Consider the following 72,089-nt stretch of genomic DNA (forward strand, 5'->3'; position numbering starts at 1 on the left):
GGTTGGGAGTTTGGTACAGCACTTGATGTAGGCGCTTGAAGGAGACTTATAACACCGTCCGACTGTCAAAACACCTGGCATGTTGCAACACGCTGCATTTGCACTTGAATGTGATCACATAGGGTGTCTATAGCATAGTATAAGTTGCACAACATGCTGACATGATAGCAGGAGCAGAAATGACAGATGTGTGCAAATAAAGCGCTCGACTTCTTTCATTATAACGAGCTTGAATCAAGTCAGGGATGTTTGATTTGACTTTAAATAAAGGCGGCAGACTGAGGAGCTTTCTCTATCACAGGTGTAGCTTCCAGTAATGGCCATGAGGCTTTTCTTTTTTTCAGTTGTTGCGCTGCCAATTAAAGCAGCTCATCAGAGACTGACGGCGGGACTGTTGTTAGTCTAATTAGCAGCTACAGGCCATGCTAGAGTTTCAGTTCTCTGGCTATGGCATAAGCTTTCATATGAGCAAGTAATCACAAGTCCAGTCTGCAAATCCTCCCAAGAATGTTTCATTACTTAACAAACAGCAGTGCAGCTCGACCATATTATAAGATACCCATTGTCCTGTTTGTTCTTTGTTTTAGTATCTCTATGTATATAAATATGTGAGTATATCAGAGCTTATGTTGAAGCCGTTCCTCTCTTTCATCAAGGTGTTCTACTGATGTTTGATCTTGACTATGCAGAATGACGTGCAGCGTCTGATACTGGAATGCTTTTTTTCCACATTCATCTCCTGAAGGAGAAACTCAGCAGACCTTAAATCTCAGTTTTAAGCCAGGCAGACACTGTTTGTTTTGCATGATGTGTCAGCTCACATTACACAATTTAATCATCCATTAATCCTTTGACCTCAGACTGTACGTTCAGTCAGCCAGCCGGGTGTGCTCACTCTGAACGTACGCAGGACCCATAAATTAGATCGTCTTCGTATGTATTTGCAGCAGAGCAGATCACAGGGGGCAGGGCTGGCTTGTTCCATGTGTGTCTAAGGCTGGCCCATTGATGTTCCAATAAAGTTGTGTTCAGACAAGAACAGATGAAGAAAACAGCTTTACTTGCAGTCATTGTGCTTTGATCGTTGTTACTGGAGATTGATTAACTAGATCTCCAGAGATTCTATCCACACATCACTTTCTCTAGTTTGCACCATGTTTTATTGTTTGTCCTTGCACAACTGCATTGACATGAGTTCATGCTGGACTACAGAAAGTCAGACTGCACACTTCTGGATTGCTGACCAACAACACGGATTGTTAGTCATTCAGCAAATGAAGTCCATCTCTGGTTGTTCATTTAACCCCAAACACTCATCTCTGTAAGTAATGCTATGGACAAAACATCTTTCTGCCACAAAATGTCTCAGATTTAGCTCTACACCATTACATCCCCTGGAATGAGAAAGTCTATGAGGTACTCTCCACTCACCCCTCTTCAACTGCTGCACTCAAGCACTCCAGCTCACCAACAGCTCTTCTTAAATACTGTAAAATACTCTACATTGCACAATAGCAACTTGTAGTATTGGAGTAATTCAGCCATACATGTTCGATCCAGACCCCAATTCTGAAGAATATTCATGATAAAAACAGTCCCAACCTGCAAGTTAACAAGATTGGTTCTTTCCGTTTGTCATGAATGAAGCCACAGAAGTCTGAATGTGTGTGGGTTTTTTTAGGCTGTCATTGCTACACTGTAGTTTAACTGCAAATTTAACTAAACATTAGAAGAAACGGAAGATACGTTTCCATGGACAGGTAAAGAGAAACACTGATTGGTTGTTTCAGCATGGCTGCTGATTGACTGAATGGACTGCTGCTCTCCTCTTCAGTCCAGACGACCACAGTCACACGAGCACACTTTTTCTGAGAAACATTAACAAATTTTCATGAGGAAAGGAGTTAACAAGTCACAAAGTCCCTAGAATAGCTGTGATCCGTACAGATCATCCACCGGTATTGTCTGGACTCCTTCAACTCTGTGATGTCCCCAGCTGCTGTCAAACCACTGATTTAAAGGTTGATAACCCTCCTGTTCTCACACACTTCAGTTTCTTTTAGTCGTCATTTAGTTTTGTTCACTTTTGACACCACATTCACAGTGCACATGGTTTAGCACACAGATAAACACATATACTACTGCTCAAAAGTTTGGGGTCACTTACAAATGTCCTTATTTTTGAAAGAAAAGATTTTTTTTTCACTGAAGATGGCAGTAAATTAATCAAAAATACAGTCTAGACATTGTTAAAGTGGTAAATGACTATTCTAAGTGGAAACGGCTGATTTTTAATGGAATATCTGCATAGAGGTACAGAGGAACATTTCCAGCAACCATCACTCCTGTGTTCTAATGCTACATTGTGTTAGCTCAACAGTGTTTAATACGGTGGCCGACAAGGGCATACGCGCCGCAAACAAAAAAATGCAATACAAACGGCCAAAACGCAATACAAACGATCAAAACGCTGCAAACACAGGAATGATGCAAACCCAAAAACACATAAAACAAATGCAACAGAGAAATGCTGCAACAAAAAAAACGATGCATTCACAGAAACGCTGCAAAAGCAAAAACACACTAACCGACAAAACAAATGCAAAAGGGAAATGCTGCATACAAACCCCGAAACAACTGCAAGAGAGAGACGCTGCAAATTCACGGAAGGTCGCCAGGCCACTAGGGGGAGCTGACCATACGGAAGGGACTGATCTTTTATACCGACAGGAAATACCCAGGAGGAAGTTGCAAAGAAGACAGCGGGATAAGAAAGTTTGCAAACACTTGGAGAGGAGAATAAAAAGATATGTTTTCCCTTACGTCTTTTTTAAACACTCGGCCCTAGTCTCTCACAGTATTATCCAACAGCAGCAAATTTACGTAGCAAATGTTAGCGTGCGTCTGTCTAGCAGACCGTTGCTAGGGACGCCGTTCTGATCGGCGTCCCTTCCGTATGGTCAGCTCCCCCTAGTGGCCTGGCGACCTTCCGTGAATTTGCAGCGTCTCTCTCTTGCAGTTGTTTCGGGGTTTGTATGCAGCATTTCCCTTTTGCATTTGTTTTGTCGGTTAGTGTGTTTTTACTTTTGGAGCGTTTCTGTGAATGCATCGTTTTTTTTGTTGCAGCATTTCTCTGTTGCATTTGTTTTATGTGTTTTTGGGTTTGCATCATTCCTGTGTTTGCAGCGTTTTGATCGTTTGTATTGCGTTTTTTGTTTGCGGCGCGTATGCCCTTGTCGGCCACCGTAGTTTAACGGTAACTGATGATTAGAAAACCCTTGGTGCATTTATGTTATCACATGAATAAAAGTGTGAGTTTTCATGGAAAATATGAAATTGCCTGAGTGACCCCAAACTTTTGAACAGTAGTGTACATCATATTCATAGTTTCATCTAATTTTGGTGGCAGCTTGTTGAGTTGACTTTTAATTTCTTTGATTTGATTTTGATTTCCTTAGAGTGACTAACACTAATGAATGGATAAGTCAGTCCTCTGGAAAGATGCACCCCTGAAAGCTGAGCTAAGGATTAGGAACATAAGTAATTTAGTTTATTTCAATTGATAGGCAATTCTCTTTCTGCTGTATTTTTATTAAAGTGTTTGTGTTTTTGTTACCCCTTTGTTCCCGCAATGGTGCCATCAGTCAGTATATAAGTTCTCATTTCATCTGTGTTCAGATCCTTTCACGTCATGTTGAGTTGTACTAAGTTATTTTTATGTGAATTACTTTATTAATCCCTGGGTAAATAAAACCCTCTTTGAAAATCCTCCTGTGAATCCCCCTGCATACGTTAGCAGTGGTGGAATCAGCTGATTCTTATTCATTCATTACAGCAATTCAAACATCAGTCATGCAACGGTGGAAGCATAAAAACACGATGCTCATGGTTCTGATTTAGTGGAACTGCAGACAAGAATGTGAAAAAAAGAGACTTTTAGTCATGAGTTTGGCTCCTTTTTTATATTCATAGATTCTGTGTTTTTTAATGAGGGAGGAGAGGTGGATGTGCTTTTAAGAATTTGTAAGTAACTTAAGGATCTTAAAACCCTAATCCTAGTTTTGCTGAGTCAGTATCTACCACTTCTACATGTTCTCATCAAAATCCGGTGCCTCAAACTTGATATTTCCTTGAATATGGTAAATATTTGATCAGACTCGTGCACAAAATCACCGCTCCAGTGACACAGTTATAAATAGGACCAAAGTGTGCATCCCTGTGCCCTTCGCCCTTTCGCCCGTCCTCCCCTGGACAGCAGGTCCCATCAAACGGCGTCACTCGCTTCACAGCAATGACAGGGCGCCATTTGGCCGGTAGATGTTTAACCAATCCCAGGGCACCAGCTGGCACTCAAACACACTTCACATTTCCCTCCAAAGTGAGCCTCCTGATTTCCATCCGTACTCCCAGGAGCAGAGGGGAGGGAGGTGGCAGGAATCGAGGGCAGGAGCGCCGAGAGGAGGGGGGAGGTGGGCTAACAGGCAAACACTAAAGGTTACCATCCCCATTTCACATCAAATATCAAGGACACCAGTAATTACCGCATACAGCTGAGAGGTTCCGACACTGGTGTAGGGTATCTCTTCTATCTGACCTTGTGATAGCCTGAGCTGAGACGCTAGGAGCTCAAACTGAAGGGTGCCTACACAAAGGAGGAAAATAAAACTTGAAAATGACACTCACTAATTGCAAAGCTCCCAAAGTGCGGTTGTGGCCTAATTGCATGTCAGGATGTGTCCGGTTTTCTCGCCTCTTTTCTCCCTGGATTTGCTCCGGCTGCCTCTGTGCAAACACGGCCCCGCTCTGCACACCTTTTTTGTCAATGTCAGGAAACATAACGCAAGTTAAAGAGCTCGCATCTCAATTGGTTTAAATGTATTTTCACAGGCTAGCTGTGTCAGGACATGGAAACACACAGGAGGAAATAAAGACAAGAAAGGAAGCCGTAGGAAACAGAAGAGGAGTGCAGCTCTTATTAACATCCCTCTGTTACTCAGTGTTGCATGTGGCTGGGGCTTCAGAATGAAGCGAGGGTGAGAGTGTGTGAATTTTCTGCTCGTCGACTTTGTGGGTGGGCACAGGGCCGGGGCTGCATGTGCTGGCTGGGCTAATACGGAGTCAACCGGGAGAATTTGATCCCTGGTTTGGAAGGCCAGGCGCATTGTTAAATTCCCGGATTAGGCGGCTGTAAAGGGAGGGAATGTTAACTGTGCTGGTCAGCAGGCTCGGCTGGGATCAGCGCTCTTATTGAGGCTGCTCTGAGCGGCTGTCACCGGCTGATAGCGTGACATGACATGACGCCCAGCCGTGTCGCTCCCCGCTGACCCACATATCACACCTACGTACAGAAAGTCCCAAATAACTGTGCTAAAATCTGCCACGGCTGTTAATTAATTCTCACAATAGGTCAGCCGGCTGTGGGCTTATGTTGGACACGCTTTGACTGCATGTCTGCGTTAGCTGACAGTGTAGAGCTGTGCTCCAGAAATAAGTCCTGTGTGACAACTTCATAACATCAGCCCAGATAAGGAGCCCTCTCTCTATGAATAAATGTTTCAGGAATATGTTTACAGCTAAAGCAGCTGAGCTTAGAATGAGGATTCCAGCAGTGTTGCACACATCTGCACTAAGAATAGCCATGATGGAAAAGTGTGGCTGTGGCATGTACGAAAGGCGTGCATGTCTTACAATGGAAGCGAAGAGTGGGAAGTCTCCAGCCGAGGATGATCAATTAGAACCTCGCTCAGGTACCCCACACACTGTCATGGCTTATTTGGGTTGTTGTTGCCACTGCTGTTGTTTATTGAGCCCCAGCCATTAGGGTTTGTTGGGGAAGAGCTGGTAGAGCGTCTGTGCTGTGCCCCCTCCCTCCTCTTGTTTTTCTCCCTCGGGAAAGCAGCCATGTCTCCAGTCATTACAGGCTGTGTGTTTGAGGTGAGCGGGGTGCTGTGCGTCTACGCTCGCATCTTCAGTCATTTGAAAGCCACCCGCTCCCCTCCTGCCTGCCTGCTCAGTCTGGGTCTGTGTGTGGCAGCGAGGAGGCGCTGGCTCGTGTCATTGCTCTCTGGGGTATTGCCCTGGCCCTGTTTGTCTGTCTGTTTACCTGTCTGCTTTAGTCTGCCAGCTAGTCTGTCTGTCTTCTGGTGTCACCTTGCTGCTGCTGCTGCTGCTGCTGCTGCTGCTGCTGCTGCTGCTGCTGCTGCTGCTGCTGCGTGGCGGGCCTCACGGTGTCTGTCCTGTCGCAGGGCTTCAGACTGACACTGGTCTGGGGATCATGGCAGAAACAGGTTCACACATTCTTTATTATTAGCATCAACATGTTGTGCTGCGGAACACTTGAGTCTTTCTCAGTGCTTGTTAGGGGCAGCAGAGAAGCTGTCAGGGTGGTGACTATTAAAACAGGTTTAATTTGGTTTAGGAGAAGTGCTTGTTCTGCACAGGAGGCCTGAATGTTATCAGTGCTGATAGTCAGTGGTGAAAATAAACCACATTTATTGTGTAGTGTACTGAGATTCTAGCTTTCGAAAACCTTAAGAGCACATAAAATACAAGTCATTGTTCTAAGAGAAGGATTACCCATCTAAGTGTAAATGTGTATAATACGTTTGACAGCAGCCAGCAACAAAATCTAAAATTTGCATGGTAATGCTTTCAAAAAAAATCTAATAGTATTACATGAAATACCTGTAGTAGAGCTCATTTTGTGTATGAGTACTCTTTGCTGATAATATTACCAGTATAGTGCTGCAGAAGTGCACCAGAAGAACACTAAAACTTAATTTTCCTCCAAGTGAGGAAAACTAAGCTCTTTGCTAATCACATTATATGCTTGAAATTCATAAACATCTTTTAAACACTCGAAGATTCAATCATCACTAAATGTCACGGAAGAGTCTCGGTGATAAAAACTAATGGTTAGGGTTGAAGGTGTATTGATACTTAAGGTGCACTGATGGATTCACAAGGTCAGCTGCAGCACTGAGCACCACACAAGAAAACATTTGACCTTAAACGTTGCTGCGAATGAAATGATATTTTCTACTTAGCTCACATTGAATAGTAGAAATAAAAAGACTGCACATCATCATCATTCACTCCTCTGTTTCAGATTTCTTTATTTGTGATGCATTTGCAAAGGAATGTGAAAAAGCCAGCCTTTTAAAATTGGACATCTTGTGTTGCATTCACAGAGTCTACAGAACCAAAGCCTGCTTTGGCACGTTTTCATAGCTAATTAGATGAGCTTGGCCTCTGCACCTTTTCAACATCTTACTTGATAAAAGTAAGAAAACTGAATCGTTAAAAGCACAAGCTGCGTATGTTCTTTCATCTAAATACATGATCAAAGAACAATCCACCACATCCATGCTATTCTTTTAAAACATCTCTCTAATAGTGTATATATCAATATTCTCAACATGATGAAGCTATACTATTGTATGTAAACTTGACACCTTCGGATAAGCGGTCACATAACCTTAAAAACAAGCCACAACTTCATGATGCCACTCTCAGGTTTGTATGCTAAATGTGAAGCTACCACCTGCTAGCTTCTGCAAGCTCAGCTTAAAGACTGGAAATAGAGCAACTAGGTGAAGCTAGCATGCTACAACATGTTATCTTGGTTTGCGAACAAAAAATGATAGATCAGAGGTATTTTAATTAAATGTTTTACCGTTCTAAAATTATCCAGGCGTGTTAAAACTGGAAATCCTGAACTCAAGGTAAAGAAAAGTTAAGCTATCAAGCTGTTTTCATTAAGTTGCATCTACTTAAATTTAGTTTCAGATCAACTAAAGCAGAAATTTGAGTTGTAATTGCAAACAATATGAAGTTGATGCAGTAATCAATATATTTATGTCAGCCCAGCCTATCAAAGTAAAGGTTTCTACTTAAAAGGTTCATCTAAATCAGTTATTTTGATTTCCTTTTTTGCAACTAATTAAGTAGTGGAAATAGATCCCTTGAAACATTTTTAGTGCAGGTGCTAGGTGACTTTTAACTATATATTTAGCATACAGATTTGACAAATTTAGCAGTTTTGTGTGTTATATGGCAAGAAACCAAATGCTGAACTGTTACTATAAATTCTGGAAATAAAGCATTTCTATCAATAGCAGCACATAAGACGTGCAATTTTTTATTTATTTATTTTTTTAAAAGGTGTATCGTAGCAGTTTTGGCAGCAGATGTATTATCAGTCCGAACAATTCCTCTGTCAGTGTTAGCAGCAGCAGCAGGATTACAGCTCACTCATTACCTACCTTCTCTCTCTAAAGGTACTTGCAGCTTTAGTGAGAAACTAGTCAGGCATCACTCTGCATCAACGTCTGTTTGACGAGTAATTAAGGCTATTAGTATGAACAGTTTGTACTTGGTGTATTTGTTTATGTCAGCCCTTCTCCCTGGAGCCTGCGGTGGTGTGATGGTATAATTCAGCACTCTGCCTGCTTCCCGGAAACTGCTGCTTGGAACAACAAGTTTCATTGGAAAGCAGTCATGAGATATGAATGAGTCATTCTCAGCTGGGCAAAGGTATCCGCTGAGGGGAGGGAGAGAGAGAATCTCTAGCACTGATGATTATCATCTGATTGCTGCAGCAACCAGATGATGATGATGTACAAACAGGAACACATGTTGCTTTATGGCAACCTTAATGACTATTTATTGAATCTGCTTTGTACACAGAGAAATTCATCACTGCATTTTTTTATTTTTAGCTTTTCAAGCAATTAGCTGTGTTATTGTTAGGTTAAATGGGAACAGAAACCTACTCAGTATGGGTCACCTCAGATCAAAGTGTTCACTCAAGTGTTCGCTCTCAGAGAATATGTAAGCTTGGGAAAATGGCCTTAGAATGAGGCTAACATGGCAACGATTATGCTAAAGAAAACTCACAATGGAACACAACAAAAGCAACGACATAAAAGGTTATGAAGGGAAACAAGGGGTTTCGGGATAGGATTTCCTTTTGATAGGGAAAGAAAACATGTGAAGTTGAGGGACAGAGGGAGGGAGGCTGAGGGGAGGAACTTGTGAAAGGAAATGCCGATGACACACAGATCAAATAAATGACATAACTGTTCAAAGTTCACCAGCGTTCAGCGGTAGGTGAGGTCATAGTGGGCAGGATTTGTTACTTTGGCAACAACAGGCTGTTAGCCTGCCCACTATCTGTGTCCTAATGTACAGACAGGCGCTGAGTCAACAAAGTCCGTGTTTGGAGTCAACCTTTAAAAGTCATGACCTTAGCAAAAGGTGCAGGAGAGCTGATGTGTTTCCTATACAGCACAGACACCTAAAGTTCACACTCTGCTTTAGCTCCTGTTGATGAGCTTTCCTGACAAAAACACAATTATGGTAAGCAGCACCTCACAATGAAGATTTTCCAAAGTTCATTCTTTACAGTGCTGTAAACTTTGCCTTGATAAGTCTTATCCTGCACATGGCTTCATACGAGGAATCTTAATGTGATGACCAAAGGATTACTCATACTGCAGTGCTGCTGCTCCGAGTTTCACTTTGAACACCTTAGAGTCATTCATTACAAACTTACAAACAAGTAGGTGGAAAGTCCCACTATGTGTGGCTGAATGTGGAACCAGTGAAAGCAAAAGCATTTTTAGCAGCTCCTCTATGTTTATTTTCAATTCTGTCATCACCAAGAGTAACAGGACAACTTCAACCGAAACTCATCTGTGACCCTCATATGTTGCCAAAAGTGATAGATCAGAGATCAGCTCAGAAAGATAAGCAAGCAGTGGTGGAGTTACACTGTTCACAGTTGTGTGGGGACAAAGTCCCCTCGGGCGAAGGCCTGCTTCCCAGGTCAGTGGCTCACATAGAGATGTGAACTCAGATAGCACAGTGATGGAGGTGACTGGAGTCACGCTGTAAAACACAGATTTGGTATCAGATAGGAACAAAAACAAGGCTTTCTTGTTCTTGCTGGATTTTTTTTTTTTTTTTGTCTAATAAATCAATTCAAACTTGACGAGACACATTTAATCCGTGATATAATGTAATGGGACTACAGACTGTGTATTTAGTCTGTGTGGCCTCATGAACAAAATAAAGGAGTTACTCCCAAAGTAAATAAATGACAAGCTAGTTTCAGGATTACAGATTGATATCAGGATTAGTTTCAAGTAGCAGTAAAAGTACACAGGAGCATTGAATGGTAAGAGTTAAGGGATGTGTTTGACTGTATATAGCAAGATGAAAACAATGGAGTTAATCCTTCTGAGATCCAAGTTAGTTTTATATTCCAGTTTGATTAATCTCTAAAACAATATAATCAGTGTTTTATAGCAGATGTGGGCTGCCTCACCATCGTAAATATAATCCATTTATTAAAAATAACCTTTAGGACAAAAATAGCAGAGTGTGGCTATCCTTTAACTGCATGCTACCTGCAACCCGAAGTGATCAGGAGACAAACCACTCTCAGTTGTGGGTGGCTAACCACCACCTCCGCTAAATCTTCTACAACTGTGGATGTTGCTTCTGTTGGAAAATTTGGCTTTTTTCACACAACAAGAGAAGAGACCTCAGGAAAGAAACATTTAACCAGGTTTTTCCTGTATATTTGCAAAACACCAAATTGAACTCATGCCAAGTACAAATGGCAAACAGATTAGAGCCAACGCTTCTTCTAACACCAGCTATGAAACTATGAGTCAGTGTTGCTTGTATTAATGCAGCAGGAATTTGTCTGCGTGCTCACCAGAACTAGGTGATAGGTGATCCTAAGAGTCTGAGAATACCACATTCAGCTCAGCATGTTCACGGTCATGGTAACCTGATCGTAAATCCCGTCATCGGACTCCCTGTTCCTGCTGTTTTTTCTCCCACACCCGAAAGTGTACAATGAATACATCCCTGCTCCCTAATCAGTGGGTTGGGCCAGTGTTTATACCGTGGCCTCGATAAATACCTCCCCCGAAACAACCAGAGAGTGCTGGTTCCCACAGAGGTTGGCAGAAAATAATAAAATGCTTAACATTCCTCCGCCCCATATAATGGTAGTACCCTTTAGTGCAGAGCTGGCATCACTGGAGGGAAAAACAACTTGCAGCTCCTGAATGCACCACCCTGTGTGAAACAATGACCATTGAACTGTCCTGCAGATTTTCCAGCACTTTTAAGATCTACCACTGAAATCTCTCCCTGTGTGACTGCAATGTCCAAACAAAGCGCCACTTGAAATCTTTGGCTGGCACAATATGTACTGGTGGACGTGAATGAAGCCCAGCTCGCAGGGGGTGTGTGAGCGCTGGAAAGATTCCCGAGGGCGGCGAGAGCGTCTCTGTGGATCACAGACTCTGCTGCTATTCACTTCAGTGATAACCTCAAGGCTATATGACACAGCCTGCATGGTCACTGGGAAACAGCTGTTGTCAAAACACCACCACCATACACAAGGCTGCACGCTGACATACACTCACAGTATATTGTTGGATCTTAGCTGTTGGGTTGACGTGGCCGTTTTTTGGTTATTTTTTTTTACTTTTTGCGAAAAGGTTTTTACCAGTTTCAGTGCCAGAACAAAAAGGATTTCCCACAATCATTTATTCCAAATCCCTAATCCCTATTTAGATTCTCATCATCTCTTAATTGTATCTGACATTTAAAGCCACTTTGTGTGAATAAAATCATATAAAACTGGGATTTGAATGGCTTGGTGAACTCCCATGGATTATAATGATTGACTAGCCTGCTGATGTGTGAGCCTGATTATGCAAACACTTACTACAATATGTGATACTGTATCTTTTTCTGCATAAATAAAACGAAAAATATATTATGAAAAACCCTGAGTCTCCAGTTAAATAGTCACATTTGTCCAAATTTCTATTAGGACCCTTAACAACGTGGAAAAGTTAGGTGTGTATATTAAACAAAGTGCTACATAGACATGAATATTTTACAAGCACAGAGCCGCAACAGCAATTTCTTTGTTTCTTATAGTGTAATTTTTCTATGAGGTTGACATTAGCTTGTATGAAAATACAGCTGAATTTGAGAAAGGAAAGAGGATGAATGCAGAAATGCATGCTGGCTTGAAAACTGCAATATGAGATCAGATGTAAAAGGACATCTGGGTGTTTTTGGCATAATGCAGTTGACATTTTATGTATTGGGATCTACTGAATCTGTTTCTGGCATACTATATAGTATGGAAATATTAGTATTGGAACACATCCAAGCACAGCAGAAAGTAATAAAATTATCCATAGGTTTTCAGGTATTTGGCCAATTCTTTCTCTTTTTTTCATTTTTATGTAATTTTGAAGGAAGGTCAGAAATGACACAAGGACCAAATGATCAGATTTTGGCAGCGATGCAGCTTATAGTCTAGATGTACAGATTTGTTAAAGATTTCTGTATCATTGCAAGACAGTGGCACATCATCACTGTAACTATGACAACATGTGAACACTACATCAGCTGCCTGCTGACAATCACATGATTGCGATCCTACTACAAATCCACCACTGCGGACGTATCAGGACTTACCTGTTGGAAATGATATAAGGAACAATTGATTAAATTGTGGGGGTGTTTCCGAGTCCCATCAATTTTTGCCGCCTGCTACATATTTACATCACTTGGCGAAGTACTGTGCTCTCTGAGTGCTTTTCTTATTCATATTTTGATCATGGAGAAAAACATATATATTACACTGACAGTCATTAAAAACTTTGAGACCATATTTTTCAACATAATTTTTATTTTGAAGCCCGAAACTGGATTTTCTTCATATGAATCATTTGTTTAGCATATTGGCATACAGAAACAAAAATCTAAAGTTTCAAGAATGATTTCAAAATAAAGAATTTCACAAAAGAAAACGGCACCTGCCAAACACAAAGTCACAACAGTCAATACCGAGTATGGCCTCCATTTGCTTCGATGCAGGCAGCAATCCATCGGCGCATGCTTTGGACCAGGCTTCTGATTGTGGGTTGGGAACAGCCCATACGCCTGGCTACATCACTGTAGCTCAAACCGGCCTCCACCATACCCAGTGCCCGGAGACGTTGTTCATGTGATAGACGCGGCATGATGCTGTTCACTGGACTAACAATGGTGGCCTTTTTTGGGCCTTTATATAGGCCTTCAAAACCCATTCTCAAATTGTGCAGATACTCACTGAGTATTGCTTGGTGTGTATTTGGTTCACTTTTGCAAAGTGACCAACCCATGTGCAATGAATCATGACAAAATGACAACTCATCATTATCTCAACTACCAGGGCACTAGATCATCAGTAAATCCACAATGAATAATTACAACCCCCCTACAAGTAGAATTCTGCGTACATTTCTACCTCAAAGTTTCTATTGACTGTCAGTATACAAAAAAATGCTACAGCATTGCTGCCTATTACCTTCTCCTTCTTACCCCCAGAAATCTGACCTGGTGGCCCTAAGATGACTGTCCTGGAATCAACACAAAAGAAAAAATAAATAAAATTTGACCAACAAAACTTGTGCCATAACACTGAAAAACACACACACATAAAATTATAACATTATTAAGACCAAAACATTGTGATTGTTTTTAATTATGTTGGAACTACTGATGCAAATTAGTCACTGAGCTAACCTCAGCATATTTAAACGGATGTATTTTAAAGGTCAGCGTTGATTAATATGGCATTAAAATGCACTGTCCCCAATTAATAAACAAAAACACCAACTAATCCTGAAATCCTCCGAAGCTCCGGATGTCCTCACAGGCTGGTCCACCAAAGACAAAGAAAAATCCATCCTACACTGTGTTTGAGTGGAACTGTGATCAGGAAAGGGCCTTCATCATACTGGAGGTGGACTATATTGATTTCCAACTCAGTATATCAGCGAACTGATATATCGTCCTGTTCTGAATGCAAGCACACAAACCAATTCACAACCCTCCATCACCAAACATCACAAGAGCATCCTGACTGATTGCTGCATCTCGTGCATGTCTGCTCGGCTAAAACACACACATGCAGGCACTCACGGGTCACACTCTTCATCGTCAAGGTCAAGAGCCGCCGGGAGGCAGAGGCTCTTCACCGACGGCCTGATGAGGCTGACACCACACAGCCCATTGTGCACACATGTTGATCTGTCCCCAGACGTGGCCTGACAGCCACACGTAAGGCCAACGTCCCACTAAACCATCAATGCATTTCAATGAGAGGATCTCACCGTCATGTCTGTTGTGTGGAGGGAGGGCAGGCAAGAGATGTAGCGCGTGGGGGATAAGCGAAACACATTTGCAGGCTGGACAAGTCTCAGCCATGTGGAGTGTGTAATCCAAAACCAGGCCAATGATTATCTCCCCTCCCCACAAGCGCTGACTCAATTCTGATTTATGATTCGAATGAATATCGATTTTCCAGGAGCTCCCCCCTCCTCCTTTCCCTCGCTCTTTCCTTCCATTTCTCCTTTTAACAAAAGAGTGAATGATGTATGTGCATTGATTTCCAATCAATTATTTTTATTCTCATTTTATTTAAGCTTGGACAAATTTTCAGTGGCCCCAGCGGAGGGCAATGCATCTCTATCAGCAGCGCTGTTCCTCACGACTAACTGGCCCTCTGATAGTAAGCAGGCAAATAATGGCTGTATTTCTGAATGAGCCACGTTTGCTTCAATATTGTGGGAGCATAAATTAGTTTCTGAATCATTTCTGTCAATGTGAAATAAAATAAATTAACATTCTGATTATTTATGCTCCACACGCCTCAGCACTGTCCACAATTTTCTTTGTGGAAATCTTTCCATTTTTTTTAAATTAAAGTGGCTTAAACAGCATTATTTTTTCTAAAATTCACTCTTTTTACAGGGACTTTAAATGCAGAATTTTAAATGTAATATTTAAGCTTTCTTGATGAGTGTTGTTGAGCTTGTGAAAACCGATGTGGTTTTTAATGAGGGTTTTTTTCTAAATCAATAAATCATAAAGTTTCATTTGCATTATGAGAAATGTAGGATTGACTTTTTTCTGAAGTGTGATCCATGCAGACTCAAAGTCAGAACATTTCAGCATCCCGTGCTTTTTCACCATTCCTTTTTCTCTGCTGTTAACCTCCGATGCTATGTGAACTGAATACTGCATTGCTTTGAGTGTCCCACAGAACTTTTGCATCCAACTTACACTTCCTCACCCTAGAAGAGCTTCTGTCCAGTCCTACGTGAGCGAGTGTAACTGAGCACTGGAGGCCTGTCAAGCTCTCAGGACAAGAGAAAATGCTGTGCACATGAAACTAACAAGTCCAAACGCAGATGTCCTGAAACTTTAGAAGGGAGTGTCAAATTTTTTTGCTTTTCTGAAGCCAAAAACTCAAGATGAGAGATGTCGGGTATAGTTTAAATAGTGTGGAAGATATTTATGGACATCATTCACTCCCAGAATAAGATTCATCAAGAGAGTCATAATGAAAAGTTAGCTTGAACTAATAATAAATAAATATATATTAGCACAAGTAGAATAACTGACACACAAACGCCAAACTGAAGTTAGCAAGTATAAGCTAGCAGCCATATCAAACCAAATAAGCAATAATATTGCCGTGTGAATTAGGCAATTGTGTTTACTCATTTATTTAACTTCTCATTCATAAGAGGAAGAACACGTTATTTCTCTTTTGAAAAACTACATAGCATCACTGTAATTCAAACTATCCGCACTTCAACCCAGGTTAATCGCTCGATCATTTTAGCTCTGTTCCATGCAAAGCTTCCATACAGGATGATGGATATCACATTGGAGAGCAGCCATACTTTTTTCCTTTGTTCATGTCTAAAACACAAGAGCAGGTCTCCGCTGCACCCAGGTTACCCAGAAAAACCCCTTAGAACAACTCACTGATCGGGTTGACAGTGATGCATTAAAATGGGTCATCCAGTAATTGCTCTTTCCTGTGGCTACTGGCTGGGCTGGGATTACATAACGATGATAAAGCTGGGGACCTGGCCTTCTAAGATAAAAGCTGCCATGCAGGACCCCGCGCATTCTCTAAATGCTTCATCTAAGAGGTCTTCTGAAGGAAGTGATTACTGCAGAGCTGAACGCTAACGCTCCAGCGGGACCAGACAGTGTGCTCTGTTATTCATCAAATGCATACAGTGGAAGGCCTGGCAACTTCAGAAATGCCTGAATAATGAGTGTGGATATTATTGTGCGATGATAAGCCTCGCATTTTGTTACATTTCACGTGGTGACACGGCTCTTCTAAATGGACATGGACTTTTTCCCCTTCAAAGTCCACTGAGTCCTGGAGGGACATGATGAATGGTCTCATTAGGAACATAAAAGCGGGGAGGAATCCCCTCGCAGGGCTACTGAGGTCAGCTCCGGGCTTCACAAGACATCCCATCACCATATGACCAAATCAGATGCTATGGATGTCCTTGATGACCTCACGGCTAACAGCGGCACAAAGGCCACTCAGTTGTCTACTTGTGCCGGCAGCAGAAAAATACTGCCGCTTAGAAGACAGTGCAGCTCCTGTGCTGAAATGTTGTTTATCTCATGAGGCGATGGCCAGGACAGGTTACAGAGCGACTTAACGCTGTGAGCTTATGCAATAGCTGCAGGAAGAGATGCCTCGGTGGCACGCGAGTACATCTCCACAGAGGAAATGATAAGAAGACGTTTAGTGACGTCGTGCCATTGCCAAATATGTGATGGAATGCTGCTGGAATGAAGAGTCATTCATGAGGGAACACAGCTGGGTGTCGCCAGACAATGGAGGAATGATGGGTGTTGTAATTCAACATTGGTGGAAATTTTCCTGCTTCTGCTTTGACAAAGTTAAATGAAAGACTTGGGGATTAACTGTCAAGTTAAACAGTTCAAAACACAAGAGTCACTAACTGTATTCATGGATTGCTTTTTTCCCCTCATGTAGTGGATCCAAACTTTGGACTCTTTAAACAACAAGAGCAAAAAAAAAATGTGAAAAGAGAGTCTATTTTTATCTGTCTGTGTATTTCTTGTGAAACTTCTTCAAACCTCTATAAACTAAATTTAGCAAACATGTCAGACTGTTGCAAAAGCTGTGGTAAAACTGCAAACCCAAACATGCTTCCTTTTTGTACCCAGTAAAAGAAACTACTGAGATGTCACTTATAACATTAATAATGAAACTATTACTCGTATAACTAGCAGCTGAAGCATAATGTATTATCTGAGGTGCCTGATATCGCTCCAGAAATGGACCAATACTGTATCTATAATAAATGCAGCTATAGGAACGACGTGACATAATGATGGACTGAGCCTTGTGCCGATCTGCATTATTAATCAGAATTACAAAAGCCTCTCATATCATTGACGGTACATTTTCCCAGCCATCGAAGATATCTGATTTGACACCAGCGTTAGATCCATGAAGATTTTTTCCTTTTTTAAACCTCTTTTATCAAATGTTTCACTTTTAAAATAGCACAATTCTTTCTACATAGACATAGAATCTAACAAATGGAATCTGACAGAGTCTTTTCTGCATGTTCTCACAGATTATGTGTATGTAAAATGATTTTGGTGGCAAATTTTTCTTTATGGTTGTACGCAACATACATATGGCATTGTACACTATTAATCAAAAGCCTGGGATCACTCAGAAATGTCCTTATTTTTGAAAGAGAAGCATTTTTTCCATTGACGATAACATTAAATTAATCAAAAATCCAGTGTAGACATTGTTAATGTGGTAAATGACTATTCTAGCTGGAAACAGCTGATTTTAATGCAATATCTCCATAGGGGTACAGAGGAACATTTCCAGCAACCATCACTCCTGTGTTCTAATGCTACATTGTGTTAGCTAATGGTGTTGAAAGGCTCATTGATGATTAGAAAATCCTTGTGCAGTTATGTTAGCACATGGATGAAAGTGTGAGTTTTCATGGAAAACATGAAATTGCCTGAGTGACCCCAAACTTTTGAACAGTAGTGTATATATGATGATGATCATTTAAAGCAGAAGATGCATAAAAAGAGTGAAGACGGCAGAAGCAATGTAATATAAACCATCATCAAACTGTGTTCCCTTGCAATATACTGGACATATTAATACAAATATTTTGCAGAATGCACTTTGTCTTCTTGGTTCAAGCTGTTTTAGATCACTCAAACTGAGATTTTAGAGCTTCTTCTATAGTGCAGATTTTTCTAAAACTGCGGTTTGTGTATCTGTGCAGACAAGTTTGGGAAATAATGATTTCCCAGCTCAATTTGCGCATATCCATTGTGTCAGGAGCATGTGCCCAATGCATTCATACCAGTTTCTTTCTATTTGGCTAGCACCTGCAGTTACAAGTTTACAACTTAACTTGGCAATGCTTCCCCACTTCACCAGCACACAAAAACCTCTGCGCCTGCCGTGTCAAATATTCTTTGGTTCACAGTATTTGTGGTGGAAAATGTAAAAATAACATATTTCACATTTTGTTTCATGAGTTGTTCTTTTTGACGGATAATGTTTCAAATAATAGCCCTTCGTTCCTGACTCTAGTAATTTAATGACAACAGAACTCGTCTATAAAAATGAAGAAATAATGTGTCCTTTATTAACATTTAATTACAGTTTGTTCATGTGAAATATGTGGTGGTTGGCATGTTTCGTTGGACTGCTTTTTTCAGGCAACTTGTCTGCTTAGGTGATTGTATTCACCAACTGTAGCTACAATTTTTTAAATTGGATATGAAGAAAAAACAGTCTGAAAAATGTTACTCTGTTAAAATTACAGTGATATTGGAAAGAGATATATTTGAAAGTACTCCTGGTGAAAGACGAGAAGAGAAGATTACATAGCATTTTTGTTTTCCTTTTTACATTGCATGGAAGCAATGAGCCCCTTATTCATGTGAAATATGATAGAGGGGTGTCATCCAGCGTGAGATGGCACACATTGTCATGGATGAACTTAGAATGCTACTGGCTTCTTATCAGGAAAACTAAACCGTGAGTTTTCAAGTGTGCAGATATGATGAATTAACAACCTCATAGATGACAGATACAGAGCTCTTATTCTCACATTATGTTGCGTGCAAATTTATTTGTAAAGCAACGGTTGTGAAGACAGTTTTTGAAAAATTTTAAATAGAAGGGGAAAATATCTCTGTGTACAAGGCTTAAAACGATTTGTGGAATAATTCAGAGCTAATTTATACAGGATTTTTCATGTATCATAATAACTAAATTGGGGTAAAATCAACTCTTTAACTATGGGGAGCTACTGTTGAATATTAATTCTGCTTTATGCTCTTTAAAGTGCAAATTAGGTTTAAAAAATAGTTTTTCAACTCATAACAGGCTGTACTTGTCAAACCTCTGCTACGGGGCAGAGTGCAACTTTGATCTTCTCCGTTTTTCAGTGATAAAGTAGATGTGTATGTGTGAATTCAGTCATAAGAGAAGTGAGAATGCTTCCTCTAATGCGTCCTCGTGTGTTCTGATAGCATGATAATAATAATATCCACTGATCCCTTAGTCACTGAGGGGAACTTTCAGTGGCTGATGTCAACACATGCACTTCAGCACACTTCCAGCACTGGGTGAACTCATCGCCTTTAAACAGCAGTGTTGCAAGTGCTGCTTGTGACACACTGAGGTAGACTGAGATGTTTTTCCACATAAGAGGAGTAAAAACGGTTTCGGCTCACAGGCGCTGTCTGTGGCGAAACAGGCAGCCGACAGAAAAAGACTACAGCCGGAGCCAGTGCATCAGTGCCTTATATACACGCTATAAATAACCAGCCAATCAGCGGAGACCTACTGCGAGTCAAACGCACCAGTCAGAAGCGAGATGAAACCAAATTAGGCGAGAGGTCCCGCGCGATTGGCCAGCTGTGATATCATTTTCAATCCCTGACGCTGCTCGACGCTGATTGGCCGACGGGGCTTTAAGGGCGGGATCCAGCCCGGGAGGAGGAGGCGTCGGGGTTTGAATAGGGAAGTTTGCAGAGCGCAGTTGTTCCATCCAGTCCGATGCAGTGTTTGCAAATACCTTGAACACATCGAGAGAGAAGCAGAAGGAAGGGGGGGACTGACGGACGGACTCTCTGCTGTCGCTGCCGCTCGACACTTGGTTTGCATCGCAGAGGATCGATCCTGCTCCTTCCGCTGGCTCGTTTTTCTACCTGAGAAAAATCTAAAGTGCAGCTACGTAGGTTTTTTTTCTCCACAAAAACAAGAAACAGAAAACAACCTCGGGAAAAATGGATGTTTTACCCATGTGCAGCATCTTTCAAGAACTTCAAATAGTTCACGACACGGGCTATTTCTCAGCCTTACCGTCACTGGAGGAGTACTGGCAGCAGGTGAATATAACTTCTTGTTTGTATGAGCTGACAGTCTGAGGGGAGCATTTCTAACGCTGCGAAGTTGCTTTTTTATTTTATTTTATTTTGAAAGAACCCCCCGCTTGTAAACACAGGTGCCCGGTGTTTAGACGGAGCCCGGTGCGGTTTGATAATCAGTTGGGTTGTGAAGTTTCTGGCAGGCTGAAGTGGAGCAGTGTGTCAGTCTGACAGCTGGAGTCGAGGCTCTGCTGCGTCCAAGATGAATGGAGAGTAACTCCAGCAGCAGCAGAGACAGCGTGCTGGTGCGTTCACTGCCCTGCTATATTTTGACTTCTTCTTTTGACAGATGGTTTCAGGGCATGAGAGCTGCTCTCACTGCTGACAGAAGCTGGTCAGGATGTGGAAATGAGTGCAGTTTCAAATCTGCAATTGATACAGAATCTGATATCTGCTGCCTTCTCTCAGTCTGTTGTGTCATTGTTAAGTGTTCTGCTTTGTAACGTTTATTTCCCCCTGCAAATCATCCATTTGCATCATCCTCGGATTTGAATGGGCTCCACAACATGACACTTATCAAATGTCAGCCTCGGCCAAATCCTCCTTGCATGAGTAGACACTAGCACAGCTGGAAAATATTGTGTAAGACTGCAGAAGCCTGGAGGAAAATATTTATTCTACATGTGCCGAGCTGGAGCTGCTGCTTCTAATGAACAGCCTCTCACTTTTCAACTTTAACGGCCTTTATAAATTGGAGCCTGTGCATCTTTTTTTCCTCTTCTCTCTCTCTTACAGCCGGAGCTGACACTGAGGAAGGATGTGATTGCATGTCAGTGGTACGCATGAGGAAAAGCAGCTGAATGGCCCCCTCATGTCGGAGGGGGAAGTTGAGCGGCTTCCTTAAAAGGACTCTAAATTTGTTCAGTGACTCATTTGTTGAGCGCTGAAATGACAATGCACGTTTTGGTGCTGCAGGAAGAGTTGGAGTCCAGGCAGCCGAGGGAATCGCATGAGGCTGGTGTGGTCACTTGGTGTTGTGATGCCGGCGATGAGGCTTTGATTAAGTAAAGGGAGGCAGAGTTCAGACGAGGAAAGCCAGAATGCGTGAACGTAGGATTATGGGATGCAGCTGAAGATGGGCTTTGTGTAACCATTGATTAATCTTTCAAGTCTGAAAGTAGTGAGGAACTCGTGTCACTGATACCCTGTGTTCTTCAAACAGCATCCTCTCTTTAAACAGTGCATCATTTAGCAGCACACATGATGCAAACCGGCAGCAAATATTTGTCATTTGTGCTTAGATTTCTTCCTCATAATTTACCCTCAGAGCTCTAAGCTTGATCATTAAAACTGCAGGAATAGTTGAAATTTCCTTGTTAGTACTTCATGCTGTAAGAATTTAACAAATATTGCACCACCATAAGCATACAGGAATGTGCACATGCATGATTTAAAAGGATTTCCCACACCGAAGCATTTTGCTGGTGAGCCTGGGCTTCCTCTCCACAGGGCTGCTGCTGCTGTAATTCATTTCTTCTGACTGTATTCTCTCGTTTCTCTGCATCCGACCAGACATGCTTGGAGTTGGAGCGCTACCTACAGAGCGAGCCTTACGTCTCCACATCCGACCTCAAGTTCGACAGCCAGGAGGACCTCTGGAGCAAGCTGATCTTGGCCTGCGGGGATAAAGCCAAGGCCGAGTGCGACCCAAAGCTCTCCGCAGCCCACGAGGAGGACAATCAGGACAGCCAAATCTTGGACACCAACAGTGTGAATTCAGATGCCAGCAGCGAGGCCTCAGACAGTTCTGAGGAGCTCTCGCCCACGCACAGCTTTACCTCCAACCCTCTGGGCTCTGTCTTGGTTGGCTCTGGACCTTTTAGCCCCTCCGTCATTAGCACTCCGCCGTCCTCTCCGGAGGCCAACTCGGAGGCCGGTGGCGTGATGAACGGCTGGGCGGCTACGCACACCGAGCTGCACTTGCCGGTCAAAATCAGGAGCGGCGGTGTGGCAAAGAGTTCGGAAAAGACGGGACTCATCTGCGGGGAATCGTCTCCGGACGGCAGGAGGCGAGTACACAGGTGTCAATTCAACGGGTGTCGCAAGGTTTACACAAAGAGCTCCCACCTAAAAGCACACCAGCGCACTCACACAGGTGAGTTTCAGCTTCATGTGGTCTGTAAATAACAACAGGAAAGAACGAAGGGCTGATGTGCTCTTTCCAGGCTAAAGCAGTTCAGTTGTAGTGTTGAAAAGATCTCTGTTCTTATTGAGCGAATGCCGGAAGTGCTGTTAATTCAGTCTTCCACCTTAATGGCATTGTCCACCCATTGTGTAATGTAATTAAAGGTCCACATTGCATGATGTCCTCAGCTGGAGCGCTGCGAGTATTAGCTCTGCATGGCTGGATACCTAAACTGTGACCTAATCTATCTGGAATGTGACTGACTGAGCCAGTGAGGGAGTGAGTGAGTGAGATAGAAAGAGTGGGGGGAGAGGGAGGGCGTGGGGCAGGGGGAGGGGTTGCACATGGGAGATAAAAGGACTTCAAAACAGATTGAGTTTCACCATGGGAAAGGGGTGAATGGGTGGAGAGCCAGGGGCCGCTGAGCTGGGAGGCCTTTGAATGGTCATTTGAGCGTTCCTTATTTTGATTAGCAGCGTGAAATTACACGTGTGGCTTTGTTTTTCCTTCAGTTTCTGCATCCCACACATTCAGCTGCACTTCTAGCATTCTTAGCGTGGTTCAGGTTGCATAAAAAAAAAAAAACAAAGGTGGTGGACCAACAGGTTCAGCGGAATTTGGAGCAGCTTGTCAGCACCCATGCCGTCATCCCACCTGACCCCCGGGCTGATTGATTTGAATGTATTTAAATAAAAACAGTGCACATCAGCCATCGGCGTAGCAGGAAAAACATTCCGTTAGCGTCCTCGCTTGAGCTCCGCTTAATCGCCTCCTCGTTTTGCTCTGCAGGTGAGAAACCGTACAGGTGTTCGTGGGAGGGCTGCGAGTGGCGTTTTGCACGAAGCGACGAGTTGACCAGACACTTCAGGAAGCACACCGGGGCAAAGCCATTTAAATGCAGTCACTGTGACAGGTAAGACGGGCCTTTTATCTGCAAGTAACGTCACCGGGCCTCTGATAAGGCTCCGTTGATGGTGATCTGCATCTTCTAAACACTGATGCAGGACTGAAAGCACTGTTGCATTTCAGTGACGTTGCTAAAAATCTGAGCTCAACTGATAAATGGAGAAACACCACGTTATCATAAGCACAGATATTTGTATCTGGTGGCAGGAAGTAGCAAGAATGCATGATAAAGAGGCCAAACATCAGTTTAAAGTCTTTAAAATCTGTGTCTTTTCTCCACAAAAGAGCATTGACTACACAGGGATGCTCAGTATGTCTTGATCACAATTTTTTTTTAAATAAATACAGAGTGATTGTGTAAATGTGTGTTTTGATATAAAAAATACTCTTCAGCTTCCAAATATCAACATGACTCGGTTCAAAAATCCAGCATCAGTGAGGCTGCATTAGAAATTATATAATTTGCATTTAATTGACCTCTTCTAAATGGGAATTTGTCGGTTTAGTTTGTGTGATCTGCAGACCTCCTGAAAAAAAACATTTTTTTCTTCATGTGCTGAAGCACGTCTCATCCAGCAGCATCTTCTCCGTAGTAACTGACTTCCTCTCCCCCCTCCTCTGTCCCCAGATGTTTCTCCAGGTCTGACCATCTGGCTCTTCACATGAAGAGGCACATCTAAAGCAGGGCAAGCACCAACCAAGCAACGCAGCGAAGGGGAAACGTGTTTTTTTTTTTTTTTTTTTTTTTGAAAGAGGAGAGACAAAAAAAGAAAAGAAAAGAAAAACAAACGCCGTCTCCCGACCAGTCTCTTGGTTGAACTGTCCCACAGCAGAGTGGCGGGAGTGTGTTCCAGCCAAAGCATGCCGTTTTGCACCATACTGAAACCCAGTGCCTCCGGGACCTCTCTTTGGAGAAAGGCGCTCTGAAGGTTGTCTGTTGCAACAAGAGGACAAAATCATGGATGGGGGAAGAACTGTTTTTGATTGAGAAGGACTTACAACACACTTAAAAATACAAAAAAAAAAAAAAACAACGTAAAGGGTGAATGATTTGTATGTATGGTGCATGATGTTTTGGGGACATCTCCCGGACAGCAGATACACTGGTACTTTACAAAAACTGTCTGAGGTAAGCATGTGTGCACTGTGAATGTCTGAGATTGGCTGACTGGCCCCCTGGAAAGAAGAAGAAGAGAGGATTTTTTTTGAGGAGCGATGGATTGGATGGATGGTGCGGGGCTGTGCCAATGTTGCTGTGGACTGAGTGGGTTTGTGGGGGAAACATTCCACTTGTGTTTCCCTGGTGGCAGTGTGAGGCCTGGGCAGGGAGGAGGGTCTGCCTGCCTACCTGCCTGTCTGTCTGTCTGGCACCCAGACTCAGGGGGGCTGCTTCTCTGAAGCTTTTCAGGCCTTGGGTTTGACCAGAGAAGGAGGCGTTGACCTTCTGGTCTGTGACCCAGAGACCAAACTCCCCCCTGGTCACTGTATGACAGGAGCTTTTTTTTTTGGTGTTTTTGGTGCAGCTACTAAATGTGCAATGTGTTATGTAGCCTGGTTTATTATTTTTTTACAAGCTACAAAGCTCATTTGTAGTCCAATTGTATAAGCTGTGTGCTTAGAGGTATAACACAACTATACTATAACTTCAGTATCATAGACAGGTGTTGCATGGTTCTAGGGTTTGTTCATTTCCTGTTTCCACTGTAATCAGGACTGCAAATAGTTTCAATAAAAGTGCAGCTAAAATGCGAACGGTTAAATGTTACAATATTGTACATAAAGCCTTGATGATTTCCTCTTTTTACTTTTACAACTTCATCCATCTCCTTCATTCTGCTTTGTCATCTGGCTGGAGAATTCACCACTGCTTACTAATTTTCTCATTCATTCTATGCCTTGAGGACTAATTCTTGATTTGTTTTTGTACTTTCTTTCTATCTAATAATGCACTGTTGACCTTAATGGTGCCTTATGCAAGTGACTCAGCCCTGCGGGAGCGATGCTGTTTTGCTCCCTCAGGATGTCACATTTGTTGTCTGGGTGATTTGACAAGCTTGATCAAGGCTCAATTACAAATTAACTCGCACCTCCTTTGTGGGTAATTTTTGGCTGTTAATTGTGTAGTTTAAATGTAAATGTTCACAGAAGTCTCAGTCGATTCCCTTATTTTTTTTTTTTACTTTGTTTTTGAGTCACAGCACCCTTTTAGTTGATGTAAATCACCTTAAATTAACATGTATATAAGACAAATGCTGTATGTTTTGAGCACTTAAATTCATTTATTAAAGACGTTAACTACTGTGTAGTATGTACTCCATCACACAGCGCTAAGGTACAAAATGACCAGACTAGTTTCACAAAAATGTTTCCACAGTGCTGCTCCTTTACCCCACCATCCTATGCCCCCCTCCTCCACCTCCCTCACTGTCCCTCCATCCTTGCAAGTGGGACTGAAGAAAAAGCTAAAGATTTATTGTAATTAACAGGCTGCAGTCGGACAGGCCTCGCCTTGTACTGCCTCTCAGTAATGAATTGCTAAAGGCTTTGTTGGCATGGAATCTGTCACAGACTGCTGACTGTGTAGGTTGGTTATTGACCTGTCTGGGGAGCGTTGTTTTAGCCAAGCTGCAACAGTATTATGAAAACCACAGGAGCGAGTGAGGGGGCTCTCAGGAAGAGATACAGATCAAGCATTGACGGTGCACACATGGCATAATGGCTTCAACAAGAAAAAAAAAAAAGGAAGTATCTCCTGTTATTGGAGGTGGGAGATGGATGCACAACAGAAGGCGGAGCCTGAAATAATGCTAGGGATTCTGCTGATTACAGCTTCACTGATCTGTGCCACCCACTCCAGATCAGCGACCTCGCAGTAGGAATTCGATGTTGCAGCAAGTTGCGCCGTGGCATGCTACGACATATGGATTTCAGATTAGCGGGCGCAGGAGACAGGATGAGTACAAACTTGAAACTGCTTGCTGCAATAGATTTGGGAGTGCTGGCAAGGCCTTTTGTGGGCAAAGAGCAGGAACATCCATTCTGTGGAAACAGCAGCCGATACAGTTGGAGTGATAATTGAGCCTTGATTTAGCCTCATGTTTTTGCTCGCATCTTTTACACTCTTCCTTCATCTCTTTCATCCCACTACCACAACTGTTCTGTCACACACACAAACACACACACAGCTCTTTGTTCTCAACTGAATCTTTGTATAAAAAGAAAAAAAAAGACAACTTTTGTAAAATTGTTATGTTTATGCTTTATGAAATTTTTATTTGAAATTGTTTTGCAAAATTGTTATATTTCTGTATGAATGTATTTTTTATTGGAATAATAAGAATTCTTATCTGACTTTGGCTTGCTTCCTTTGTCTCATTTGTTAATTGTCCTCAGTTATGCTTCATTATTGTGAAAGCCCTTTTTAAATGCCTGTGGGAGGTTTGCAGCCAGTTGACGATGAATGGCTACTTTCTACACCCCTGCAGTAATACGGACCAAATTAGATCAGGTCCAGAGTGTGAGCAGCAGCCACTTTGAATTTGTCACTTTAAATATGTTTACTTACTCATGTTGTACCTGCCGGAAGCTCTGAGCGGCCTCACCTCTTCCTGACTTGTAAATACCAGCATGAAAATATCTTTCTCGAATGAGCAAATTGCATCTTTGGAGAAGCTGGTTTGCTATAAACACAGAAACCTGACGTCCCTGGTCCCCAGTGGCAAACACTCTGATTTAGCTCCTTTCTTATCCCCCTCAAAAAGAACACCCCCCTAGAAAAGTTTCAGTAAAATCCCGCTGCAGTGGTTTCTATTCTGAAAACGACTGACTGCTCACTCCTTAGAGCTAGCTAGCTCTCATCAAAGCAGTATAAATAATTTATCTCCATCTCTTGCAGCCCATGGCATTTAATTAGAGAGCCGCTTTTATACATTTGTTAGATAATTACTCTACTTGACACAGATAATGATACAAAACAGCAGTGGATAAACCAAAGACCCTAGTTTAAGTTACAAACTAACATGAAAATAACATTAGAGAGGAAAAGCGACGTGCCTCTTCTTCTTCTCTGCTCCCCTGCTTATGGTGATGACCTCGGATGGGCAGGCAACTTATTAGCACCTCAGATTTCCAGTAAAAGCCCTGTGGTTTCTAAATGAAGCTTCGCCTGCAGTTGGTAATTAAGCTCGCTTTGGAGAACCTCCCAGCTTTGGAGTGGAGAAGAGTGTTGTTTTTGCCTCAAATGCTGCAGCTCCTTGATCTCTCAAAACTGCTGCCCTGCTTGATTTGTCAACTTCACATCTACCTACCATGCATAATGCACCGCTACACAGCGCCAGCCAAAAAAAGGCATTCCAGAGCAAGCCAGAGCTCCTCATTTAAAAATCCTGGAGTGTCATATTCTTGCTTTTAACCTCCACTATTGGGCTCGCACACGTGTTGCACTCACTTTCCATGCAGCTGACTCACATCCTCACGACACAAGTGGAACATCCTCCTGTGAAGTGGACCATTATGGATAAAGTTTCTTTAAATGTGGCACTAAAATCACATTTTTCCTTTGATGTATCCAGAGGGCACATCCTCCAGATGCGTTCCCACATTGATATTGTAACTGAGTCTCTAATGCAAAGGATTACTGGAAACAATCCATCACTTTTAGATGACACACATCTTATCTTGGTGTCTCAGGGGAGAGCAGAGCTGAGTCGGCGTTCCACGACAACGTGATAGTTTTTCATGAGAACATGCAATGATTGAACCAACAGTGGAAAGTGACCATTTGCATTGACTTAAGACTGAGTTTACTTGAGTATGTTCAGTAAATTGCACTGTTTACAGAGGCAGAACATTTTTATAGGGATGAGATCATTACTCACAGTGGGGTGGCACAGTGTCTTGTGGTTTTTTGTTTTCTGCAAATCGCTGTAGGCCAGATAGTCATTTTGTGGGTCATTCACTCATATCATTTGCTTATGAAGGCAAGACTGCCATCTAGAAGTGGATAAATTCACATACAGCATAACACTTTTTTTCTGTTCAACTCGATAAAGATTGTTTTCCTGATCGAGCTTGAACAATTACAATTAGGACTTAGGGCTTAGGTCAATGTCAGAAGCGTCATTCTGTTCAGGACATTCACCTAGATTCACCTTACACTTTATTAGTGTCTTTTTTTGGCTGCAACTTCTGGGTCAGTCTTCATTGCTCAGCAGTCGTTTCCAGAATCTTCAAAGTCATCTTTAAGAGTCTGTAAAAGAGCACCAACTGAGTCTACAGCTAATCCTGAATCATACACACTTTAAAGGCATTATGGAGGATGTTTTTTTTTTTGTTTGTTTAATTTGTCTGATTCACATAAAATGAATATACTGACCTTTAGTGGACTTGTATGTATGGTTTCTAAAAGAATAATAATAATAAAAAAAAAACTGTGGACATGGCAGGACCTGAAAAACATCAGCCAATCAACATGCTCGGACCGAGGCATTTGGTTTGCTCCCTTTCCTGTCAATCAAAAATCTTCCGGCTCAGGCCTAGTTACATAGATTATGTACGTCTTGGACTTACGTGTTTTCTGTATGTGTTGCTTTGGTATAGCTTCGTAGTTAGCTGGCGACTTGTTTTGCTCATCTTTTTTGACATAATGGCAGATAAAGATCCAGGGGGACCCAGCCGTAAAAGACAACTTCACGAGTGTTACGCAAGTTTCTGGCGGGGGGCGTTTCTTTGTAAATGTTAAGAGGGGGGAGGTTAGAGGGGGGTGAGGGAGAGGTTGTATGTGCGCATGCGCATGCTACGTTCAAAGTCGTAGGAAATTAAATCTCCTCTAATGCCTTTAACTAATAAAATATGCGCATTCTTTATTCATATATGATAAGGTCTGTTGCATTTTTACACTGTCTGTATGCTTTTTGAGGACAACAATACAAAATCTTTGAATCGCAACTAAATCAGTTAAAGCATTTTATGGTTGGGCAGAACTGCATGGTCTTATGTGGTTGAATACGGGATGGTTGCTCTGTTGAAATACAATACAAAAAGTTAAGCTAGAATAAATTACAGGATGCAACTCAGGGCTGATGAGAACAAATGTAGCCGTGTAACAGGCTGCACTATTGGTTGTGTTGCGTGTCGAGACTTCAGTCCGTGGGTCACCTCTGGCTGTACCTCCGTCTGTTTACTCCCTTGTATTTGTTTAACAACCACTTTCATCTTCCACATTAGGATTGCACATTAAAGACAAAAAGCACAAGTCACAGGGGACAGATTCCTGCAGAGAGACGACTTTCGCTTCTGATACTTGTGTGGTTGGGGTGGGCTGAGCCTCATGTTTCAGCAGCTCTGCCCTCCTCAGGGTTATTCAAGTTTTCTTTGATCCCTCTTCTTGACTTAGTAATAAACGGCCTCCACTCAATGCAGTAACAGTGTTAAATTTGCACAGGTTGTTTAATCAGGCCCATTTTACAATCTAAATGGAGCTTCTAAGGTGCACCACCACTGTACACACAAATGAAGCCTCTGCAGGTGCACCTTAATGAACCACGGTGCATTAGAAAAGATCTAACCATTAAATGTAAAGCTGAAAATCAAAACATACATTTGCTTTGAGGACAAAGTCTGACCCTGCATGCCCTCTCTAAAAGGGTAACCCACACTTTTGCCAAAAGAAACACTGCTGTATCCATTGAAAAAAAAAACTTTGACGACCTTTGTGTTCATGAATACTAAAACTATATAAAATGTCACCACTGAAAATGAGAAAAAGCTGGACGTTTTCATTAACCTCTTAACCTCCACCTCTTTTCATGGAATGTCTGCCTATTTGGTTTACCCGGAATTAAAAGGATATGAAAGAAGAACTGCCAGAAGGTCAAAATGTACATGTTAGAGTTCATTTTAGAGGTAACATCTTTCACTTTCTGAAAATGTGTGTTTTTTAGCGTGTGGCTAAAAAAGAGTCAGTCAGTTCAAACACAGCTCAAAAATGTAAAAATATATTAAGTTATAGTTCTATAACAAAAACTAAAACATGGTTTATGTCAGATATTTGCACCACTACATAAACCTGAGACAACACCAACTCCAAAATCTCTCCAAATGGCTGAATGGTGCCAATAGCTTTTACCCACTTCTGTAACACTAGAAAACATAATAAAGCATTTTCATCAGTATATTTCTTTTACCATCATTCAGATGTTGTTGACGATTCTTCTCAAGATTACACTGCCTGCCTTCACACATTATGCACACTGTGGCTCAAATAAAATGGAAAATGATTGGCTTCAACATGGCCTGTCCTGGAGAGTAAACTAAAGAGAAAAAGATGAGCACACTTCGATTAACTAGCAAATACTCAACGACAGTGAACACGTCATGATGGAAATATTTTTCATGTTGAACAATGTTTCATTTTTATTTGTTGAGCAAAGTCTGCAGGCAGTGAGCTATGACTCACCTGGCAATATATTCACAACTTTATGGACTAAAGGAACATAAATGAGGGAGCGATGAGCACATAATTGGACTTTGCAACTCTAAAGTGACAGTTACGAAACTAGTTTGAAATGTCTTTAGTTTTGTTGACTAAAACTGGCAAATTGTTGTGTGTTCTTGTTTTGCACTGTTGCTGGGAATGACAGACGCAAGCATTTCACTGCCAGCAATTGCTTCATGTAATTTCTAGTATGTGACAATAAAACGCTTGAATCAGAAATCTTGAAATCAAACACATACATTTGGTGATTGATGGAAATCAGTGGGTCATTTAAGTTTCTAGTTTCAAATACAAATATTTTCTTGCAAAATACAGCTCCATCTCACAAATAATATGCATTGTAATTGACAAAATAACCAGCACTGTTGTTCTGTAACAGCTAATGCAACATATTACAAAATTTAGTGTTTTTCGCTGAGGACACCTTAAGAGTGACAGGAAGTTGTCAGTGACAGGAAGTTGTTAGTATCAAGAAATAAGTCAGTATGTAGCGGAAAACGACTGGTGTCGTTGCATCTGGTCTAATCTAGCGACATCTACATACATCTTATGCCTTTTACAGCATCGTGGGTATGTAGTGATTTATATTGCCTTTATGTACGGTTGCAAACGTTTATCTTTGGGACAGTGTTACATTTAAGACGTTTGTTGATGGAAATGTTCTCCAGCTAATTGACATAGCACGATAAGTTCATGAGAGTAACTACAAATAAATAGATACAAAGCCAAGAGACTTACGTTAAAATATGTTGTCGTATATTTCATTTTTAGGTTGAGAAAACCAGAATTAATACATACAACTTGTAGTGAAAAAAGTAACATCTACGAATGTATTTCATGTTTCAGATAATGAGTTGAGATGTTTGCAAAGTATATTTGTAAAAGCAAGCATGGCATTTATCATGCTTTTGTCTGTTTCAGTTTCAGCCTTTTTTCAATGTCAGTAAACCAGTGGACAAGAGGTCCAATGTCTTCAGAGTCTTGATGTTTGGAAGGCGTTTATCTGACTGACAAGTTATATTCAGCACGTATACCGAGAATACGACTGTATTTAAAAATCTGCAACTGAACACGCATCAGTAATCACGTCTGCATAATGCACACTTTTACGTTTGATACTTTAAGAATGTTTTACTGCCAGTGTATTTGTGCTTTTTCCTCAAGTCAGATTTTAAATTTGAATACTTGTAATAGTATTTAAATGCTTTATTCTGCTTTTACTTCAGCAAAACTTCTGAATCCTTCTTCCAACACTGAGGGAATATGCACCATTTAATATTAATACCAACTGAAACGACGGGGGCCAGAAGGGATTCCTGGTAGGACAACTGATCTGAGCTCCAGCTGGGAAATAATTAAAGTATTTACAGTGTGTACACTGTATTTTAAAGGCTTGTCTAGCTTCATGTGCTTCACTGAGCTGCCAACACTGACGAAGAACGAGCATGTTAGTCACAATCATTTCAAAGCTTTCTTAGGTCCATGTCAGCTGTATCAGTGAATCTCAATGAATGTGACTATCTCTCACTACATAATTGCAACGGGATTACTATTTTATCATTCCCTTTCAAGCGGAAGGCCTTCCAATTGTGGATAGTAAAATAAATCATTATCCAAAATTGCTGTGAAATAACAGACGTGCTGCAGGAGTGAGAGATTGCCTCGTCTGAGTCTCACACACACGCAAGAAAATGGACTGTGATGGAGGCACACAGTGAGTTAAATGAGGGGAAATAATAAGGAAAGAGGAGGTTATCAGGCTCTGAGCCTGGTTCATTCAGCCTGCCAGACTGCAAGTCATCACATATGCAGACTTTACTCCAGCGTCAGGGCTTTCTCTCCTCTCTCTCCCTCCCTCGCTTTCTGTTAATGGAGTCTATTAGGACCTGGCTTGTAGGGGAAATAGGGCTGAAATCAGAGGTCACTGACCCGCCTTTATGTTCCTGGCAGAGAACCAAAACGCCAATCGCCACCACTGTGCCATAATCACCATCATCACCGGCTCCATCATCATCCCCATCATCGTCATTGATGTTATCTGCCTCACTTACCTAGTCGTTCCCGTTTCAATCCTCACTGTAACTGTCAAAAACATGAGTCTCTCTGTGCTTTTGTTACATCGCCATCCTAATATTAATCCCCCTCCTCGCATCCCCCTTAAATAATGCATATTTCCTTAAACGAACCCCCATAGTAAATTAGATTCTACGCCTAATTACCATGTTGCAATTAGCACAAGAAATGAAAGAGGATCTAAGAACATTGCCCACAACAAAGTGTGCCAGATTAGATGTTCTTTTTCCTCTTGTTTTGTTTGTATTTAATATCCAGAAATATGAAGAGCTGCAGCTCCTTCTGCCTTTCAACACAGATTCATTTCTGTCTCAAACTAACAGTTCTTTTGAAAGCTGAGACGCAATCCACAGAGAAAGCCATGTTCACCCTGAAAGAAGCAACAGCGTCACAGATATTTGAGGATGACACCTTGTAGCAGCTAGCGGAGGGTTACTAGAAAACCTCGACGAGCTGATGTAACTGACCTTGTGGTAGAACTGATAGTGCACCAGCTGACATCACTGATTCCTATGCAAAGCTGCAGTGGCGAATTCATGAGTTCAAGTCCTCAGGGTTTGGTTAATGGAAATATTTTTAATAGCAGGCCTGTTCTGGATATTTATTGGTTGGATTAACCCTCACTGATGTTAATTAAACAGCCATATGTTTCCTCCTTAATAAAGTTCAAACCAAATTTATGAAAGCAAAACAACAATTTATTGCCACTTGAACTCATATATTAGCCAGATTGACTTTATTCGACTAACTTTCCTTAGAAAAACTGGTGCATGGCTTCATTTACCTGCTAGTCAGCATAAACTAGTGACAAGTTTGTAGCAATTTGGTTGAATGCAGGTTTCTAAAGAGATGTTTAATTCATGTGGAATAGGTTATAGGGTGTATAGTATGTGGGGAGTGACGACAATAACTTCCCACCTATAGGAAGGTAGATTCAGAGCCGGCATATGGATGCTACGCTGGAGTTTTAAAATGCTATTAGAAGAGCTCCTAATGCTCACAATAGACTGTTTTCCACTGCAGGAGCTTGCAGGCCATTTTGGGGCAGCTCAATCCTGAGTGCATGATCTGACTTCAGGAACTTCCCTGTAGAGCCTCTTCCATTTTTGCACCACGACACACCTGCCCCGACTGACTGCAGTGGAAAGCTGTATAACTACATGGGGTCTTTAGGATTTTAGCTTTTTATGACATATTTGGACAGGCAAACATTTGTTACTCTCTCTGACAGTACCTACAGGTAAATATATTGTACTTGAACAAAATCACCAGAAAATGTTGAAAGTTCTTCAATCTGATTGAATCAATTTGATTGAACAAAAGTATTAAGTAATAAGCACAAAATTGTTCTGTGAAACGTTTCATTGGGGTTCATATCTGGGCTGAGGCTCGACCATGCTTAGGATCATTATCTAGTTCTGGTTTTAACTTTAGCTTTCAGGCTGGTGGCCTCACATTGTTCTCAAGCTTTGATATGCTGCAGAATTCACTGAATCACTGACAACAAGCTGCTCAGTCCCTGAAGCATTGACTCAACCCCAAACCGTAACGCCTCAGCCACCTTGCAATCTCTTTCTGATTGTCGACACGTGCACTTTGACACCAGCAGCTGCAGAGTTACCTGCAAATCCTGTGATGAAATTTTGGGGTCCTTGGAGACTTCTTTTTTACATCAGTCTACCGTCGGGCTGAATTTGCTGGAGCAGTCAGTCCTGGACAAATTGGCAGTCGTTTAAAATCTGCACCACTTGTAGATGATTTTTCTCACAGGGGGATGATTTATTTCACATCATTTGCGAGGCTCATAGGCCTCTACACCCTTTTTTTTCTAAACTTTTGAGAGCTCTTAAGATCTTGGCATGGTGACACCACACACTTCAGTAGTGAGCCAGCAGAGCCTGGATGTTGGAGGTTAAAATAAGACACTGTCCACATGTTGTAACCATTGGCACCTAATTTCAAATCCCTGATTCTAATTTGATGGATTTGAATGTGTGATAAACATGCTAATCTGTTTTTTCATCTACAAAAATTTAGTTTTATGTGTCGTATAGGTATATCACCTTCAAGTACCAAGTTTGCCTGGTGAAATATGTTGAAAAAGTCAACAGCTTCCTAAGAATACACCTATTTTCTTCACATGACCATAGAAAATTCTGTCTCCAAATTTTGATTCTCCGCAGCCATGGAATTCTTTCTTCGTCTCACCAAAAGAAGGAACAGCAATGGAAGAAGAAGTCAAACAATTGGTGAAAACGAACACATAATCAATGTTACATTATGCATTGAGAACAGTTTGTGTCAATGTCTGTGGCTTAAAATCTCATCAGTCAGCCTGGAGAGCTGAGAGTATCGATGGAGGCTGTGCTGCCCAAAAATGAACAAACAAATCTTTTCTGCTGGTGCTTCTCCAACTTTACAGAATCTTTACATGTACATTGTGTTACCAGGAAATATCTATATGCTCACACTCCAAGCCTGACATGACAAAAGCTTCCGCCCTCTTGGCTTTAACTTGTTAACACTTCATCTATATAAATAGAAGCACTCACTTGAGAACAGAGTGACAAAGTTTAGCTTGCTGTCAGCAGTGTAGGTGGTGACTGACAGACACATGTTTTCCCTCTTGGTTCACCGGAGCTGTGTGCTGAGTCTCTGTACTAAAAACCCATCCAGTCTTGTACAAGTGACTTGACCTGACTTGACTGGACTGCTGCTGATACCAGCTCTTGTACATACTTGTTGCCCTCAGCACTTCCTGTACATGACGAACCGCAGCCAAAATGCAGAAGAATACTGGAGAGACCATTTGGATGCTTTAGGGTTCGTCACATTCGTTCATGTATCAGCATTACAATCTGTCAGCCTGTTAGCCTGTGGACACTGTTCTTGCTGCCCGCCGACTTTGGCAAGAGTCACTGCTGCAGTTTGCTTGACAGACAACTGTTAGTGTCAATAACTTATTTTGCATTTAGATTTTTCTCTTCCCTGGGTCACTTCTTCCTCCTGCCACTAACAGACATATGATATGAATTGTAGATTTTTGCTTATTTACTGTGAAAAATAACTCTTTTTAAATAACCTATTGCTTAATTATTGTGCATTGACTATCTTGAAAAGATGCACAGGACACAATCATCACAATACTTAAATTGCCATATACATTTAGCAGTCCACGGACAGAAAGCACATTTGCTTTCAATGAGATGATATCATCACATTGTAATTCTCCTGACAGTTGATTAACTGTAATATTGAATTATCACCCAAGTCTAATGGAGACCTTATAGCTAGATGGTATAGATTACTTGAAATGAATTGATGAAAATAAGAAAACTGTGAAGCATTCAGCTGATAAATAAGCATCTCCATCAATGAAACTCGTGCTCAGTGTGTGTCTGGTTTCCTGCACACGTGTGAGCACTATAATGGAGAGACGGTGAGACTGAGTGACAGAGGAGTCTCTGGGTTCAACACTCAGTCCTCAGAAGCAGCATCTCCAGCGCACAAGGTAAATGAGTCCATTTGAATACAAATCCGGGTCGAAGTGGGTCAAAATCATAATTGTCTCTGTAATTAGATTCAGTCTCAGAGTCTCTGGCTTGTGTCAGTCCAGCAGACAGAAGCAGTGTACTCAAGGGATGGACCGAAATACACTGTTAGCCTCTGGAGCCAGGGGTCGAGTGGTCAAGAAGAGGTGAAGACAGGCGAATGCGCATTCCCACATAATGGTCCCTGGTGTAATGGTGTTTTTGTCCCTGCCCTTTCCCACTCTCATTAAGGCATTCTTGGTAGGTCACATTGCTTTCAGAACTATAGATGCGCTGCTTTGCCGGTTTATGTACACTAATGATCCCAGTTGTTATGGTTCTGGCTGTCATTCTAAACATCTCGTTGCTATGTGGCTCCATGTCAACGTCATTACGTTGACCAAAATAACTGCATTGTCACTTCTTGCTGCTGAAAGGCTTCTGTTTTCAGCCCACGGCTTGACACCGCTTACAAAGTGTTTTCCTTTAACCACGCAGCCAATCTACAATCTGAAGTGCAGGGATTTCATTTTTAACAGCTGAACGAGATGTCAAGCTTTTACAGAAGCTGGTGTGATTTTCAATTTCTGCAGCCATTATATAGGTAGCGAGCAGAGACACTTATTAGTCGGAGTCAAGGTCTGAGATGCTTTGAAAAGTCCTCGTCTCTCTACTACAGGTTAACAGTGCGCATTTGCATTAATCACCATGACAACTGCCTCCTGACTGTGTGTTATGCCTGGCAGAGAAAAGAAGAAAGAAAGCAGCAGAGAGATGGCGATAGCCTCGTGACAAGATGTATTTTAATTTCACACTTTGTGAATATTTTCACTTCAAACTTGTGCTGTGATGCATTCCGCTCTGCTCAAATTGCAATTATCGTGTGAAAAGATGAGGTCACACCACATGGGCTGTATTCCTTTTTGAATCCAAAACGTCCACTTCATCTCTGTCTTACAAATCCAGATTATCTTTCAGCTTTTCGGTCCATTTATCCATTTACACCCATCATGTGCAGGTTTAGAGTGTATCAGGGAAAAGGCAGAATATCTACACTCTGGACACTTGCAGGAAATTGGACTTCTACATTTGTCTGAACTGCCTGTGCTTGTCTTGGGGAAGGTAGTTGAATGATGTAAATGATTATTTATTGCACATTCCGTGCAAAAGAGAGTAACTACATTCATTTAATACTAAATCAACAACAAAAGTACTTTTTCATAATGGGTAAAATTTTGTCATGTTTTAGTCAACCCATACCCTGTGCATCATCGTCATACATTCCACTAAAACATCAATATGTTATAAAATCTGAATAAAGTAACTAGAAAGTATAGATATTAAACAAATTTAATGAAGAAAAAGAAAAATATTTCCCCTTTAATTCAGAGTAACAGAATTAGTTTTACATATTAAGTGTTTAGCTTACTTTAATGACTACAATGAAATGTCTCTGCACAAAACAGCGTACCACAGATTCATGTTTCATGTCACAGATCACATCTTCTGTATTTAGTACTTAGAAATAGGTAAGAGATCAGCATTGCCTGAATTTAGGGCCAGCATTTCATCATTCAGTTTCAGCCTCATTTCTAAAACTGCTTTAAATGCAGAATAGAAATGCATCCTTCTTTTGCCAGATTACAAAGGATCGTATTGGTAGATCCTAAGAGCCCAACCTATTCTAGGAATCATTGTACACCAGTGATGGCAGGACGCTTGAGAACATGGGCGACTTTGCAAGCAGTACTTTGGCAGCTGAAAATTGCGCTTTAAAATGTATAGGTATGGGGTCATCCTCCAGTATATGATAAACCAAAAAGATACATTCAAAATTGTCGAGCTTCATTTTTTTGAAGTTGAACTATCAGTTGAACTATCTGGGCGCCCGAAATTCATATTTTTAATTTATGATCTTTAAACTTTGGTAGCTGGACAACAGGAGTGGAAACACAGGCGTAAGATGCAACAGCTGGCAAATAGAAAATATTCTGTATTAGCAATGCTTGGTTTGGGATCCACATCCTTCGAAGGCGAGGTACTTGTAGGCCGTTGTGATTCTGGCTTAACAAGCAGCCAGCCTCTTGTTTATAGGTATTTACTAAGTATCTGCAGTTAACATTAGCTGAACTGTAGATAGTTAAGCTAATGTTAACTGTAGATAGCTAAATCATGGAATTGACCACATGTAGCACTCCGGAGAAGTCACATCCTCATCTGAAGGCTTAAAAACAAATGTAGCTAAGCTAGCTGTGGATACGTGCAAGCTAATAAATCACACAATAGTACCAAGGCCACTTTGGAGTGTTCTTGAAGCAAATTTCTTTCTCTATGAAGTGTCTTAAGCTATCTCATGTCTGCAGTAAGGTAAAAAGTCAACGCAAAAATAATGTGCAGTACATTAACTCAGCTACACCCAGCTAGCATGCCTGTTCTAAGCTCATGTGTATGTGCTAGGCTAAAGGCCATTTGAAAAGCTAACATGTCTGCACCAAGCTAAAGCATCTGGGCAAAGCTAACACATCTGTACCAAGCTAATACACCTGCACAAACATAAAGAACATTCGGCAAGCTAATAAATCTGCCTCTGGATAAAACATCTACGCCAAGCTAACACATCAGTCTGCACTTCGAACACACAGAAAAGTAATTATTTTCAAATGTAACTGCTGTATTTATAGTTGTAGTCCTTTACACTATTTGTTACTTTAGAAAATAATGCTGTAAAGTGTTATTAAGTCAACTGTTAATATCAAAGACTGAGCAGACAGGTAGAAGTCATCATTGGCTGTACAAGAATGAACTTATAATAATTACATTCTCTTGTTTTATCACAAGTATGTAAATGTGGCCATGTTAAGTCAATCATCAGGTTTTATGCGTTTGATATTTACATTTCTCTTCATCATCTCCCATTAAAACCTAAGGCTACAAACGAACAGGAATGCTGGTGCAGAATATTAATCCTCCTCTTTCCACCTCCATCTCAGGAATTAATTTTGCAATGCACACCAGCATTCTTTGCACTAGACCCTAATTAATTTTTGGTCACACTAATTAATTATCGACTGAAAAAAGTGAGGAGTGTATAGGAAATACTGTAAGCTGTGACGAGGAAGGAGAAGAGATAAAAAAGAAGTTGCTGCCGGTGTCGCAGGCAGAGGGGTGATCTACTTGCTAAACGTATGACAGTATGTAAAGTGAATGTACTTTACGGCGGTTGTATGTGTTTGCAAAGCTTAAACTCTCTGAACGTTTAATATAGTGTGTGAAATGTTTATTGCCATTTTAATTTGCTCACATCACACTGTGGTATTACATCTGTATTAGAGCTAAATTTGAGGCAGCTCATTGTGTTTTCCTGTAGGTTACACATGTGCAAATGGTCTCAACGGCTGCAGAGGGGGAAAAAATGATAGCGTCAGTGAACAGGGAAAGAGGGCATGCACTTTCTATTTTCAGCTGACATGTTATCTAGCATACTTCAGAGATTAATTGCTACTCCCTGCAGAAAAAGACATCTGTCCTCCAATTATTAAAGCGATTGTTTTCTTTTGCCAGCTTATTCTTTGGGTCAAGGGGTCCTGTAGTAAAATATAAATGACTCGGGCTTTGGACGACCCCTCTTGCATGCTGATGCATAATGCTTCTGAGACGACACTTAGGAATGTTAAAAGGTTCCATAACCCTGGAGCGACTTTGAGGGTAATGGTAGCTACTCTCTGGGAAGCAAGCAGCCTTTTAGTACTGCATCCAGCTCGGAAAAATACGATACATGGAGCAGACATGATCCAGTGAAAGTTTGGAACCTTCACATATCCTATTTTAGTGATTTTCATGCTGTTTTTTCCTCACTTGTTGACTTTTTGAAGATAAGAGGCTTTGAAACTGCAAAAATCATCTATTTCTATAGATGGAATTTCTTACTTAGCTTCACTTTCAACACACATATAAATTCTTAGCACAGTATATAAATGATTGCAAACAGAAATAAAGGTGCAGATAAATGTTTTGTACATTCAACCTGCTTCTATTTGGCTATATTATAAGAAGTGATAGATTTTATTATTAGAATCTCACTGCTTCAATGTGCCTGTCACAGCACAGTATGAGTCTCAGTGCTCCAACAGCAACAGCACCATTGCCTCCATGCTTTGGCTTCAGTCGTTGCAATAAATGCAGTGCTTCATGTTTTTATCATATCTCAGGTTTCCCACAGGTTGAGAATGTACTTGTGGTGGTGAAAGCTGTGGTATGACCGACATGCATGTAGGCACTCGTATAGTATACATTTACAAATGTCCCCTGAATGCCTCACATTTATCCGTAAACGCTATGTGATGGCTGTGCATAGAGAAGCTTCTACTCACCACTCAGTTACTGCAGCACAGCAGCTCAGTGTATGACCAAAAATTACTTTGAAAACATTAAACTGAGGTGTTCTAATATTAGATTTACCGCAGCTAAAACCAAGTGATTTCATCAAACTGCCCAGAGATACATACAGACAGAGCTGCTAATTGTCGGACCAATTCAAATATTTAGTTGCACCTACCAGTTTTTGGTTGCAGTGGAGCCTTGCTCTACCTTTGAAATATTCACAAAGGGCATGATGTAAATGTTCACTGAGCTTGAACAAATCAGGGGGCATCAATTTTATGAATTTTAGTACAGTGAAGTTAAAAATTAAAACCTGCTTATTTAAAAACAGAATGTCAAGCTCACATAGAATAATTTTTTTTCATTCTGCTATTTCTGAACATTTGCATACACTAGTTTTATCATGAACTGGGATTAACACTGTAGGAAGCAGCTCTACAGCCACAGTCATATACCAGATTTGCTGAGGTTTGGTGGAAGTATGTGGCTGGCTGACTGCACCCCGTCACGTCCAATAACTGCAGCAGACGGGCAACAGGTTACTTTGCATTTTAATTATGAGAAGGTCAGGCCAGGGTTTGTTCGCCAGGCTTGTGCTTCATGTGATTAAACATGCACCGGACGCATAATTTATAGAGCATGGAGGACGCTTTGACCCCATCACAATTTTTACATTCTCTCACCAGCCTTTGTTAGTGCAATGTAAATAATGTCAGTAATTTATGGAAGAAAGATGAAGGCTCTCGGTGGGAAAAAGGAAAAAAATCAATGATACATGTTCAGGCAATTTCATTAGTTCTCTGTTTCTTCAAAATCCTACTCATTCTGGGCTTTTTTTCCCTCGTTGTTCTTTGTGTCTTTAACTAGCGTTCTCGCCAAAGGAAACAGGAAACATCAATGGCCAGAGAGTGCATTTCCCACAGTAAACCTGCGGTTGCAAGTTCTTGTGATGTTTCTAGTTTCTGTCACCCAACAGACTTCATTGCGGTTCTCATTATTTATTCCCACTGAGCTATTTTGAGGGCCAGCGCACACACATGTATGAGGTGAAAAACTACATAGCAAACACGAATTACAATCTGGAGCTTGAGAAATTCGAAAAATTCTTCATGGGCGCCAACCAGCACCCTCTAGCCCCCCCCAGACAACAAAGAAGGTTGCTCCTTTATTCCTAATTTATTTCCCATGGAATACTGCTCTAATTCACACTCCCCTCCTCCTATAAAAGCTTACAGATGCCATTCACTTTGCTTCAAAACAGTAGCCTGGCTTGGCTCCATAAGATCCAGTTCTCAGACTTTAGCCTTTTTCCATTTGCATACTGTAACACAGCAGGGGAGGGAGGGCTAACTTTCTCACATGGGAGGCCAAAGACTGTGACATAATTGTTTGGCACATTATTAACACTTGGTGGCTGTGAATGCAAGCCTCCCATGCTTGGCTGAAGAATACACTCCAGCAGAAATTGGAGGTTTTGTCATTGGAGCAAAGAAGGAGGGGCCACTATCAAAATAATACGTTCCCACCCGCCCTCTAGGAAATGGCTGCCCACCCGATGTCAGCCCAGAGCAAAACAAAAAGAGCAACAACCTGTCGTAGCCTCTGGGCTGCCCTGCTCTCTGGCTCAAGGCCCAATCATGTCATTTTCGACAACGGCACTTTCAATGACAATAATCCACCGTCATCATGCTCGAAATGGTGTTTTTCAATATTGCTCTCCAGATCCACTCTCAATCCACCACCCTAAGCTATCGTCTAGTGTTTTTGAATAGACACCAGAGCACACAAACAGTGAAGGTGACGACATGTCTCCCCTCCTGCTCCCCCGCTGATATTACTCTTGGCCCTGGAGAACCTCTGGAAAATTCCCCCATGATGAGTTGGAGGCGTTTGCTCAGTGGGGAGGTGATTTCCATAAACCAGGTCAGGTGTGGTGATGGTTAGTACTGTGATCACTCATATCCACTTCACCATGAGGGGATACTATTGTTTAGAGTCTGTGCAAGCCTCGCGGTCACTCGCTCTGGATGGTTTAAGAGGAGTTTCAGTCTGGCTAACATGAAAACAGACCTGCTGTGGAGGTAAAGATAAGAGACGGGGGCTTTTGCATTTGCTTCAGTCAATATATATTCATATTTTCAAAAGGAGAACGCTGTTTGTCTTGTCTACCATGTAGAAATGACCACAATATATCTTATCTTAAACACACTATAAGAAATGTGGAATGGTGGTGTTGATTATGTCTGTTTGTTCACAGACTTAGTGGCATTGAATCAGCAGGAGAATGTAGTTATTTGTTCCTGCTTTCTGTGGCTTTGAAGCTGCGGATAACTCGAGGAAGCTCTTTGGTTACAGAGAGGATGCACATTTAAAGCTGCACTCCATCAACTCAGCATTGCACTTCCATAAGGTTGAGGACTTGTGCGAGAGATTTTTATTTAAGTGTCAAAATCGAAGCGGCAGAGGTTGTAATTTTCTGACTTGTAGTCTCTAGTGTGGGTCAAGCTCCAAAAACAACAGGCTGCTTTCCACTGCAGGAACTTGTGAGCTCTTGTAGTCCACATCTGATTGCAAGAACAGCCCCTGTAGAGCCTCTTTCAGAGCCATTTTTAAGGAGAAGAAGCACCAACTCCAGGGTAGGTATTTTTGAGCAACCCTGAAAAACTGCTGTTCAGGGATTTATGTTAATTGGTTAAATTCAGAGAAGACAAAATGCTGATGTCACGGGTGAAGCTGTATATTACAATGGGAATAGAAAGACTGGAGGGACTGATTAAGGAGCTGTTCCTGTAAATGTGGAGAGTTTCTGCAGTGGAAAGTTACCCAGTGACTCCTACGATTCCCATAATGAAGCTCAGTAGCATTTTCATCGGCTATTTATCATCACATCATGTGTTTGAAACACCACGTCCCCACTTTGTCATGCTGGTTCTCTGTAAACAAAAATAAAGATAAATAAAAATCATGGAACTGTACAACCAGAGACAGAAAAAATGAACTGATAGTTGTGCCTCCTGTGTTATCTTAGTTTTGGCTAAAGACAGGGATTTGTGACAGGCAATGAAAAAAAGAATGAATGAAGTCTACATTTTCCCATAATGGAACTCAGTAGTCCTGGTCCTGCTAGTGATAGGTAATTTTGTTTTCAACACCAATATTGGCATTAAAAAAATAATAATAAAAGAATTTGTAAAAATTCATGTGAGGATCAGCGTGTGTTTGTCTATCTGTTTGTCTGTCTTTCTGTGCGCAATGTTACTCAAAAACAGAATAACGGATGTGGATAAAATTTTCAAGGAAAGTCAGAGATGACACAAGGACCACCTGATTAAATTTTGGCAGTGATGTGGCTTAAGGTACGTGTCCACTAGATCCGGAATTTCCCGCATCCCATTCTTTGTCTAAATCAGGGGTCAGCAACCTTTAACACTCAAAGAGCCATTTCGACCCGTTTCTCCCAGAAAAGAAAACACGGGGAGCCGCAAAATCCTTTTGGTATTTAAAATGAAGACAACACTGCATATATCGCTTTTTACCTCTATGCCCTTGTTAATCAGTCGTGATTAATTAATTACAAAGCCTCTAATTAGATAGATTCATTTTTTAAATTACATCCTTCCACTATTATTTTCCTTACCTGGTTAATGTCATTTTTGCTCCTGGACCTCATATGTTACGTAATGTTAGCTGGAAATCAATATTTTGCGAATGTCTATTTAACTTGTAAAATCTGTTTATCTATTTATCTTAAGCTAATAACTTTTCTCCGGTAAGTCGCTGCCCTATTTTCCAAGACGACACTCCTCTGACTCTCTGACCTGCTGCCTGGATGCTGGACGTGACATCGAGCCGTGCTCTCGCGAGTAACGTTGTACACACGTGGACAAAATTGTTGGTACCCCTCAGTTAAAGAAGGAAAAACCCACAATTCTCACTGAAATCACTTGAAACTCACAAAAGTAACAATAAATAAAAATTTATTGAAAATTAAATAATCAAAATCAGCCATCACTTTTGAATTGTTGATTAACATAATTATTTAAAAAAACAAACTAATGAAATAGGGCTGGACAAAAATGATGGTACCCATAACTTAATATTTTGTTGCACAACCTTTTGAGGCAATCACTGCAATTAAACAATTTCTGTATTTGTCAATGAGCGTTCTGCAGCTGTCAACAGGTATTTTGGCCCACTCCTCATGAGCAAACAGCTCCAGTTGTCTCAGGTTTGATGGGTGTCTTCTCCAAATGGCATGTTTCAGCTCCTTCCACATATGTTCAATGGGATTCAGATCTGGGCTCATAGAAGGCCACTTTAGAATAGTCCAACGCTTTTCTCTCAGCCATTCTTGGGTGTTTTTGGCTGTGTGTTTTGGATCGTTGTCCTGTTGGAAGACCCATGACCTGCGACTGAGACCAAGCTTTCTGACACTAGGCAGCACATTTCTCTCCAGAATGCCTTGATAGTCTTCAGATTTCATCGTACCTTGCACACTTTCAAGACACCCTGTGCCAGATGCAGCAAAGCAGCCCCAAAACATTACTGAGCCTCCTCCATGTTTCACCGTAGGGACAGTGTTCTTTTCTTCGTATTCTTGGTTTTTGAGTCTATGAACATAGAGTTGATGTGCCTTACCAAAAAGCTCCAGTTTGGTCTCATCTGTCCAAAGGACATTCTCCCAGAAGCTTTGTGGCTTGTCAACATGCATTTTTGCAAATTCCAGTCTGGCTTTTTTATGAGTTTTTTTCAGCAGTGGTGTCCTCCTTGGTCGTCTCCCATGAAGTCCACTTTGGCTCAAACAACGACGAATGGTGCGATCTGACACTGATGTACCTTGGCCTTGGAGTTCACCTTTAATTTCTTTGGAGGTTGCTCTGGGCTCTTTGGATACAATTCCAACGATCCGTCTCTTCAATTTGTCATCAATTTTCCTCTTGCGGCCACGTCCAGGGAGGTTGGCTACTGTCCCGTGGGTCTTGAACTTCTGAATAATATGAGCCACTGTTGTCACAGGAACTTCAAACTGTTTAGAGATGGTCTTATAGCCTTTACCTTTAAGATGTTTGTCTATAATTTTTTTCGGATGTCCTGGGACAATTCTCTCCTTCGCTTTCTGTTGTCCATGTTCAGTGTGGTACACACCTTTTCACCAAACAGCAGGGTGACTACTTGTCTCCCTTTAAATAGGCAGACTGACTGATTATGAGTTTGGAAACACCTGTGATGTCAATTAAATCATTTTTGTCCAGGCCTGTTTCATTAGTTTGTTTTTTTAAATAATTATGTTAATCAACAATTCAAAAGTAATGGCTGTTTTTGATTATTTAATTTTCAATAAATTTTTATTTATTGTTACTTTTGTGAGTTTCAAGTGATTTCAGTGAGAATTGTGGGTTTTTCCTTCTTTAACTGAGGGGTACCAACAATTTTGTCCACGTGTGTATTAACCTGACATATCAAAGAGTAGATACAGAGTAAGACAATTATCCGTAGTTTACCTTAGTACTCACATGCAGGACTCTGCTGTGAAGGCGGAGACGTGTGGCGGCAATTTGCGACAATAAAAAAAGAAATAAATTTGAAGGAGCGATGGCTAGGATTTAGGAATGGTGCCCGCCGCTGCTGAATGAATGTAGAGCAAACACTGGAATCCGAAGATCAACAAGACTCCAAATGAATACATGCAGGCCGGCGAGGGTCGTAGATTGACGGCTGGGACGCATATTTTGACTGACAAAAATTAAGACGTTTTATTTTGATGTTACAAGATCACCATAATCTTCAAATTTAGAATTCAATTTTAAAAATTAACAAACTAAAATACATTTTTTTAAATTAAATAGCCTGCTGATTATTATTTTCCAAAGTTACATGGAGCCACAACAGAGGGATGAAAGAGCCGCATGCGGCTCCGGAGCCGCGGGTTGCCGACCCCTGGTCTAAATGAAATGCACCACATTGCTGCTGGTCCGGTTGCAGTGTGGTTCAACTTCTACTTTATGCAAATTCAATGCGCCGTGCAGAGGTCCGACACATCGTGAAACTTTTGTCAAACGTCTAATCTAGTCGTCGTTAAACTAAAATGAGGACAGATTAAGTAACTGCACAGCTTATGTCTCACTTCAATGCTTTCAGAAATACTTTTCACTGAAGTGTTTTCAAAACAAAAGAGAAAGTTTGCGGCCGACCTATCATGTTGGTCCAACACATCTGCTGGACTGTCAAGCTGAAAGCGCTGTCATGTGACCACCTAGTGGCCTGTTAGTGACCACCCGCCAAGCAGGCGATTTTCTGATGTGGCATGTTTACATGCGGGAAAAATGGATCTAGTGGACATGTAGCATTATTATCTGGATCCATTGACTTGTTAAAGATTTCTGTATCATTGTGAGATAGCAGCACGACATCACTGTTATTATGACTACAAGTGAACACTACGTCAGCTGCCTGCTGACGATCACATGATTGCAGTCCTACTACAAAAATCCACCATTGCAAACTTATTGGGACTTACCTGTTGAAAATCAGGCAACGACTGAGCAGCCTTGGCCGAGTACTGTGCTCTCTGAGCGCTTTTCTTGTTCTTTAAAGTAAATCTTGTTTGTTTGTTGTCTTTTCTGAAAGGAAAGGTGCAACAAAATTAAGTGTAACACATATGCTTTTTTTTTTCTTCTACCACTCTTAGCCAGCAGCAGATTGACTTAGCTTAGCATAAAGCATGGAAACAAAGGGAAACAGCTAGCCTTGCTCTGTCTACAAGTCACACGGTCTGCCTTCCAGCTCCTGTTAAAGCTCCTTAGGTAGCATCTCCAGGACACTCATCTGTCTAAAATGATGTGAATAACACATTACGACATGATGACTTTACTAAATAACTAACTTAATGTTAGCTTCAATGTTAGCCTGCATAACTCCATCGTCCTCTCAGAGAGAGCTGTCAAAGCTGCAGCTGAGATCCTTAAAGCTTCCAAAAGTTGATGCAGAACTTGTTACCTATTCAAGTTAAATTATAATTTCAAAGTCGTGTAATCTTCTGTGTGTTCTGCTTGTTAAAAAGTGTGTGGAAAACACCAATCTGCTAGAGATACACTTTTGGCTTGAATTTTAAAAAGGAAAGAGAAGGAAAACACACACACAGACACACAAAAGGAGACTATCAACACTCCAAGGTATTCTGAACCTATTTATTGGTTGTTTGTTTTCAAGTCATGGGTGGAACATACAGCAAAAAAACAACAACCTAGTTTATATTTTAATTAGTTTGCCACTGTTGCATACACAAATCATAATTCTGCCAACACACCCCAGTTAATGGATCCCAATAAATGAAATGTACATTTTGAAAATTGAGCAGGCACGCTTCCAGAATAAAGGCCTAGTTAATCATACGCGGACACTTATTCATTGATTCCCCGCATCAAGTCGACTTCTGATACCGCACTTCCTTCTTATTCCCCCGCCAGCTATTCATTCCTTTTATTTGCATGACAGACTTCGTGCAAGAACCGTCCTCTTTTTTCTCGACATTGTTTGCTTTTGTCGGTACATATCCTGTTGTTTTGTTTTGAGGGTGTAAAGGTCTTTGGGAGACTGAGACAGCCGTATCAACCCTGTTTAGCATAAAGCTTGTGGCTGGCCCCCGTCCGTGGCCTAATGAAAAGTAGAAGATAGGCTATGCTTGTCATGCTTGGCTAGCCCTGTGATCGGCAGACTGTGGACAGTTACTCTGCCTGCATGCCAATTAATCTCAGCTTCTGAATTTCCCACCGTCCCCGTTTCATTCACCGCTTAATGGAAGAAAGTCTGAGGGTTTCTCGAAAACAAATAGTGACCCAAACAATGCCTGTTGGATTTATGTGCAAGGCACCGACTTTATCTGGGGGTTTTATAGTTAAACACAGATTGATTTTGCTGAATTCACTTTGCTTGCTTGCTTCAGATATGGACATTAGGGTGTAATGGTTTTATTTAGCTGCAGATAAAAAAAGGCAGCAGGAGTCCCAGTTGTGTAGGATTACAGCTTTCCACGGACTGTTAGATGCCTCTCAGGATCATATTTTCCACCTTTTGATATGGTGCATTGGTAAAAGGGCACTTTGAGCCGTATTAGCATGCTGCTCAGGCAGCCGCTGAACATTATTATTCTCTTTTATTTATGTGTCAAAGCAGTGGGAGGAACCTGGATCACAGCTCAGGCTCAAACGCTCCTGGCTCCGTCTCAACAGACAGCCTCAGTATCTTTAAATGGCCAGTCATCACCATCGGAGAGCAGATAAAGATGGATTTCAGATGAAGATTCATCGGGTGAAAACAGACCTGAGCTTGCTGTTTCTGGCCCTCATCACTCATCACGCATCATCTGCTACATGCTTACAACGAAATAAATAACAAAAAAAAGACAATCTGAAAAGTTCTCATACAGCTATTTTACAAATCAACAAAGAGCTGACAAAAAAAATCAAAAAACTAAAAGAAAAGCCCTTTCATCATTAATAATAGACGTGTTGGCTAAGCTCACAAGGCAAGTGAGGAATCCAGGTTACAATTTATGGGATAAATATTTCATCGCTAACATCTGTCTGTATATTCTGTGCCAGCGTGTTTTGAAGTTGTTACAAATGAACGTCAAACGGAAAGTAAGTGAACAAGCCGTCGAGGGAATGGAACAAAGACGTAGCAGCGCTGGGAGGAGAGGGGAAGATTCACAGGAAGAGGAAAAAAAAAACTCAACAGCAAACAATTTTCCTCGGCTCGTCACACAAATTAAATATGCAGTTTGGTGGACTTTACAGTATTGCATTTGTATGGAGAAGAAGAAGGAAAAAAACAGCGAAAGCGAAGGCAGAGCGATGATGGGGGTGGGCGGGGGTGAGGAGGGGTGAGTCCATGTCCTCCTGTGCTCTCCGTTCTCCCCCACACTGTTGGGTCCGAGCCATGGCTTGGACAGTACTCGCATTCTTCCGCAGCTTATCCCAGGACTCTCTCAATTAAGCGCTAATAGGCAACCACACAAAGAGCTCAAAAAAGAAAAAGTAGGGAAGGAAAGGGGGGAGCTCAGTTTGTGTACATCCAAATTATTTTAGGCTCTTCTTTTTTTTTAAGACCGAAAGGGGAAATGCCCACCTAATTGCCTATAGTGTTTCCTATTTCCCGTTTGTGTTTATTGTCGGGCTTTTTTTGATTTGATTACACCCCCGAGGAATCCCCCCCCAAATTAACTCACAAGACGACAGGCTGAGGAGAGCAGCAGCACCTTAAGATGGGATCTGACAGCTTTGCTTTGACAGCCCATACAGCCAGGTCAAAGAGTCAAACGCCACCGTTTTGACAAGCCCTCCCAAATGTTTTGACAGACTTCTTTTTTGGCGTTTTCCTTTATTGCGAGAAATACCAATAAGCGAACAATTCAAATTAGCACCAGCTTCCTTCCTCCTTGCTAAACAGCTTCCACTGCCATTGTATAATCAAGAAGAAAAGAACAACACAGAACATGAATGCAAAGTGCCTATAGCAATGCACCATACTGTGTTGAGACTAAAGCAGTTGCCACATCAGAGCACATCCATATGAAATGAGTTACTGATGGGGCTGTTTTTCAGCTTCAGAGAATATGGCACCGAATCAAAAAAAAAAAAAATCCCCACACTTTCAAAACTGAGGCAACCCCCCCACTCACACCACCACCACCACCCCACCTCCACCGCAACCACGGCTACAATCAAAAAATAAGGCTCAGGAGCCAAGCAGGCTGTGCACCCCAGCCTCAATGTGAGAATGGCTTGTATTCATGCAGAAGGAATAAGGACGGGAGGAGAAGTGAGAAAATAAGTGTTACATCTGATGGTGTGTGTGTGTGTGTGTGTGTGCGTCAGGGTCTTTGATAAATTCATTATGTGTGCCTTCAGTGGTTAATTTGTGGCAATCTGGTTAAAATGGGAACCTTAGCATCCCGAATAGCTTCTTTTATTTTAACACATTGTTTCTCTCCACCATGCAAGTGCTCTCCAAATCCCTACCAGTAAACCCTTTGGAGCAGATACGGGACCGGCCGAGGCCTCACCAGCGCAGTCTCACCAACCTTCACCACATCCTGCTCTCCCCCTCTAATCGGTCTTCTCTTCCTTTAGTTTTCAGATTTACCATGTTGCCACTGCATTACATAAAGTCATGTTATTTTGCTGGCAATCAAATCCCAAGACACTTCAGCTTGCTTGAAAACAAAGTCACTGAAGGTCATTTCTGAAAAGCTCTGAATACCACTCCAAGTTCTGAAGCAATAAAAGACTTTTTCCCTCATCTGCATCCTCTTGAGAGAGCTTTTCTTTCTCAAGTGCCATAGTGGCCACAAGGACAACTACAAATAGTCACAATTTAAATATAGGCTAGTTAGTTACACAGGCATTCTTCTAGATGCAGCGCAGCGTTGAAGGCAGGAATAACCTCAGCAGAGGAGGTAAACATTACAGATGGAGTCAAAAACCTGCTAATTTTAAGGAGAAAGAAAGGTCATGTTGTGATAATAAATTTAAAGCTACAGACGGGTGCCATTGAGAGATGTGCACACAGGCAGGGAAGAGAAAACAAAGCAGAATGACTGAGGCGTTGTACCATAAACTGCATGAACTGTGAAAGTAATTGGTGGGGATGGTCAGTATCAGAAAAGGAACAATACTTCCCCTGCAGCTCAGAATACAGATGTAGCTATTAGCATGTAGAGCTCCGGTCAGAGCTGTGGATGCAAGTGGGGGATTGATTTGCACATATGGAACAGATATGGCATCTAGCTCGTGGCTGATATTTCAATGTTATGAAAGAGAATGATAAATCCTGATAAAACTTAGCAAGGTCACGCTATATTAATTTTTCTGTTGCTTAATCTGCTATTTTACAGACTAACCGATCACTATAAACTATACATTTTCCTCCAAAAACATAAAATGGTCATTTCTTTTAAGTGCATTTTATTTTCCCAAAGTGTAAGTCATTATATAAAGTAGCACAATGTGAAACAGAAACAAGGGCGTATTCAAGTGCAAACTCCAAAATAAATCTAAGTTACTATCATAGCTCACTTTGACAAAGTGAGAAAGTGCAGTGCAACATTGACATGGTGGATATTTTACAGGTACTGACCAATTAAAGCTGCTTCTTTTCTTCAACTGTTGTATTTAATTTTGTGTGTGACAAGTTTGTCAGACTAAGTCATGGTTAAAAAAAAATCAGCATGTATATGACTGCTGGGTCACATGTCATGCTGATGAGTCATGTTTCAGTCACTATTTTATGCTCTGCTGTTTGACAACAGAAACAGAAAAACCCATAAACGAGAACCGCTTCAGTGGGAATTCATCTGTTTTACATCACAGTATATGTGAGCACAGAGAGCAGGAGAGAAGAAAATAGATGTAAAGTCTCTTCTCGTCAGGTGTTCCTGCATTGTGTTGATGTAGTCTCCCTAGGTTTACAAACCACCTTTTTGGTCAGTGACAAATTTGAAGTCCATTTTTTTGAAGCCTTGGGTCATTGATAAATTGAACTGAGATGGACACTGCTTCTGGCACCATTGTCTCGAACTGTAACGCTGAGCCAAAAAAAAAAAGTATAAACAAAAATCTGCTACAAACAACATTGATGTCGACATACTTCAGTGTCGGCATTATCAACAAGAAAAGCAACAGGAGCGCAGTCCTCTGTCAAGACTGCTCAGTCATTGTATCATTTCCAGCGGCTGAAATCTTGAAAAATGTTGTGGCAGAAATCACGGCACCATAGAATGTGGTCATTTAAAATAGATGTACCCACAAACAAAATGACCTTGCGCAGAGCGCAGGCGTGTGTTATGCATGTGCACATGATGTACAGATACTGAATCACATGACCTGAATATGTAGCGGGCAACAGGAGTTAATGGGACTCAGAAACACTCCCACAATTTAATAAATTGTTCCTTGCATGATTTCCGACGGATAAGTCCCAATAAGTTCGCAGTGCTGGATTTGTAGCAGGATCACAATCATGTGATCGTCAGCAGGCACCTGATGTAGTGTTCACTTGTTGTCATAGTTACAGTGACACCATGCCGCTATCTCACAGTGATACAGAAATCTTTAATAAATCCGTGGATCCAGACTATAAGCCGCATCACTGCCAAAATCTAATCACTTGGTCCTTGTGTCATTTCTGACCTTCTCTGAAAATGTCATCCAAATCTTTTGGTCTGTTTTTGAGTAATATTGTGAACAGACAGACAAACAAACAGACAAAACAGCGATGATCGTTACATAACTCCGTCGCCTTCCTTGGCGGAGTAATTATGTCCAGTGATTGTAGCATTTTACTAGCATTATATTCATGCTAGCAGTCCTTTAGTGAGTGGACACTTCATGTGATATAACGTAACATAATTTGCTGTTGTGCTAACATTGCTTTTTAAGCTAGCATTACTTGTGCAAGGGTGTTTGTGCTGTTGTGAAACCAGATATTTCATAGACAGACAATATTGTTTAGTTATATTCCAGCAGGTTACTTTATTTCTAAGCACTTATGGTGTCCACATTTAAAGTGCTGCAATGAAAGCTACAGGGGTTCTATGGATTTACCTCCTTTCCTGGCTCTCGTCCTATTCATGGCTCCTCAGTGTACTTAGCAACAAAGACTCCTGATCTCTGGCTCCATCCTCTGACTTTTAATCCATCCAATTAGATTATTTCTGCTTTGAAAACACTTTTGAATCTGTTTGGAGGTAAATCTACCCCACCAATCTGCCAAAAAAACAACCACAAGATTTGTTTCCCAGACTAGACGTCCCCCCCACACAGACACATTGCTGTGTGCTGAGCGCTCTGGTGGGCTGAACCAATGGAGAATGCGCCACTAAATCATGTATTGAGGTAATCCGGAATCACTTTACACTCAAGTCGGGTTTAAAGAGCAGCGAAGCCGGCTTTGCTGTTTAGCCACGGTCCTGCATCCTCCTCCCCTCCTCCCCCCACTGCTGTTTTCTTTTCTGTGTATCCTGGGAACCTGCAGAAGTAATTACATCATTGCAACTCTCCCAGTCAGGCGGTGCGATTGGTTTTGTGGGAACACTGGTGCAGGAAGGAAGGCGTTGCAGGTGTGTTTATAAGTAGGACAATAGAAGGAGCAGAGGAGCCGTGTCAATGTTCTCTGCGGTGCTTATTGTGCAGATGGAGAGGTGTTTGCTGTGATTATTTGCATGTGTTTTTTTCCAGCGCTGCCATCTGATATCAGCTAAGTACGTCTCGTTGTGCTCGGGCGAACATTTTAACTGAGTAATGAGCGAAAACAACCAACACAGCCACGGACTGTGTGAGCAAAATCAAAGCGAGGGGTCGCATGTGTTTGGCCTCATTAAGTGACTATTAAACCTTTTCTGTGACTGAGGCTCCCAACTAGCTTGTTTATATTTACAACTCCATCTTGCCCCCACCCCCACCCCCACCCCCACCCCCACCCCCGCCACACTCACCGCTGCTGCCACCCCCACAACTTCCATAATCTCAAAGCCAGACCTGTCCATTAGCTTCAGCTCCCAAACAGCTATTGTTGCGGCACAGCATGTGGTACGCTCAGTGGCATGTGTATTGTTAAGAAAAAAAAAGAAAACAACCCAGAGTGACACTATTTCTCTCTTTTGTTCCCTCATTCTCTCGATGTGCAATATTTGTTGTGCTGTTCCTTGTGAAGTGGAGTCCCCATGCGACTGGCAGCCGTCTTGGCATGAACCTGCTGCAAAAAGAAGAGGCCACAGTTTTATTTATAGACGAGGCCTGCTATGACTGTCTGCTGAATATGCTGTGGGGATGCAAAGTGCACGTGTCACTTTCTACATGACGCGGGGATCAAGGAGGAAAGGATGCAAATAGAAAGACACTTTGTAGTTTAGTCATTGTGTAAACCGACAGTCTTTCAATAAAGTTTGCTGTGACAGTTGCCAGAGGGCACATTATCATGGAAATTAGCTGTATAATAAAAAGAGGACATATCTCTTGTAAATACGTTTAACACAGCGTTAAGCTAAGGAAGGAGGGCCCTTTTAAAAAGTCGGAGATAACTCTTTGAAATTCATTGGCATCGCAAATCGATTCCGACAGGTAGTTTCACGAGGTTTATTTTCCAGTATGTACATTGAGCTGTGGCGTGCCCCACTAAACTTATTTTCAATTTGCTCAGTTTCACTCTGTTCACTTGAGGTCAGAGGATCTCAGCGGGGAGAGAGCAGGGCTGTGAATCTTCCATCTCTCGCTCTGACTCTTTTGCACTTCAAAGTCTCACTGCGCACCTTGAGATCACCAACTCTGCATCTGAGATGGAGAATAAAAGAGATACATTATGCTTTGAAGAAATTGATCCCCGAGGATGGCAAGCTGGATGTCAGCCAGTGTGGTTATGATACTGTTATGGTTCTGCCAGGCTGTTTCTCTTTTTTTTCCTCTCCTTTTGTGAAAGCGATACTATTAGATCTGCTATTACGAGTCAATAATCTTTGTCCCTGGTGTTGCTGCTGCACTGATGTGTTTGTGGATGTCATGTCAGGCAGAAAGGAAGAGGTTGTCAGCAGTCATATTCCAGGGTGCAGTTGAGATTTGACCCGATTTGTTTCCAAGCTAAACACGTCTGCGTGTGTTGGCAGTAAATCTGCACTCCACCAGGTAGAATTAAATAAAAAAGATGGGCTTTATCGCAACTCGATTTGTCCAAATCTAGCAGCATTCTGCACTGAATATCTATATAACCGCTCATATCAGATAACAGCGAGCAGAAGCATAGAGCAAATTCAGCAATCAATGTGAATGTGAAACATGCTTACTGTTCAGCAGGGCGAATGGAGAGAAAAATCCTTACTCCTGACACAACATTATTTCTATGAGTCTATTAGAAAATAACAGCATTTGCAAAGACGGGGGAGGAATACATTATCAGCAGTTAGGCTGAAATGACAACACACATTATACGGCGATTAGTTTACACAGGGCAGCTAATGGATCCAATCACAGCACATTAATAAACAAGACACTTAGCTTTGTATCTACCTGAAGAGCCTCATCAATCTTGCATTGAGATAGCCACAGCCGGGCCAGGCAGCATGGGTCCAATATTTTGACTGCTGGGGAAACAATGTCAATCGTTCTGCCTTGTGCTGGCCCTGAGACTAGTTATGCACAAGTAAGAATAAACGCCTCGAAGGATGAAAGAGCAATCAGTAAGATTATTCTCTCTGCCCCGCTGCACAGAATGACCATCATATATCTGCAGGAGTTGATAGGATTGGTGATCAATAGCCATGAATCAGTGATTGCTTTGCCAGGTGCTTTCAAAACTCCACACCCCCATTTCGCTGGCATTTTCAGCTGCTCAACAGCAGGGAACACTGCTAGAAGGTAGGAACCGGCATTATGAAGACTAATCAGCCTCGTGCTCAACCCAACAAAAGCAAATGAAAGCAAATGCCAAAGTTGTATAATTATCGCAGTATTTAGCGGTGTGATATATCACCAATTTACGAGATGTTTCTCTAATTAGCCCGCTTACTTGTCTGCTATGTTGTTTCTGTCAAGTGCAGGCCACCATAGCTCATAACGAACGGAGGTGTAGCTTAACTGTTGTGAGTGGGTGTGCGCGTGGGGGAGGTTGTGCACGAGGAGATGAGTTCTGTGATGCTGTTAAAACTCCTAATAGCCACCAATACAGAGCAATAAAATAAAAGAAACGGCATAAACAAAATGAAATGTTCCAATCAGACACATATTGTAACGCCTGCAGCGCTATAACGAAAACAAAAATGCTTCAGTCCTGCAAAGCTTATTCCCAAACTGTCAGTATATTTAAATCGATTTTACACATCACACGGGAAATATGACTTTATAGTCGGCGTGCTTGTCCATCGACATACTTCAGCAGAAAAAGAAAGAAAGAAACTCCGGATCTTTGAGTATACGGAGGGATCAATCTCTTATTCAGACAATTAATCAACTCAAAAATGCATGTTTATCATTTGTCTGTAACACTTTCATTCTGATGGATTACATACATTACGGCCCTGCTTCCGATCTGATTTGTATTCCTCACCGTGCTGATTACAAAATTACACTGCTGATGCATTGGTTTTCTCCACGCAAGATTGATGGCACTGATGAATAAAAAGGAACAAATCCGCGGACGGAAAAAAATGCTCAAAAAAACAAATGGAGATCGCTAAATAGATGCAAAGGGAAAGGGGAAAAAAGACTGAATGATTAAGCAGCTGATGGACTGAATGACAGACAGGAGTCAGACATGCAGGTAGACTGAGCTGAATGGCAGCAGTAGCAGAGGAGGGGGAGTAGCAGAGTTTTTGGCTTCTACTCCAGTATTTTTGTGACTCGGGGGCGTATTCCCCGTGGTCTGCAGACAACCCCAGGCTGTTCTCTCAACTTCACCAAGTCTCTGTCTGTCTCTATCAGCCTGGGATCAGGGCTGCTTCGAGCTTATATGTGTGTGTGAGTGTGTGTGTGTGTGTGTGTGTGTGCCCACGCTGTCTGTTGCTTCAATAAAACCAGCCAGAGCAGACTGGGACCAGGGGGAGATTGACAGACAACACCAGCTCACAGGCACACAATAATAATGCAGCACAAACACACCGTGCAGCACACTGACACACACACACACACACACACACACACACACACACACACACACACACACACACACACACACAGAGGCATGCAGAGCCTCTGAGTACGCACATGCAACTACATCCTCTCACACGCAGACGCCCACACTCGCAGGGTGTGTGTCTGTGTGTTAGGCGGGGAGTAGCGGGCCTTCCTTCCCCTGGGTGCCAGGTGCCGACAGGACATCTTCCGCTGGAGGCAGTTATCTGAGAACGTGCAGAACAAGAAGGGGGAGGAGGCTTTTTTTCACCAGAGTATTGCCTGCATGCTGCTGCAACATGCAAAGACTGAATCTGTGCATGTTAAGAAGTACGCACAGTAATGTGTAAAATTACTACCTCTGATTGTGAAATGTGGAAGATTTACTGCATTACTCGTTTGGTTTATTTAACAGATAAATATGTCATGTTTCATATTCATGCTAGGACAGTGATTTACAACATTTTCTGACCTCATAGTTCATAGTTATTGATCATGAATAAACCACAGTATGGTTGAGATATTGCAATGTGTTGTATGCAGTGTAATGTTGGATGTTGGGGAAAGATCGTGGTTTATGTTAAAAACAAAACAAAACGGGAATACAAACTGTAACCTCCTGCATGTAAGTCTGATCTTTTAGCTGGGACACATGAAAAACTACGAACAGACCAATCGCAGATTTCTGTCTTTCCTGAGCTGTTGATGTCATCAGGAAAGAGAAGCCACGGCTCTACCACCAGAAACAAGAATATAAACCACCAACAGCATCTTTAGTGGTGTGTATGATACTGGCTCTGTTGTCTTCAGAAAAGCTTATTTGATTATTTCATTCATTGGTCTCTTGCCTTCTGCTTCAGCTGTCATTTTAGACTAAGTATGTTTGTGATCAATCATTTAGCAATTATTTGCTGCTAATAATTTACTTGATTAAAATATAAACCAATAACGCAGAAGATGACAGACATGCAGTTTAACTGAAAATGTATCACAGCTCTGGTGTAGTACCTGTTTGCACCACCAGGTTGAGCTTCTTACTGTTCAATGAGATGGAGTTACCTGTGTGTTTGTTAGCCGCCCATAAGGACACACAAAACAACCGCTTTCCTGCTGTCTAACTGCTAATTTGAACTCTGCAAAGATGTCTGGTCTAGCTAGCAATGTGAGATTCATGCTGTTGCTAAACTAGGATTTTCAAACACCAACACAAACCAAGAGTTGAGTGTTTGTCAGTAAAAACTATTTGTATCTGCTAACACTGCTGGAAACCAATACTTTAATTGATTTCAACAGTTATTGATTGTTAATCTCGTTCTCTAATCTTGTTGTGCACTTTATAATGACAATAAAGCATGTTCTATTCTATTCTAATATGGCCAACTATCAGTTAAGGAAATTGTTCCAAAAAACTGCATCCCTATTTCTGACCATTCACTCCCACCTTACCCGTTTAGCCTCCTTGCTACATCACCTTATCTTCCCTGCCTCGGGTTGTCTATCCTTGACCCGGTCTTTTGCTTCACTGCATCTGTACTCCCACTGGTCAGTGTCACAAGACTTGTTGTGGAAATAGAGCCAAAGTGACGAGGCTTCCCAGATGCGACATCAGTTGTCAACAGCTGTGATACACTACATACATTAAACCGATCAATTCGTGGTCCCAGCATCCGATGTGTTTTGGGTAGGACTATTTTTCATGCTCATATCTTGTAGCCTGAACAGAGTCCCTCATATGTTCCCAGGGTCTTATCTTCCCTAGATTTAGATCACACATAATGGCAACATGACAAAGAGTCCTATGTTCTACATATGTGCTCTCCCAGGGTCCTGTATGTACCTTTGCTTCACACAAGGTTACAACAATTTAATGTTTCTGATGTCAGCATCACCCTAAGTGAGGTAACCAAAACCAGTAATGTTGGGTATCTCTGCTGAAATTTTGGATTTGCCTTTCTTCTACTGGAGAACATGAATCTCGAGCACAAGCTGAAGCTCCACTAAATGCGTTTTTGCCTCAGTTCTTGGCACTTGGACCACATCTCTGTCCATGTACATTTGTTTCCATCTTGTCATTTAATTTCATTACATTTCTGTTTCTAAGTTTGTAATTTAACACACCTTTGGAGACATCCTGGAACTATACGTCAGTTACCCGAAGGGATTCCAACCTTAACAAGTTTATTTTTACAGAAACATTGTGCTACAGTGCGCTATGATGAACACCAAAAAATAAAGCATTTAAAAAGTATTTGACAGGAAATCATGCCATATACAGTTTACATACTGAACTGTCTTTTAAAAAATACTCAGTAGATAATAATAGTGTGTTTTTGCTTTGCAGGCAGTTTCATAAACTAATAGAGGAGAAGCAAAAGTATCTTGGATGTGTAAGCTCTTAAGGTATCTCTGTGATTAGACTCCTCAGACTCTGCATTCATGGACCCATCGCAAGCACTGAGGCTGTTCTATCTGCAGTCATGGCATATGGGATTACAAAGATACACAGCCCGTACAGGATTACAAAGACGCAGAGCACAGTGGAAGCCTGTTCACTCTCTGCAGCATCCTTCTTGTTTATGTCCAGGAGATGTGGTGGAAGAGTGGGCAGCCAGAAGGGAATCCTGCATGGTCGTGTAATCTGGGCTCTGTGCTTAGACACAGTGCATGAAGGACAGGCTTATCTCCAGAGGGCTCACTCTGACACAGCTACTGGGAAGAGAAGGGGAGGGGGCTCTACTACTGAAAAGATCTTTTATGGAAACTGCATGTTTTCTACAATGCATTTACGCCTCAATGTAGCAAAGTCAAAAAACCTTACAATGTTGGCATGCAGAATGTATTAGCATCTTGAATACAGGGGTATGTATTTTTGCAACATTTTGCTGATGTGCAGGTTTTGCAGGATTTAAGGTAAGGGGTGAACTGCAAAGACTAGAAAAAAACATCCTCCACCTATTTGTACCCCAAAAACCCAATGATCACAATATATCTCAGCATAATGTCTCATTTGTTATTGATATAGATTCTGTTTGGAGCTTCAGTTTTACTGGGTAGATGCAGATTGAGTTTTATTCTTTTTCTCATCTATGGCTGAGTCAAAAAAGAATGATTTATATTTTTCATTTTTATTTGACCATTAAGTTTCTACAGGCTGGAAAAGATGATAAGACATTGCATCAAAGAAGTGAATGATGGATTTTAACTGTCAATGAACAATGGCATGTCCAACATAATTTATACCTACTCTCAGTAATCAGCTGCAAAGCCTTTATTGGCCTCCACTGCAATCAAACAGCTTTTATAATTGCTAACAAGCTTTCCTCATGCCTCCACTGGGACTTTCAATCACTCCTCTGAGATGATCTCCAGGTCTTTGAGGTTAAAGGATTCCTCACTCTTGTCTTTAGTTCCCTTCACAGATTCTCGATGGGATTCAAGTCTTGGCTGCTTCAACATGTTGATATTATTTTCTGTTATCCATCTCTTGAGCACATTGATTGTATGTTTCAGATCAGTGTCTTGTTGGAAGGTCCAATGGTGCCCAAGGCCAAGATTTTATGCAGGCTGTCTGATATTTTCCTCGATAATCTTAGTGTCGTCCTCTTGTCTCATGATGCCGTTTACTTTGACAAGGTTGCCTGGCCCATTAGCTGAAAAACACCCCAAAGCATTACATTCCCACCAACATGCTTGAATATAGGGACAGTGTTGTTGCAGTTGAATGATTGTTGCTTTTTCACCAAACTGAAGCCACATCCCTGGGTCCAAACAACTCCAAATTAATCATCTCATTCAATCATAGAACTAATGACTGAAAGCATTTCTCTTTGTCCAGATGACCTAAGGCTAGATGAGCTTTTGTGTGCCAGTCTGGGAGGAGTGGAGTCCGCCTTGGTAGGAGGTTCAGCCTTGAGATCTTGGTACCAGGACTGCTCAGATTTGTCAGGATGACCTTTATGGTAATCCTTTGTTTATTTGGCCTCCTGCACTACCATTCTTGCCAGTGCAGCAGTCACTGTAGTTTTCTCCAACAACCTTTGAGATTTTTTTTCACTGTGGAACTCCTTGTACTTTTTGATATTGCTTGGCACTGATAATAGTACTGGCACTCAAAAACTTTTGCACAAGTCTGTCTCAATGATGGATCCCCACAGCAAGCACAATATGCTCTTTGGTTTCAGACATGATTTGTATTTGACTAGTATCTGGCTAGAAAACTACTGCATCATCTGTTTCAGAAAGAACTATTTGGCATGGTGTAGATGTTATATTTTCATAAAAATGTGTGACAACTTCAAGGTGTCTGACTTCTGGAGATGGCATTTTTAGTCAAATGGAAGAAAAACAATAAATAAATATCACCTCTAGCATAAAATCTTACTATCTTTTGTCACTTCTTTGTCATATCCAGCCAGAAAAAGAAAAAAACAACAACTATCGGCCAGATTAATATTCGTTATTAATCAAAACTTGGCATGGGTGTGAATAATTTTAGGTTTAGCTGTAGCTATTTCTCAAAATGTCAAACTATTCCTAAGTTAAAGAAACTCCTATATTTGACTTGCAAACTATTTAGCAGCATCTTCCTGCATGCTCCTGCACATTGTTCCACAAGGGTGCAGCCAGAGCAGTAATCAGGGTATTGTTATGACATAGAGTGTGGTGGGTTACACTGGTGTTCTTGTTCCAAACCTCCAGCACAGCTTATTGTACTTGTCTGAGCTTGTGAAGCCCTTTGTCAAGTTTCACCTCCTCTCCCCAAGGACATCTCCTCAACCTCATATAACCCCACTGTCACTTTACCCCATCCCTGGCATATTCCCTCCCATTCCAGCTTGTGTTACTATTTCATTTCCCTGCTTTTGTACTCCACACACAAATCCCAGCTCTGGGGCGGATCCCTACATAACAATGAACCACTCCGCTATCAGTGTTTTAACTGGCTCTGCCGGAGGAACTCTCTGGATCGCAGCCAAAACAATTCATTCACATGGAGTTCCTCACACGCCCATGTTATTTCACTCCTTTATTTTGGAAACTCAACGGAGCGGCCTCATTCATCACCGCTGGAACTGCTGCAAATATTTTCTTGCTCTTTTTAAGGAGGGATGCCGGCGTATAATTCACAGCAACCTGAATATATCGCACATAAATAATTCAGCCATGAGCTATTACAGTTGTTGTCGGTATTTGGTGATGATGACAGTCATCGTGAAAATAATGGTTATTTATTTTTGGAGTCACTTTAAGTTCAGCTATGGGATTATGTTTATCCTCTCGGAAACACCGTCAAGTTCAGCCAGTTCACGCAGTGACTGTAAACACTGCTGTCTGTTTCCCAGCCCGTCCATTTTTTAATCAAATATCTCCATCCTGAGCTCTTGGCTTCCTCCTGCGTTACATCTTGATTTCATAATTAGTTTGTTGTCTCATTCTCAGTCTCTACCTGCCTCCCTGTCCACCCCGAACACTCACACTTAATCAAACGCTGCTATCACATGCAGTCCAAGTTAATATTACTCATCTGTGTATTTTATTTTTTACAACCCATGAAGTCACTGGTGAGCCACAGTCTGTCTGGCCGTCATCTCAAGATAAACTCAGGAGATAGAGCGCTGTGTGGGACTATCTGTATCTCCACACACCCATGCAAAAGTCACACAGCTATCAGATTAAAGGGTGGGACATCTCAGCCGTCTGGCAGCTCACCAGCATTCTGACACGTCTGAAATTTTATGCCTTTTCTGATTAGATAGCACATAATTGGCCCATTGTGAACCCCGCTCCCAATAGGTACTGTGGGGACATCTGGTAAACTTTATGTTCTATCACAGCTTATAGTGGCAACACTGACAGATTTATTCTGTGTTCATTTTGCAATAACTCGTTTTTGATTTTTTTTCAGCTTAAACAGTAACTGTCATGATTAAATTCATCTGTAGATAGCTCACTAAGTAAGGGAAACTGTATTTTGAATGAAAACTACAGCCAACTGGAGTGGAATGTACCATGGAAAAGGGTCTTCTATGCATTTGGTCACTTGTGTTACGCACATGATCAGACTAAAACTGAAGCTACAAAAGCCAAGCAAAAAAATAAAAAAAAATAGCATCCTCACTAGTAGATAATACATGGCTGGGTACCCTTATGGTCATAAAAATTCACTAAAATGCTCTAATGTTTGTATATTTATTACATGAAAATGAATGTGAACAAGCAAGAAGAAGCTACACTTGTGTTTCAAGTTGAAGTTCGCCAAACTTAATGCTATCCTATGATGAGTTGAGACCGAGACTGCTGCAATGTAAAGATCAATTCCTGTTTGCTGTAGACAGCAAACATGCATGCACTTCCACACATGCCACTATTCACGCATGCACTGTACAAAACTGAATTCCTGACAGGAAGAAGAAGAGCTGCTTTGTCTATTGTGTTTGGCTGAACACGGAAAACAGTTTGCAACAGCCCAACAAGAGTCGGACAGAATGTGGAATGTGTGTCATACGTGTAGAGCAGGGATGTCAAACTCATTCCACAAAGGGCCGGTGTGGCTGCAGGTTTTTGTTCCAACTAAGCAGCATCCCACCAGACGTGACTCATTTAACCAACCGATCCCAATCTCCAGACAGGTGATTGGTCAGACTGTGTGCTGTAGATATGTTGGAACTAAATGCTGTAGCCTAGAGCACACATTCTGACCAATCACCTGTCTGGAGGCTGAGATCGGTTGATTAAATGAGTCATGTCTGGTGTAATGCTGCTTAGTTGGAACAAAAACCTGCAGCCACACCGGCCCTTTGTGGAATGAGTTTGACATCCCTGGTGTAGAGCATGGAATGAACATCCAGTTCACTTTTCTAGCACATGCACAGTCTGCATTTGCTCCTTAATTTCCACATACTGCCACTTTGACAGGACTCTTGGTGTCACAGTTGAACACACTGGATACACATTTTTATACAAATCAGTGAGCGATGGAAACAGATGCCATAACACTGCAGCCAAATGCTCTCTGCTGGTGTTGTCACTGTTGCTTTTTTTTTTTTTTTTTTTGCCACTTGCCATGTAACTTGCGGTTAATGTTGTGGAAGGATATATAGACTTTTTCCAAAGCCTAACCAAGCAGTTTTGGTATCTGAACTTAACGTAACAGCAGATTAAAACGAGTCTCCTGGGTGAAAGCCCTATGACATACATCCAGCCTCCTTATGTGGCTATTCTACTCCTACTGTCAATCGTTTAGTACTGACGTTGATGGCACTGATGCTGAAAGAAAGCTTATGCGTATCTCTGAGACATCAGCAGCTTTGACAAAACCACCGTATTTAACATCCTGGGAATGAGAACAGGTTGTGCAGAGTCTCAGAGGTCTCAAATGTTAACATATGGGGCTTGCAAGCATGGAAACCGTGAATTGGCCTTAAACTTCCCTAAGACTGCATTCAGACCTATGTGAAGCCCTGTGTGAAAAAGCACAGCCCTGTAATTCATTTGAATGAGGCAACTCTGTTGGTGCAGAGAAGCTGCCAACTACAACAAAATGAAGCAGGGTTGCTCAAATTGACAAGAAATAACTGGCTAATCCAAGTATTTTCACCCTTTACCTTGCAATAATCACAATAAAACCTCACTTGTTGCTGTCATGATGTCTTTCCAGAGCTGCTGAATTCTGTCATAATACAAGTCATGCAGTGTGTGACATCTGAATCTAATGTGAAACACATTCATCGGTTTGTCAGTCTGGACTTCCTAGATTGTATTTCATCCCCCACTAATGTCTACTCTGCTTTTTACACAGGGTTGTTTATGGTCTGCTAAAAAGAGGTACTAATGTTAGCAAAGACCCGGTTATAGTATCGTCTTAGCTCACACATAGTGAATGGGAGCTTCCTCACGTAGCACATTACCGTACGAAATTCCTGATATGCTGTTTGTCTTTAGAACTAACCTAATGTCGCTTCTATATGTAGTTAGTTATACTGCTAACTTTCACAGCTCACTTCAGACAGACACACTGTGTACCATGTAAAACCTTTTTCTGACACTTTTGCTTGTCGTGTTTTTGGCTTTGAAAAGGTGATAAAAGAGGCATAAATGTGCAGACCATTGCCAGATATTGTCCCTCCTGCATGCATGTCACATATTCAGCGCAGTAAAGTTAGAGCTTTCTCTGCACACTGGATGCATGTGAAGTCAGAGCTGGTGGCTGTGGGTAAACAGGATACTGTAGCCTGCATACCAGACATCATACCTTTGCTTCACTGCAGTGCTAATTTAATCTCTGTTACTATGGCAGGAGAAGATTCAGGAGCAAACACACATGGTCATTTGTATGATATGGCTTTAGGCCCAAATAGCACATCTTCTGAAAACATAGATTTCCTTGTTTTCCATTTAATAGAATCCATTTTATATAGTAACATCACAACTTGTGTGCGACAGCGCTGGCACCTAATTGAATTTCAGTAATAAATTCAGTGTGAGATACGGATCATCCACCTCAGTGTCTTTGATCTCGCAGATTCTTACATTCTTGTGGTCAGATTTTTATTTAAAAGGATAATCTGTTCCACAGGCGGAAATCATCTCTCGGCATCCTTTCAAAAGGGCAAAAGTGATCTTAAAACTTTCAATGTTGATTGGTTTTAATGAGAGTATGACCTTTCAAGGAAACCCAACAATAACTGGGATGGCTGATTTAAACAGAATCCATATCAAAGAAGCCCTGGGTTGCAACACTGAACGCGGCTCACCGCAGGAGGATGAGGAACTCATTATTCTGTGACTTACACAGACAGAGAGGCTGAAGCAGAGCGAACTGGAGAGAAAAGAGAGCGAAAAAGGAGGGAGAGCAGAGAAAACAAGTGTGAAAAAAGATTTTAAATGATCAAAATTCTAGTCACAAAACATTAGGGCTTATGCCGGGTCTTTTACTTGGAGCAGACAAGGCTCTGCAACTCTGCCAGCTGCCAAGCATGTTGCATCATGAAAACACACTAAAGCCTCAGAGGGAAGTGTTGAACAGTAGGAGGGATCTGAGCAGCATCAAACCATGCACCCTGCTGCTCTGTACAGTGTGCTTGCTGATTGTTTTGTACAATGCGCTGCATACAATACATATGTTGCACGGCAGGTTTGTCCCAAAGATCCTCGCCATTAAGGAGCTATACCGGTGATTATGAATGATAATGTAGCAGGGTATCACATAAATTAGCTGCTATTGTGATCCTTGTGTGCATCAGTGCGCACAGCTCAGCTCAGAGTAGGAATGCAAATGGCATTTTCTGCATTAATCCGAGACACGGTGATTGAATTGCAAATGCACTAAAGTAACTGTTTTTAAATTCATTTAAAGGCTTTGAATAGTAATCGGTTTCTCTCCTCCTGCGCTGCGCTGGTTAACACAGAGAGTTGATTTTACCTTCTTTCAGTGCACGAACCATTGACCATAACTGTCATTTAAAATATGAAAGACTTTGGAGATGCTCCACGCAGCATTTTAACACACTATCTCAGTGAAAAATCCAGCTCCACTCAATATGCCTTTGCAGCTACGGTGTGTGATACCGTGCCAGCTATAATGTACACTCATGTTCAGACAGTCGTGATCAAATTACTTGTTGGCCAAGCTAAGATACTCAGCCTGTGAAAACACGTGTTTAATATCTCCCATGGTTCCATGGAGGGAGTGTTTGGAAATCTGACAAAATGATGAGAGATTGCCATGATGACATCATTGCTTGGGCTTAGAGACAACAGATTCAAAAAATAAAACCTGCATTATGAAGTGTGAGTATGGAGGTTTTAAAGATGGGATAGGAAACGCCTAATGCTGCGTTCACATCATCGAGAATTTAACTCAGTGATGGGAACGTTTCATCGGTTTAGAATTAGCCACAAATGAAGCCAGCACAGGAGTGCTAAACCTGCAGTTCCTGGAATGGCCACTTGAAGCTGGCTCCTAAAGTGAGTCATCCCCATAGACCTCCATGTTAAAAGGTCCCACTTTAAAGCAGAAATAAACATATCTATAGCTAATTTCCCCCATTTATGGCTGCTATACAGGGGCAGACTTTTTATGTACCTACACTACCCGTTTGGGGTCACTTAGAAATGTCTTTCTTAAGTAGTTTTTTTTTTTCAACAAAGATAACATTAAATGAATCATAAATCCAGTGTAGAAATAGTTAATGTGGTAAATTACTATTCTGGCTGGAAACAGCTGATTTTTAATGGAATATCTCCATAGGGGTACAGAGGAACATTTCCAGCAACCATCACTCCTGTGTTCTAATGCTACATTGTGTTAGCTAATGGTGTTGAAAGGCTCATTGATGATTAGAAAACCTTTGTGCAATTCTGTTAGCACATGAATAAGAGTGTGAGTTTTCATGGAAAACATGAAATTGCCTGCATATCCTCAAACTTTTGAACAGTAGTAATTCTGCTTCCCTGTTGAAAGAGTTTTTAGGATTAAGATCAGGCTCTTGGTCAATCTAAGTGACTGCTCCACCTTTTTGCACATTTTTGGATTCATCGTGAATTATGAGCAGGTTTGGAAACCTGTGATTGATCTCACAGAAGAGTCATTCATCTACACATATAGTGAATTATTTGGATTTCATGAGCATTCACATCACTAGACAAGGCTTTAACCTCATGTGAGGGCTAAAAATACCTTCGAATATCGTAAAGCATTTAGAAAAACACTATTGTACACTCCTAGTTGCAATTATGATTTAAATGTTGAGGTAAATTTCTCTAAGTCAGATGTGACATGAATGCAGCAAAATGACAGATGCTCTCAGGTTGCATTGGAGAAAGTGTAGGATCCAGGGTTTTTGCATCTTGACCCGCTGCATGAGCTACTATCAGGATATTTCAGCCTCTGTCTGGAGGATTTTTGTTTTAATCTCTCTTGTTAGTCCTGTAACTTTAAAAAGCAGCACTACTAAACAGGTGCATGTTTTGCCGATTCATGACTTTTGTATTTGCTGATAATGCGGATTGAGGAGAGGTCTCTACTTCAAGCATAAAGGTGGTAGATAATTTGGCTTTCTGACAAAAATGTACAAAAAAAGACTGTTTCATGTGACAATGAAAACAGATTTGTATGAAGCAGTGTCAAAGAGAAGCATTCAGAGAGCGCAGTATTCCACCAAGGGTGCTCAGTCGTATCATTTCCAATGGACAAAATCTTTAATAAAAATGATCTTGCGCTGAGCACAGCAGTGTGTTATGTGTGTGTACGTTATGTACAGATAACCAAATCATGTGACCTAAATATGTAGCGGACAGCAGGAATTGACGGGACTCCGAAACCCCCCACAACTTAATCAATCGTTCCTTGTATCATTTACGACAGATAAGTCTCGATAAGTCTGCTGTGGTTGATTTGTAGTAGGATCGCACTCATGTGATCATCAGCAGGCAGCGGATATAGTGTTCACTTGTTATCATAGTTACAGTGACACCGTGCCGCTATCTCACAATGACACAGAAATCTTTAACAAATCTCTGGGTCCAGACTAAAAGCCACATCACTAATCTCTTGGTCCTTGTGTCATTTCTGACCTTCCCTGAAAATTTCGTTCAAATCCATTATTCCGTTTTTGAGTGATGTTGCTAACAGACAGACAGACAGACAGACAGACAGACAGACAGACAGACAGACAAATGTATGCCAATCATTACATAACTCCACTGCATGTCACGGCGGACAAAAAATAGTATTCACTCAGTTTATATTGACTTACCAAGTTCAACACAGGAGCAGCCAACCAGTGCTAGAAGTTCTTATTTCTTTCATAGGTGAAGATTTGTCTACCAGGCAAGACAGTGACCTGAAGCATCCAGCCAAAGCTACACAGAAACAGTTTAAAGAACACAAGGTAAATGTTCTGGAGCAGCCAAGTCAGAGCCCAGACCTCAATTCAATTGAGAATGAAAGAGCTTGAGCAGTTTTACATGTAAGAATGGGGTAAAATGTCAGTGTTTATATGTATAAGGCCGAATGATATAATTGTGACCAAAGGGAGTTAACTGCTTTATATAGGAATTATATGACCAGAGGCAATATGGGAAAAGGGTGTCTCAAAATTATGTTGATGTTTCTAATGTAGATGCATATATTACATTTCAAGTCCTGGAGATCTGTTTAATCATCAGTATAACTGGACCTCATTTCACCTCAGGACAACATGGCCAAAGTGCACATCCTACTGTAAATGTCACAGTGCCTGCGTTCCCCAGCCAGCGGTCTGCAGTGTGGACATTCTTCATTGTCTTAAATGATGACACGAGTCAGCCCGGTGTCTATATCTGTCCTACGCAGACCTGCAGCCCCTCAGTAGCTATTTAAAGCAACCTGCTTCTGTCTGTCTACAAATTACATAACACACATAAAGGAATGTATGTGCTTCACGTACATCTTCTATCACATATAGCAGACAGTGTATCACTCAGTAGCAGCAGCTCAACACTGTGCATATGTTGCAGCTTAAAAGCTTAAATTATAGTATGTACACTGATGGTCTTTCATGAGCCTTTGATCCCCGCTGGTTTAACTTGGCCCTTTGATGATCTTCAGCTGCACAGTTCCTACCTTACTGACTAATCAGTCTTTTTTGATGTTCACCTACAAGTTGCACTGACATTTGTCATTTTTCTCACACATTTCTCCTCTAAAGGTGAAGACATGCTGCACGATGTTCGTCCCCTTTTACAGCGTAGTCAGATTTTAAGCACATTTTTTGACGGATATTACCATAAATATAAAATGTCAATTAAGTCCAATCAAATTTCAATTTAAGTTTCAGGCAGGAAGAGGAAAACTTGGGAGTTTGATATCAGGTACCAACAGAAATCAGCATTCACTTCAGGAAAATGATGCTTTCAAATATGTGAGTTTGCATATCGTGCCCCAAACTCCAGCATTCATCCATGTGATGGGATCATAAAAGGCAAGAGATGTGTTGAGGTGAATGAGGCAAGAAGCAGCAGCCACTGCTGGTATTTTCCTTTAACAGACACTTAAATCCTCTCACGTCTTCTCAGATGATTTGATTCCACACCTGGCAACTTTTATGACCTTTCCTTCTAACCAGGCAATATCCTGATAATGGCATCTGTCTCGAGTTTTCTAGCAGCTACATAAACTTGTCCTGTCACTCTTTCTTTTTTTACCTGATTTGATTTGATTTATATAAGTTAGGGTTATATAAGACACCTGTTAAGTTGAGGTTATATAAGGTGTCTGTTGCACAGTTGAACTGGACGATATCATAGACTGTTACTGAGTGCTCAAAGGGAATCTAAAGGAAATTTTGGTTTTGTTGGGGATTTTTGTGTAATATTATAAGGTCCTCACCTTACTATGTGTAACACTAAGGACTGAGTCCCCTGAGATAGAATATGTTGTGAATATAAACAAAAGTGAATTGAAAATTGAATTGAATAGAACTCCAGACTCTCCTGTGTGCAGTATACTAAACATGGCAAACTTTAAATCATATCAGGAGTTCTGTTCAAATTTCCTGAAAGCACAGTCTGCACCAAGTAGTAAAATCTGTAGAAGCATTAAAGGACCGAACAAGGCAGATAGGAGTTGATTAGATATAGAAGAGGGTTTCAACGTGACCAAAGATCATTTGGACCTATGACACATACATGAATGCTGCGTGACGTAGGGTTTGGATCCTTTAGGAGACCAAAATCTAGACTATGGCAGACTGTCCATGGATGTACCGGATACCAGATTACAGAAACATTTTCATTCATTCAAATGAAAGCTACTCAGTGGGACACAACCTGTAAAAATGCTTAAGTCTTTCTGCCTGAGGTACCCACTTCCACACACCTCCACAATCTTGGGCCTTGTAGAATAAGTCCATTATTGCTCTTCTCAGTCGAACATGCAGAGCTTCTACAACAGAGGCTCTTGCTGGCTGAGCTGGATGGCCAACCTGTTCTCAAACTGACATTTTTTGACAGACCTGTTGGCATCTACCACCGAAACTGTCCTGTGATGTTCATGCCACCCACGTCAATGTTTGAGACTCACGGGAGTTTGTCCATCTTGAAAATAGTCCAATAACGAGGTTGTAGAGGTGGAGGTAGTGCAAGTCACATTTACAGAGATTGACGCTACAACTTTCTTTTTTCTCTTAGTTTTATCATGTGTAACTTTTTTTTGGAACTTTTTATGCTGTGTATAACTTAAGCCATGTTTTTACTCACTGTTTGGTTAAAGTTAGGTACCAAAACAACGTGTGGTTGGGAATAGACTTTGTACAGCCTCTGTGTGAGGAGATGGCTTGTGGAGATGATTGTTTAGAGCTGTAGAATGAGCTCCATACCTCACAGGGCAGACATCATTAGCTCCAGACCTGCTCAGCCCTGGTTCTCCCCACCTGTCAGATTGGTCCACAACCACAACTCCTCCTCCAACAAGACCCCAACCATTACTACACCTGCTATAAATCTGCTACCAAAATCTCAGTCGGGATAGCTCAGATTGACTGTGACCAGTTTTTCCTGGTTCAGCTTGTGTCTTTGTGTGT

The 72,089-nt window shown here is 41.5% G+C and overlaps 1 protein-coding gene across 1 annotated transcript; it reads left to right on the forward strand.

Annotated features, from left to right (window-relative positions):
• Positions 1-19,946: 19,946 nt before the first annotated feature.
• Positions 19,947-26,751, forward strand: klf6a (Kruppel-like factor 6a). The gene is made up of 4 exons (XM_022190387.2): positions 19,947-20,325; positions 21,877-22,459; positions 23,279-23,402; positions 24,024-26,751. The coding sequence occupies exons 1-4, from the start codon at positions 20,224-20,226 to the stop codon at positions 24,073-24,075; spliced, it is 861 nt and encodes a 286-aa protein (XP_022046079.1). The 5' UTR covers positions 19,947-20,223; the 3' UTR covers positions 24,076-26,751.
• Positions 26,752-72,089: the final 45,338 nt, after the last annotated feature.

The sequence above is a fragment of the Acanthochromis polyacanthus genome, chromosome 20 (assembly GCF_021347895.1).
Source record: "Acanthochromis polyacanthus isolate Apoly-LR-REF ecotype Palm Island chromosome 20, KAUST_Apoly_ChrSc, whole genome shotgun sequence".
NCBI classification, from domain to species: Eukaryota; Metazoa; Chordata; class Actinopteri; family Pomacentridae; genus Acanthochromis; species Acanthochromis polyacanthus.

Bases quoted from the DNA above. Each gene is read 5' to 3' on its own strand.
- klf6a (XM_022190387.2), top strand. From the start codon at position 20,224: ATGGATGTTTTACCCATGTGCAGCATCTTTCAAGAACTTCAAATAGTT. The intron at 20,326-21,876 runs GTGAATATAACT...GCATCCGACCAG, and splicing joins TGGAGGAGTACTGGCAGCAG to ACATGCTTGGAGTTGGAGCG. The intron at 23,403-24,023 runs GTAAGACGGGCC...CTCTGTCCCCAG, and splicing joins AAATGCAGTCACTGTGACAG to ATGTTTCTCCAGGTCTGACC.